Source organism: Zingiber officinale, chromosome 8B, assembly GCF_018446385.1.
Source record: "Zingiber officinale cultivar Zhangliang chromosome 8B, Zo_v1.1, whole genome shotgun sequence".
In the NCBI taxonomy this organism is placed as follows: Eukaryota; Viridiplantae; Streptophyta; class Magnoliopsida; order Zingiberales; family Zingiberaceae; genus Zingiber; species Zingiber officinale.
The window spans coordinates 30873182-30924664 of record NC_056001.1 but is presented as its reverse complement, the minus strand read 5'-3'; the positions used below and the strand labels follow the sequence as shown (position 1 = coordinate 30924664).

The 51483-nt window shown below is 39.1% G+C and overlaps 1 protein-coding gene, 1 long non-coding RNA gene and 1 other non-coding gene across 4 annotated transcripts; 2 read left to right on the top strand and 1 right to left on the bottom strand.

Moving 5' to 3' along the window:
• The first annotated feature begins 19021 nt into the window (after nucleotides 1-19021).
• On the top strand, nucleotides 19022-19127 carry LOC122018314. The gene has a single exon (XR_006121731.1). It is a non-coding gene; the product is annotated as a small nucleolar RNA R71 (small nucleolar RNA).
• A 1327-nt stretch (nucleotides 19128-20454) lies between these two features.
• LOC122014246 lies at nucleotides 20455-25558 on the bottom strand. 2 transcript variants are annotated; one of them, XR_006120618.1, is made up of 9 exons: nucleotides 25178-25558; nucleotides 24927-25039; nucleotides 24192-24298; nucleotides 24050-24120; nucleotides 21522-21624; nucleotides 21087-21266; nucleotides 20913-21002; nucleotides 20620-20722; nucleotides 20455-20513 (listed from the first exon to the last, which is right to left on the bottom strand). It is a non-coding gene; the product is annotated as an uncharacterized LOC122014246 (long non-coding RNA). The 2 variants fall into 2 exon arrangements; XR_006120619.1 differs by lacking the exon at nucleotides 21087-21266.
• LOC122014245 (probable serine/threonine-protein kinase At1g01540) lies at nucleotides 23025-23844 on the top strand. Its single transcript, XM_042570418.1, has 2 exons — nucleotides 23025-23469; nucleotides 23613-23844. Exons 1-2 carry the CDS (start codon nucleotides 23031-23033, stop codon nucleotides 23819-23821), a joined length of 648 nt encoding a protein of 215 aa, XP_042426352.1. The 5' UTR covers nucleotides 23025-23030; the 3' UTR covers nucleotides 23822-23844.
• Nucleotides 25559-51483: the final 25925 nt, after the last annotated feature.

The following is a 51483-nucleotide window of genomic DNA, read 5'->3' as shown; positions in this document are numbered from 1 at the left end:
TTTCATCCTGAGGATATAAGTTGCTTCTCCCATATCTTTCATGGAGAATGTATTGGACAACCAAACTTTAACTAACTGTAGAACTAGCACATCATTTTCTATAAGTAATATGTCATCAACATATAATATTAGGAATACGACTACACTCTCACTAACTTTTTGATACACATAAGATTTGTCTAGATTTTGTGAGAAATCAAACTGTTTGATTGCCTCATCAAAATGGATATTTCAACTCCTAGATGCTTGCTTTCGCCTTTTAATCATCTTGGTTTGATTAATTTCGCCGCCGATCGACTGTCGCATTACTCAGACTTTCACTGGTTTGCCTCAGATTCAACCCTTCCAGTTTATTGAGTTTACGATCTCGACAACCAAGTGAGATCATCTCATTTGGTTACCGTGATTCATAAACCTAATACTTAAGCCCGGAGGTTTAGAGTTCGAACTGGGGAGGCAAAATAGGTGGGTGAAAGTCCTAGTGAGTAACCACATCCAAGGGTCGCTTGGCTACATGAGAGGTCACCAAATGGGCCGACATAAGGCGACCATTACGAGAGGTCGCCAAATGGGCCGCCAACAGGCCAAGAGGGCCGGTCGTTACAATAAACTTTGTAACGACCCACCCATTTGGCGTCGCCGATGTCGACCGAGCCACATTTTCACCAGATTTCATCCAGTTTACACAGAGTTTATGATCTCGACAACCAAGTGAGATCATCTCACTTTGTTACTGTGATCATAAACCCTAATACTTAAGCCCGGAGGTTTAGAGTTCAATCGGGGAGGCAAAACCACCCAGTGGTGGAAAGTCCCAGTGAGTAACGACACATCCAAGGGTCGCTTGACGACATGAGAGGTCACCAAACGGGCCGACGACATAAGGGCCGACGACATGAGAGGTCGCCAAACGGGCCGCCAAAGCCAAGAGGGCCGGTCGTTACAATAAAAGGCGCTTTTATTGTATCGATTTTTATTTGGCGATTTGGCGACCGTCGATCGTCGCTCATTTGGCGGTTCATCGTCGACCGACGATTTGTCGCCAAGACACTAGATTTCCACTCGCCGCTGATTTGCCTCAGATTCGAACTCTAAACCTCCAGGCTTTAGTATTAGAGTTTATGAATCCTGGTAACCAAGTGAGATCATCTCACTTGGTTACCAGGATTCATAAACTCTAATACTTAAGCCTGGAGGTTTAGAGTTCGAATCCTGGGGAGGCAAAAATCCACTGCCAGGGGTGGAAAGTCCTAGTGAGTAACGGCACGGCCTAAGGGTCGTCGATCGACGACATGAGAGGACGCCAAATGGGCCGACGACATAAGGGACGACGGTCGACGACCCGAGGGTCGCCAAATGGGCCGCCAAATGGGCCAAGAGGGCTGGGTCGTTACATTTAGTCCATATATAGACCGTTGAAGCTTGCATACTTTATTCTTGTTGACAGATGTGAAGCCTTCGGGTTGTGTACTATACACATCCTCGAGCATATTTCCATTAAGGAAAGTTATTTTTACATCCATCTACCATATCTCATAATCATGATGAGCTGATATGGCCAGGAGTATCCGAATGGATTTAAACATGGCCACAGGTGAGAAAGTTTCATCATAGTCAATGTCTTGTCTTTGACGATAGCCTTTCGCCACCAACCTTGCCTTATAGGTAATAATATTACCATCCATGTCAATTTTCTTCTTGAAAATTCATTTGCACCCTATAGGCGTAATGCCTTCGGGTGGGTCTACTAAGTTCCAAACTTGATTTATCTACATGGAATCCATTTCCAACTTCATGGCTGTAAGCCACTTGTCCTTTTCTGAACTATTCAGAGCCTCTTCGTAATCAGTAGGTTCCTCATCCTCAATGAGTAACACATCATTTGATTCTCTTACAAGAGATCCATATTTCTTAGGAATATTGCATGTCCTACCTGATCTACGAGGAGATTGTGTCATAATCAGTTGTGGTTCTTGACTAGGCATCTCATTAGTGGTTATTAGAGTCTCTTGAACTTTATCAAGTTCAACCATACTCCCACTTGCTTCCTGTAAGAGAAATTCTTTCTCTAGGAAGGTAGCATGTCTTGAAACAAACACTTTTTATTCCAAGAGGTAATAGAATTGGTAACCCTTAGTTTCCTTAGGGTATCCAATAAATAAACACTTATCAGACTTGGCACCCAACTTGTTTGATATAGTCCTCTTCACATAAGCATGACATCTTCATATCTTCAAATAAGATACGAGGGGTTTCTTTCTAGTCCATACCTCATATAGAGTAATTGAGATTGTCTTTGTCGGGACTCTGTTTAGCAAGTAAACAGCTGTCATGAGTGCATAACCCCAAAAGGTCTTGGGAAGATCTGCACAATCCATCATTGATCAACCATGTCTAACAAGGTTCGATTATGCTTTTTCGATACACCATTATGTTGTGACGTATAAGGCGGAGTCCATTGAGACAATATACTATTATCCCTTAGATAATCTAGAAACATTTGGATTAAATATTCACCACCTCAATCAAATTGAAGCATTTTAGTATTTTTACCAAGTTGTTTCTCTACTTCACTTCTGAATTCTCTAAACTTTTCAAAGGCTTCAGACTTATGTTTCATTAGATACACACACTCATAATAAGAGTGATCATCAATGAAAGTACTGAAGTAGTTATAACCCCCTAATGCATGAGTTGTCATTGGTCCACATACATCGGTATGTACGAGCTCAAGTAACTCATCAACTCGTTCACCCTTTCGAGAAAAAGATAACTTTGTCATCTTACCTTTTAAACATAAATCACATGTATTAAATGTATCTAATTCAAATGATTCGAGAACTGCAATCTTTTTCAATTCGGACATGTGTTTCTTGCTTATATGGCCAAGACGATAATGCCATGAGTAAGAGGTTAATTGATTATCTATTTGGGCGTGTTTATTGCTCTTTTTGATATTGAGTACGTCACTAGATATATCTAACGTGTAGATGTCATTGCATAAAGTTCCAGTGGCATAAAGGACGTCATTTAAGGTTATATAACAATAATTATTACTAAAAGTTAAATGGAAACCTTTTCTATTTAAGCAAGAAATAGAAATAATGTTCTTTATTAATGCCTGAACAAAATAACAATTATCTAGTTCTAAGACAAGTCCACTAGGAAGCTTTAACAAGTATGTTCTGATGGCGACTGTAGCAACCTTTGCTTCATTCCCAACTCGCAGACTTGTTTCTCCCTTAACGAGTCTTCTGCTATTCCTTAGCCCCTGTATGTCATTACATATATGTGAGCAACACCAGTATCCAATATCCAAGTGTATGAGGAAATAGCATGACAATCAATAACAAAAATACCTGAAGAGAATGGGGCATCGGATGTCTTATTCTTCTTCACGGACTCAAGATAGATCTTGCAATTTCTACGCCAGTGTCCCATCTCGCCACAATGATGGCATGAGTCTTTTTGTGCAGGTTTTACTGTCTTGACCTTTTTGCTCTTCCCTTTAGCCTGATGTTTTGGCTTCCTCTTAGAACCTTTCTTGGAGGAGTCTACTAACATCACAGTTTTCTGTTCACCCTTAACAAAAGGCTCCACGGTCTTGAGCATATTTAGCATCTCAGGGATGGTTGATTCCAAATTGTTCATCCGATAGTTCATCACAAATTGTGAATGACTTTTCAGTAAATTATGTAGAATTAAGTCAATACTTAACTCATGATCCATCGTAAAATCGAGTGATGCTAAACGCTCTATGTAGTTGTTCATCTTTAATACGTATTGTACTATAGATGAACCCTCCTGCATCTTTGAGCAAAAGAGAAGCTTGGAGACCTCGAACCTTTCGGATCTAGCTTGCTCATCATATAGCTCACGAAGATGATAGACAATATCATAAGCATCCAAATGTTCATACTATTTCTGTAATTCAGGAGTCATAGCGGGTAGCATGATGCAACTAGCAAGTACAAAATCATCCTTATGTTTCTGAAGGGCCAACAGTTGGTCCGCAGTTGCATCGACATCAAGACTGGTGGGAAGAGGCAGATCAAGGACATAAGCTAGCTTCTTAGCTTTGAGAACAATTCTCAAATTTCGAAACTAGTCCAAGAAGTTTGGCCAAGTTAATTTGTTCGAGTCCAAAATCAAACACAGATTAATAGAAATCATAATTAAATGATTAACATAGAAATACAAAAACGAGAATGTATAAGAGACATGATTTTATTTATGTAAATAATTTATATAAATACCCGCTTATTTATCAAATTCAAATACCTTTATTTTGAATTAGGGAGATGGTAGGTTTTCTCCAAGTTGGTTGATCCACCATAGATAAGATAACCTTGACATTGGCTAACAAACCATTTAGCTATAATGGTAGATAACATATTTATCGATTGCATATCACTTTTATACAACTATCACATTATGCTAGCAACTAATTGATCTTCGCATAAACATCGGGTTGTTAACACATTAATAAGTATACATCAAATGCACATCACCCAACTTCGCCTCTATCCACATTGATCATGACTTTGGTACAACAAATCAACACTTCAAATTTAAAATCAACCTGTTAATCATGAGATTGCATCTCTATGGTTTGAACATGTTTAATTTCAAGTTGAGCCTGACTTTGGCCAACAACTCAAATAAAAAGTTAAACTTTGGTTCTTACCATATTAACGGAAGGTGTAAGTTTTAATATTAAGTAAGGGATTTAGGTCTCATCTACATCATACAAAATTCTATCTACATGACATTACACGCATGACATAAATGATGGCATGGCACATCTCACACATGGTATAAATGATGGCATGACACATCATACGCATGACATAGCATGATACATCATACATATGGTAAGATCTAATCACATTACACGCATGACAAAATCTAATCATGTCATAATTAATGTATCTACATGGTATACAATATGTATGTTCATGGCATAAATTTACATATGTTATAATTCTATTTTGAAAATAAAAATATGTTATAAATCTGATTTTAATAAATCAAGATTTATCTAATCAAATTAGGAAACCAATTTTTAAATTTAAATAACATATCTCATCTAGAATCTTTCTATCAATCAAGAATCTTTCTATCAATCAAGAATCTTTAATTATTTTAAAAATAAATTTCCAAATTAATTTCCTAACTATTTAGGAAATAAATAATTAATATTTTTTTAATTTATTATAGAATAATTCAAATCTGAATTTTTTATGATTTTTTAAATCTTTCCAAATTTGATATTTTCTAATAATTTAGGAAACTTTTCAAAAATAGAATATTTTAATAAATTTGAAAATTCCATAAAATATTAATTCTATAATTTAATTTAGAATATCTCAAATATGAATTTTTTTAATAATTTTTTAAATCTTTCTAAATTTGGTATTTCCTAACAATTTAGCAAACTTTCCAAAAATGAAATATTTTGGTAAATCCAAAAATTCCATAAAATAATCTAGATTTTTTTAAAAAAATCAAAATCTTTCCATATTTGGTATTACCTAACAAATTAGGAAAATTTTCAAAAATAGAATATTTCTTAAAATTTTAGAAAATTCTAGAAATGATAATTTCTAAATTTAATTTTCAGAAATTATATCAAAAATGTTCCAAAAATAGAATTTCCTAATAATTTAGGAAACTTTCCAAAAATAGAAAAATCTGAATAATTCAAGAAAAATTTCAAAACTAATTATAACACAAATTATGAACCGTAAAATAATTTTACAATCATGTCGAAGCACGATCAGGCTTTGATACAATTGTTGGGATATGCCCAATACGGTGTGTGTAAAAACACGTTTCGTACACATGTGTAGCGGAAAATAAAATAATAATAATTCTTAAATTATTACATCGCACGCATACAAGGATATAACATGTCAAACATGATCGCATAATTAAATTTTTACGGAAGATAAATTTACGCTAAGTGTACCTTACGGATGACCTGTAACGAGAAGGGCATCAACCGTAGCGACGTTGTCGAACCTCGCCTCTATTTGTATCCACGCTGAGCTCCTCAAGATAACTCCTTAAATACAAGCCTCTCCTTCGGAAGTTACTAGCCACGAGCGAAGAAAATAGATCGAGAGGAAAAAGAAAAGCACATAAGGGAGAGTTTTCTCCCTTGTGGTGGTCACGATAACAAGGAGAAAACTTCTTGTTGTTGTGTGGTCGGCGGCAAAGAGATGGGGAGAAAGAGAGGAGAAGAGAAATTGGGTTAAGGTTTTCCAAAATCCTTACAAGCCAATTAATAAAAATTGTATTTAATTTTCTCTCAACTATATCAATATATAGCCCTTATTAATGAGTTGGTTTAGAAAGTCCAAATCTAACCAATTATCCCTTAGCAAAAAATTAGCACATTAACCCCTTGGTTTGGTTCACAACTAAACCAAGTTGGCTCATGACTAATTCATGATTAAACCAAATATGGTCCAACTCTTCCATAAGAGATGTGGCCCATCCGCGCTTTCATTGAGATAAATATTTCCATATTTGTCTTATGTATGGTCCAACCAAACATTTATCTCTTGATCTAAGAATCTTATTCTTTAACTTATTTTATGTCTTTTAGAGACTCGTTAGTACGTATGACCCAATAGATTCTTGGTTTATCTTGGCCGTCTATAATTAACTACTTAATTATAGAATGATCATGAGTGGCACCTAGTAGTACATCATGATCCCCAATTAGCAAGAAAATCATAGTTGATCTTAGAATTAATTCTAAACCCTTCAAAAGCTACAGTGAGTCGTGCCTCGTTCTTTTCACTCGTCTTATACCCACTTAGTTTAGGACATGGTCTATGTGTCTTGTCCCCACTAGGATGACGACGCCACACCTAGCTCAAGTAATACTTCCTTGTTCTACCGATTCAAATTACTCGTACATGTATACAAGAGTCTCACACTCTTAACATGTGATGCTTTGGCCAAAGACTTTGAGTAATAATCCTAACGAGTGGCCATAGGATATACGTCTCTTCACAAGAAGCGGTGAAACCTCTGTGAGTTATCCAAACACCTTCAGGCACTTCAACTTATGCCCAATCATCTCGGGTCCACACCTCAATAAGATGCTTGCTTAAGATGTCAAAGTATAAGTCTCCATGACCAAGATGACTTGTATACCTCAAGTCGAGGGAAACTTACACTCGTGCTACAGTTAGAACTTCACAGACATATCTATATATATGTAGAGAACCGTATGAAGTCTTACAGCGAGTCACTCCAATGAACTAGTTACCATAACCAACATCCACATTTAACTCTCGACATCCCAATGTCTCCAGCTAGTGAGAAAATAGCTGCTTGGCCGAACAAAGGAGTATAACCCATGCTAGTCTTACAGAATTAATGGTGTCCGAAAACATCAATTCGATGACTAGGAAAATTTCAATATATTCATAATTGCACATGTAGAGATAATCACTAGTTGCGATCCAATCATAAATTCTCTCATGCTATGAATTATATTACGGGCATTCAGTAAATGAGTTTAAGACAATCAAACATATAATATACACTAAAATAATGAATTTATACTTATCAAATAAATAGAAAAAAATTATAAGGTGATTACCTTAGGACATCCCTCAAATTCTAACATAAACATCTATTAACTTTTTCAGATTTTGCGAGCCAAGAACAACCAATGATAAAAACATATACGATGTTTTCATGCACATCCCAGGTGCAAGATTATACGGAGTTAAGATAATTGGTCAACAAGAATAATTTTTCTTCTTGATTTTCCAAATAAAGTAAATCCATCAACACAGAGACCTAACCTAATGTTTCTAGTCTCCTTCGCAAATTTAGGATATATTCTATTAAAAATTTTCTATGCCTCTGTATCTGATGGATGATATATTAACCCCTCTTTCGTTTGATGATTTGCATGCCAAGTCATGTGTTCAAAAATGACCTTTGATTCAAAAAGCTTTTGTAACCTAGGAGATAAAGGTAAATAAAATAATTGATTGCAAGATTTATGTCGATGTTGGCTCCTTCTGGTGCTTTTATATTTAGTTTGATTACAGAATTTACAAACATCTACATCTTCATCATCTCTCCAACAAAGCATACAACCATCTCTGCAAACAATGATTCTTTTCACTACAAGACATAATTCTTTCACAAATTTTTCATACTATAAAAATCATTGAGCATTATGTGATCACGCGATAATACCTTTCCAATAACTTAAATAAAATTATTAAAACAATCTTCAGACACATTATGTTCTTCCTTGACATTTAATAGTCTTGCGATGAAAGATAATTTAGTGTGACTATTATTGGATCTTCATTAACTGACAAGAGAGGGGTGAATTACCTGAAATTTAAATTAACACTTTCTTTTTCTATTGTCCTTAGCAAAGACAAACACACATTAGTTAATTAAAATAAACATAAATAAAAGTAAGAAAGAAGAATATTTTACTTGGTTTACAACTGGAGAGGTTGCTAGTCCAAGGCAGTAGAAGCTCACTAAAATTCTCCTTCGATGTATGCATAGAAGCCTCTTACAGAATTTGAAGTACGAACACTTAAAACAAGAAATGAAATCAATTACCATGTGTGTTATGTTTAACTTTGAAGACAAGAGCCCTATTTATAGCTCACTGGTCGAACTAGCCATTTGCTAACATGGCAGATCCAGGGCGCCTGGATGTGGTCACCTCAATCCACTTTGCAACGGCTCTTCGTCAACGACTTATCAGCTTTCGAGTGCCTGGATTAGGTCCAGGCACTTGGAGTCTGCTGACATAGATTCCAGCTCTAATCCTCTTCGCAAGGGGTCGCTGACGTGGCCGAGACATCCCGGGTGCCTAGACTTAGTACGAGCACTTGGACTTGGTTTGGGCTCTTGGACAAAGTCAACTCAAGTTGACTTGTCTGATTGCTTGGGTGATCTTCCAGTCGTCTAGAGTTGATCTCACTCAAACCCACTCTGGACTTCTCCTTGAGCAGTCTTCCTCCCGACTTATCGTTCCTTCGAAGTGCCATGCGCATCCTTCTCATCTGCCGGCATACTCTTCCCCAGCTCCTTGTCCCTCGAATGCACTAAACCCGTTGACTCACTTCTCATGTCATCCTTCTCGCTAGCTGCGTCTTCTGCTTGACTTCTTGTGTTCCTAAGTCCCTACACACTTAGACACAATAAATCAAATGATAGAGCCTAACTTAACTCGGTCAATCACATCAAAACTCACTCAGGGCACTTACAACTATAACAACCAGGCCACACTAGTTTATCTGCAACACTCAACACTTTTTGAAATTGGAGATATATTTCATCAACACATGGTACTTCTACTGTAGGATCGAAAAGAATTTAGATATCTCCACAATGGTATGATATTGTCCACTTTGGGCCTATGCCCTCATGGTTTTGCTCTTGAGCTCTACCCAAAAGGCCTCATGCCAATAGAGATATCTTTTCTCTTATAAACTCATGATCTTTCCCATGTGTTTTCAATATGGGACTATGTTTGTAACCTTGCAACCCCAACAATCCCCCTCAAACAAAGGACCATAGTCTTCCCACGTCCGATCCTCGACCCACCAGGTCTTCCTGCCCCTCGGTCCACCCGACCTACTAGGACTTTATTGCCTAGTCGCAACTAGGACTTCCTGCCTGGTGTCTGGTCCTCTTGATCCGAACATAGGAGCCCCCACTTTCTTTATTCGAGGTTAATATTGTACCCACATGGCTCAATCAGACCATAGCTCTTGTGCACAGTCAGGAGTTAAACCTTCTGGCAGTCCGAGCTCTGATACCAATTGTAGGATCGAAAAGAATTTAGATATCTCCACAATGGTATGATATTGTCCACTTTGGGCCTAAGCCCTCATGGTTTTGCTCTTGGGCTCTACCCAAAAGGCCTCATGCCAATGGAGATATCTTTTCGCTTATAAACTCATGATCTTTCCCATGTGTTTTCAATATGGGACTATGTTTGCAACCTTGCAACCCCAACATCTACCTCCTCCAACGGTGATGTATATAAGTAGTAAACATTTGTTTAATTGTTAGAGGACAACTGTCTAGAATATTCTTACGATTCTTCAAGTGTACGGATTCGTCGTCAGTAATATATAAGATTATCGTATCCACAGGGACTGTTGATTAAGCACTAGTTAACTTCGCACGGTGAATTATCTAGACGAATGTAAAAGTAAAGGAAAGAGAAGAGGGAAGAGAGAGAATAGATCTTAGAGGGAATGAGATTCGGGAGATGAATTCTAGGATTTTGGTTTCATTATAATGCTAGGAGATATTACATAAATTGCTTAGTTTCTACCCTCTATGTCCATGCTCTTGCAGGAAGTTGAATTGGTCAATACCCCTAAGTATCGAATAGAGATGATTCCTGTGAAATCTTGTGACGGTTAACCCCTGTCATGAGGGCGCCTCAGTAGATCACAGGGGTACATGTCTAGTAAATAACAATAAGGATAAAGGTAGAGGTTTGGTACGATTTCCTACTTCCTTATGGAGGAATTGTCTCTCCTTTCAAGAGAATGTCCTAGACGTCCATGAACGGGTTACCCTTGTCACTAGGGCCCCTCGGGTGTACGATCTAGAGCACTCTCTCTACAAGAGCGGCAAATCATAAGGGATTGTTTCTCCTTTTAAGGGAACGTCCTAGACGTCCGGAAAGGGTTACCCCTGTCACTAGGGTACCTTGGTCAATATGCTCTAGGGCATCCCCTTTACGTGATTAACAATCCTCCACATCAATCAACAAAGCATGCAAAGAAATATAAATATGTCACGCACACAATGCGCGAACAAGGCAATAACATGTCATTAAATAGAAATGTGGCGAATCTACATAACATCTCCATCACATTACAAATACTCCCTAATCCCAGAAGAGGAGATCTACTCCATTGCGAGGGAAGCACAACCCCAAAATATGTAAAGCATACTTATAACCCTTGAAGTGAGAAGAAGGGGAAGAAGAGATGCTTTTCGGGGTTTCCTATGTCTTGGAGACGCCTCCTTGCTCTGGAGATGGACGGAACGTCAAGGGACAGCGGTGGATGAAGCTCTAGGGTTTTCCTTGAAGGGGAGAACCCTTTCTCGATGAGGGTCGAAGTCCCGAACCAAAGATCCCCCAATGAATAGGGTTCTTGACCCTTTTATAGGGTAAGGTAAGGGCGCCGCACAACCCGTGTCACGGTCGTGTGAGATCCGCACGGTCATGCCTATCTTCTACACTGGTTAGGTGGCATGGTCGTGCGAGTTGGCACGGCCATGCCTATCTTCTGCACTAGTCAAGTGGCACAGCTATGCGAATCTGCACGGCCATGCTCTTCCTCTCTTTTGGTTAAGTGGCATGGTCGTGCGAATCTGCACGGCCGTGTCTTCCTTCTACTCTAGATACACCACACGGCTGTGCAAATTGTCACGGTTGTGCATCAAGGGCGTGTGAACTTGTAGACCATTTTATCACTTCTTAACATGGTATTCTTGAGTTGGGGTCTTCATCAAAGTTGTAGGTCTTGACGTTATCTACATTTTGAGATCTGGAATGACTCATAACTCCAACTAAACAGTAAATTATGGTCATTTAACTTTTGGTCTGCAGTGTTGGAAATCCCACATGACCCGGACACCTTAGAAGCTCTAGACTCCACTTAAGCTCATTTTTGCTCCAAATCATGTCCTGACAACAAGAAACATACAAAGAGCAAATCTTCGAATAAAAGAGTATTTATGCAGAATATATGCTAAGAGAGGTGAACATGCATAGAATATACGTGAATAAAGTAAATGATTGTGTGTCAAAACATGTATAAATGATCATAAGATATACTCACATCACACCCCCAGACTTGAACATTTGCTTGTCCTCAAGCAAAACCAGTAGTCTAGATTTATGTGCATAGATGGCATGTAATAATCCTTAATGAATCAATATAAGCCTATCATATAGTTTCATTGATGAGCATGATACAAAAATTATTTGAGTGTGGCCTAAGTAGAAGTTCTCCGTGCTCAATGTAATAAGTGGCCTAACTTTTTCAAATATCAATCTCTAAGCCTAGTCAATTTTTCATTTAACTGTGTTCCTCATACTTCCGGCGATAGCTACTTACCTGCCACACGCAAGGTTCATTCCACTCAAAAATGCTATGCATCGTCTACACAAGGTCTCAAAGGAATTCTCAGTATCAAGAAAAACATAGCATTCATTTCCCCAGTAACCTAACTGTTGGAACCCCAAGGTGTTTTGATGTGATCAAACAAGCTAAGTTATGTCCTGCGTTTGTTTAACCCTTGTGTCTAAGTGTGTAGGAGCTTAGGAACACAAGAAGTCGAGCGGAAGACGCGGCTAGAGAGAAGGACGGCACGGGAGAGAGCCGACGGGCTCGGTGCGTCCGAGGGACGAGGTGACCGTGGAAGAGTACACCGGTGGACGAGAAAAACGTGCACGGCGTTCGAGGGACGAGAAACCGGGAAGGAAGGCTGCTCGAGGAGAAGGCCGGAACATGGGTTCGAGTGAGCCCTATTCCGAATGGCCGAGATCACCCAAGCTAGTGGAGCCGAAACAGAAGACCCGGACCGAGACGAGCTGAACCGAAGAAGAGCGATCGGACAGAAAAAGTCAACCAGAGTTGACTTTTGGGGTCCGGGGTGCCCGGAACCCTCCGGGGCGCCCGGACCCCTCCGGGGTGCCCGGAACCCTCCGGGGTGCCCTGAGCAGTAAAGTTGACCAGATTGAGTTTTGACTCGATCTGAACGTTGGGGGATAAGTTTTATCCCCCCCAGGGCGCCCGGAACCCTTCCAGGCACCCCGACCAAGGCTATAAATATAGCCTTGGTCCAGAAGCTTTAGAACAACTCACTTGTAATCAATTATTTCTGTGCTTTCAGTTGTGTTCTTTTCATTTGTACTGTCAACGTTGTAAAGAGGCTTCTCTGCCCAGAGGAGATCATAGTGCGCTCACTTTCCTTGGATTAGCAATCCTCTTATTGCAAACCAAGTAAATCTCTGGTGTATGATTTCTTTACTTAGTCTCTACTTTTTATTACAAGTGTTTATGATATAGTTGAAATCTGAGAAAGGTTCAAGTTTTATTTTGTAGGGCAATTCACCCCTCCCCTCTTGTCGGCCTCCAAAGGGACCAACAAGTGGTATCAGAGCCAGGCGCTTCAGGAGGACTAACCGCCGATCGAAGCAACAAGATGGCCGGACCAAGCATCGTCCTACCAAAATTCGAGGGGAACTTCGCAGACTGGAAGCGTCGTATGGAGGTATTCCTAAGAACTGATTTCGAAATTCGGTTTATAATGAAGTATGATTTTTTAGCTCCGACGAATCAAGATGGAAAAGAAAAAGAAGAGAGCAATTAGACGAAGAAGGAGCAGAGTGAATCTGTAGCAAATAGCCGTGCGGAATATCACCTGCTGAGTGTGTTACCACCTCAAGAGGTCGACCGTATCGGAAGCTATTCATCTGCTAAAGAACTCTGGGAGAAGTTCCTGGAACTCCATGAAGGCACGTCTAAAGCGAAGCTCGCTAGAAGAGACATCCTCCGGAACAAGTTAATAAACATTCGTCTAGAAAAAGGTGAGAAGGTAGCCAATCTACACGCAAAGGTAAAAGAACTGATAACTGATCTCGAGAACCTCGGAGAAACGGTAACAAATCGGGACAATATACGCTACACACTCAACGCGTTCCCAAGAACTCCAGAGTGGACGTCCATCATCGACGCCTACTACATCTCAAAAGACCTGGAGGTAAGTACATTAGAGGAATGTTTTTATACCCTTGAATTACACGAAACTAGATGTGCAAAGATATCAAAGGACACAACCCAGACTATGGCGCTGAACGCAACTAACAAGGATGAACCCGAGTCAGACTCTGAAGACGATCAAGAAGCGTACATGGTAAGAAACTTTAAAAAGTTTTTTAGATCTAATAAATTTAAAATGCAGAATAAAAAGAATCAAAAAGGTAGAAGAAAGGTACGGTGCTACCAGTGTCAGAAGGAGGGACACCTAAGGGAAGACTGCCCAAAACTCAAGAAGGTCAAAATGAAGACACCCAAGAAACATGACCTAAAAGCAACTTGGGACGACACTTCTTCATCCGAATCAGAAGCTCAAGAATATGTCGGGATAGCACTGATGGCAAGCTACGAAGGACAAAGTACATCAGAACCCAGCATCGATGAAGGGGGAGCGACCTCAGATGGAAGTAGCGAAGCAGGGGGAGATTCAGGCTTCAAGTCTGATATGGTAAGTGAGGTATGCCTCTTACCCCCTGATGAACTTTACTTTGGAATCAAAGCTATGACTAAATCTATGTATAAATTAGAAAATAAAAATGCCAAATTAGAAAATGAAATTTTAGAAACAAAGAGAATTTTGGCAAAATCATGTCTTATAGAGGATTTTGAAAAATTGAAAATTGAAAATGAAAAACTAAAAAAGAAATAGAAAGATTGAAAAAATCTAATGGTTCAAATATTTCTACTTTTAGGAATTATAGATTTCATCAAAGTCAAATTAGAAATATATCAAAAATCTATATATCTAGGAAATACTTGGTTAATCCTGTAGGTAGGAACCTCTATTGGGTTCCAAAAACCTATTTAATTTAAAATTAAAATTAGACTTAGCATTTTCAGCAAGGAAATTAAACAACTAATTTCTTTATGAGGCTTTGTCTAAGGAAGTGGTTGTTGCTCCAATAACCAAGAAGGCCTAGTGCCTCGCCACGACCTGGAAGCCAAGTATCGAAATGAAAAGTTTAATTGACTAACTGAAAAAGCATTAATTTAAATTACTTAATGCTTTAAAAGAGTTATTCAATTTGTGTTAGAAAATATTTAAAATTTTTTAACTTGACTTAGAATTTTTTTTATTATCATAGAAATTTTTATGAAAATTGACTTAGAATTTTTTTTTAAAGTTAACTTAGAATTTTTTTTATGATAATATTGTCTTATCATTTTTCTTAAAATTGACTTAGAATTGTTTCTTATGAATATTAACTTAGAATTTTTTTTAATTAGAAATTTTTTTTTGGGAATGTTGAGATAAGTTTCAAACTTAAACTTTTTTAACACTTATGACTGTTTTTATCTGAAAATGTTTTACTTAAATGTTTCTCGAAAGAAAAATTCTGAAGAGTGTCTTTACTTAGACATTTTTAAATATTTTACACTCAAAGTTTTTTTGAATTTACCTTAGACTTGTTTATAACCCCAATTTTTATGTGATCAAAGGGGGAGAAGTATGTTAAGTCTAGGGGGAGGTAATATAATTTTTCATTTGAAAAATATTTGGACTTATTTGAATATAAATTATTTTTATTGCATGTGTTTACCCTAACTTAACTTGGGTTGCTCACATCAAAAAGGGGGAGATTGTTGGAACCCCAAGGTGTTTTGATGTGATCAAACAAGCTAAGTTATGTCCTGCGCTTGTTTAACCCTTGTGTCTAAGTGTGCAGGAGCTTAGGAACACAGGAAGTCGAGCGGAAGACGCGGCTAGCAAGAAGGACGGCACGGGAGAGAGCCGACGGGCTTAGTGCGTCCGAGGGACGAGGTGACCGTGGAAGAGTACACCGGTGGACGAGAAGAACGTGCGCGGCGTTCGAGGGACGAGAAACCGGGAAGGAAGGCTGCTCGAGGAGAAGGCCGGAACATGGGTTTGGGTGAGCCCTATTCCGGATGGCCGAGATCACCCAAGCTAGTGGAGCAGGAACAAAAGACCCGAACCGAGACGAGCTGAACCGAAGCAGAGCGACCGGACGGAAAAAGTCAACCAGAGTTGACTTTTGGGGTCCGGGGCGCCCGGAACCCTCCGGGGTGCCCTGAGCAGTAAAGTTGACCAGATTGAGTTTTGACTCGATCTGAACGTTGGGGGATAAGTTTTATCCCCCCCAGGGCACCCGGAACCCTTCCAAGCGCCCCGACCAAGGCTATAAATATAGCCTTGGCCCAGAAGCTTTAGAACAACTCACTTGTAATCAATTCTTTCTGTGCTTTCAGTTGTGTTCTTTCCATTTGTGCTGTCAACGTTGTAAAGAGGCTTCTCCGCCCAGAGGAGATCATAGTGCGCTCACTTTCCTTGGATTAGCAATCCTCTGATTGCAAACCAAGTAAATCTCTGGTGTATGATTTCTTTACTTAGTCTCTACTTTTTATTACAAGTGTTTATGATATAGTTGAAATCCGAGAAAGGTTCGAGTTTTATTTTGTAGGGCAATTCACCCCTCCCCTCTTGCCGGCCTCTAAAGGGACCAACACTAACTCGATCTCAAAGGGGTGAATTGTTAGTTTCCACTTACGATAACTATTTTTTTTATCCCTTATTTTTTTCCTTTTTTTTATTATGTTTGCAAAGTATCAAACTTGAACAAACTTTTATTTTTTATTTTTTTTCTTGGGATTGATTTTTCCAAATGAGCTTACATGATCTGAGTTTATCCAGTAACCAAAATGTAGTTGAGAGGTCACCATAGAAGCAAGAGTACTAGTCCGGTTCTATGAATCATGACTATTTTCAAAAATATCTACCATCAAAGTCAAGCATAATGTGAAGAGATCCTAAAACTAGGCCAACATTCAAATTCTTCTAGTAATAACAATGCTCACTTCATGCTATTATGGATAGGAAAACATAGATCAATAGACATACTAGCATACCAAATCACACAATATAAATATCTAGATGAAACGTGCTAGTATTTTGCATTAAGGAACAAACAATCATGATGTGATGAATGATGCAACTAGGAAAATTTTATTATGCAAAAGAACAAAAGAAATAAGAAAAAAAACTAAACTAAACCATAAACCAAATGCATCTAATGCATCCCCCCAGACTTAAACTTTTCATTGTCCCAATGAAAACCAAAAACAATGTGGAGGAGATTAAAAGTAAGAGAAGTTATCAAACGATGTGTGCCAAATGCCCATGTCATTAACTTCTCCATCATGTAATTGCCCTCCTCCTAATCTTTGATCCCTATAAAAGAAAATTGGTCTCCTCGGATGGGTCTAGTGGCTAGCGCATGAGGTGTTGCCACCATGAGGTCTGGGGTTCGAATCTCGGCAAAAGTCGAGGTAAATGCCTCCCTTATGTGCTAGTCATTATTCCAAAGGCTAGTAGCCGCCCGTGATTTACCTCCTCCGTGTTGGCCCTGGGATGAGTTGGCGGGGGCGCTGGGGGCGAGCGTATTTGCCTTTTGCCACCTATAAAAGAAAATTGACAACAAAAATGAAGTAGAGGATACATGCTTATTATAAAGAAAGAAATGAAACTAGAAAGAACTAAACCAATGAATGAAAACAAAGAAAATGAACTTGAGTTGCCTCCCAAGAAGCGCTTGTTTAAGGTCATTAGCTCGACCACCTCATTAAATTCATCGAAATCTCGCTCTTGGAGGGGTAAGATATTTCAACACCCTCCTACCAAGGACTCTTATTATGGAGAGAGCTTTCATCAAAGGAGCTATAGAGTAAAGTATAACTCTCTCCATCTTCATCTTCTTTGAAGTTCTATTAGGTGGTCGAAGATGGTTCAATCTGAGCTCCCAATTATTGGCCTCTTGAAAATCTACACACCCAAAAGAAAAACATACCTCTCCCAAGCATGCTATATTAGATAGAACTAGAGCCTTATTAAGATGAACTGAATATGTATCAAAAATTGAATCACATCCAACAAAATCAATTATAGGTACCTCTATAAGATTTTCCAAAATATCACTAGAAATAATAACCTTACTTTGCTGAGAGATACCTAAAAGTTCTAAACATGTGGATGTGACCTTTTCTAAATTAAATGATGGCTCTAGCTCTGGCTCAGGTGGTGGTGCAAATAAATGTGGTGATTCTTGGGACTCTGCCTCTATTGAACAAGTCCCTACACATTGGCCCACAACATGTTCAATCCTTGCAACTCTCATAATCTCAGAAGGTTGTGTGGGTAAAGGAGGTGATTCTTGAGATGTTGCTTCCACAACACAACTCCCTACACTTCCTTTCATAACATCATCATCAACACAAGCATCAAAAAATAAAACAACACCAATATCCTCAGTGGAAGAATCATCTATAAGAGGATCACTAACTTCATTTGCAGTTTTAAGTTGATCTACCACATCACATTCATCATCTGAAAATTCAATTTCATCATAGCACCCTGTAAACCCAGAAGGTAGATCTGAAAACTTGTTATCTACTGCATTATCATCACAATCCTTATCTGAAGAGTCCTCATCTTCATATACATCCAGAAATCTACACTCAACTATATTAGTGTCACAGAATTTGCCAAAGTCTTCGTTTTCATTGACCCTCACTAGCCTTTGTGGAAAATGAACCCTTAGTGAAGGTCTTGGGAAAGGTACTTCCTTTTTCCCATATTCCCTTTGAGCTTGCAGAGGAGGTCCAACTTTCTTATCTAGTGTTGATGTGATTAATCGTTGAGGAAAATGTACTTGTGGCCTTTGTGAACTTCCTGGAGTAATGGAACTGAGTTCTTGAGATCTTCTATTGTTCTTCTCCTTAATTCTGTTCAAGTCCTTTTTCAAAAGTCCTTCATGATTCTTGCCACTTCTCAACTTCATACCATTATCATTTACACTAGATCTTGTCTGTGTAGGAGGAAGGTCTTCTTTGAACCATTTTGAAACTATGTTATTAATCTTTTCCCCCAAATGTTTGAACTCCTCATTCTGTGACTTGTGGATTTCAAAATTCTTGGATGGTTGAATGGTATTTTGTTTGACAGGCTCTCTTGTAGTTCTTGAATTTCTGAGGGAAATTCCATCCAACTTTTGCTTGACCATTCATGGAGATTCAATGCTACTTGATCAATCAACATATATGCTTCGTCTACACTCTTGTCCATGAAAGAACCTCTAGTTGATGAATCTAACAAACATTTATCTGAGAAAGAAATTCCCCTATAGAATACGTGCAGGGTCGGCCATTTTTCCAAACTATGGTGAGGGCACTGTCTTTGTAGACTCTTGAATCTGTCTTATGCTTCAAATAATGATTTTCCATATGCCTAAGCAAAATTTATGATGCAATTTCTCATATAAATTATTTTATTTGGAGGAAAAAAAATGATCCAGAAATTGCTTCTCTAATTATTTCCAACTTGTGATTTTTTTAGGACGGAGGGAATATAACCAAGTCCTTGCTTTATCCTTGATACTGAAAGGAAATGCTATCAAATGAACTGCATCTGCTAACACTCCTTCACAGTTCACCATATCACAAAGCTCTAGAAATGTCTCAAGGTACAGATAAGGACTTTCTGATACTTCTCTTCCAAATTTATGATCTTGTATCATAAAAATTAACTCTGGGTCTAGTTGGAAATTTTCTGCTTCAATATGAGGTTGCACAATGGGAGACATAAATCTTGCAGAAATGGGCGCAGAGAAATCTCTTAAGGGCCTGCTTAACATGTTAGTGCTCATGGATATCTAAAAAAAATTATGAGAAAAAGCAGAAATAAAGAATTAAAGACAAAAAATAAAATGCTATATGAAAAACAAGAAAGACAATGCAGAATTTAAATTGCAAGAAAGAAAGTGCAAAAAGAAAACAAGGAAGAAAAAGAAAAAGGAAAAAAAACGTCTAGAGTAACTCATATGCTAATCAACTAATGTTAATGCGAACAATCCCCGGCAACGGCGCCAAAAACTTATTACGATTCTGTAAGTGTACAGATTCGTCATCAGTAATATATAAGATTATCGTATCCACAGGGACTATTGATTAAGCACTAGTTAACTTCACACGGTGAATTATCTAGACGAATGTACACTACAACAAAATCGCTCATAGACATCGGTTTTCCACCGGTGTCTATTTGATTTTCGACCGATGTCTATGAAGCCGATGTTAAAAGTCTGCCATTTTAGACATCGGGTTAAAACCGGTGTAGTATCACTTAACGACACTGGTTTTCGAATCGGTTATTAACCAGTGTAGTATCACTTAACGATACCGTTTCATACACGGTGTAAAACCGATGTAATATTGTATGTTAATAACACCAGTTTTGGCAGCGGTAAATGACCGATGTAATATTACTTTATAACACCGATTTTACATCGGTGGAAAACCGATGTAATATGTATTTTTTTTAATAGCACAGATTTGATCTTAAAACCGACAATAACAAAAAAAAATACACAAATATTCACAAATTGTACAAATATTCTTCATTCAATAATATCCATAAAATACACAAATATTCACAAATTATATAAATAATCTTCTTACAACAATATCCATAAAATACCCAAACATTCTTTTTACATCAAAAGCTAGCTAATAGATATCAAAATCAAGGTAGAATATTCTTTTAACACATCAAGGTAGAACCGCACTTCAAATGTAATCTAGCATGCATTCAGCCCACTCGAACTGCATTTCATCAATTTCAACTCTGGAGTACTTGAGATTTGTAAACTATAAAAACACATAAATCCACCCTATGTCAAATAACTAAAACAAATGTGTACATGTATCAAATAAAAAATATAAGATCACAAGTGCTTGTCATAAACATGCTTACCAGCGTGTTGAAACCTATTCTGTGAATGGTGGCTTCGAATGAACTTCACGAGCAAGGCCAAAATTTGCTATCTTCACAAAGTCCTTGGTTACCAATAAGTTCTCTGCAAAGGTCATAATCTAGTTTAATAGAATGCTAACTTCACCAGAATAATTATAGGTGCATAAATCACATTTAACAAAATAAATGCTAATCCTAGATAACAACGTTGTAGGAATAGATCTGTTAAGAGCACACAAATGAATCTTTATAGGGATATTTGGTTAAAAGCGAAACTAAAGAGGTACACCTACCTCCCATGTCAATAAGTCACTTCCTCGAGTTGGATATGGCTTTTGCAAATCTAGCTCCATATAGAAGGTGTAGAGTTTGATATCTTGAAGCTGCAAATCCAATCAGAAGTAGGATTAACGTGGTAAGCAAGACATTGAAAATCCCATTAATAGACACATATTGGCCATGAGAACCCTTGTTCTTGTCATTGAAATAAGGTGGGGTAGTTGTCATGCCTCCCAAACTTGAATTAAAAGGATATGGGAGAAGACCCCTAAATCCTTCATTTATCCATTGAACTTCCTTAATGTACGAAGGCATAAAAAATGAAGAAGGATAACGATGCCATTCACTTCCGATGCAAAGCATAGTCTCTGTGCATAAAGGCAAGCATTCCATCAAATTTAAAACTATAATCCAATCAATATAAAACGATAATCCAATCAAATTTACAGGCTATCGCTTCTGCATAATTTCCCTATTGTAATACAAGAGAACTATCAATTTCCAACTAGGGGCAAAGACAACAAAGAAGATGATAGACAAATTATATGACTTTCTTCTATTAAATGAAGCAATATGCAGTAACTCTCAAACTAGCAATGAAAAAGACAGATATAGTACTCTACCTGTTGCTTGTATATAATAGCCAAGTTGTTGAAGGGCACAGATATCCCTGTTGTAACTGCTAAAATTGCCTTATAGAATGATGCAACAACACTCATCAAATTACTGCATGAAGAGAAGTTTCATTAAGGAACAAAAATAAACTATCCGCACAGTTGTCATCAAACATTTCTAAAGCTTACCAATCCATGTATATATATGTTGCCAAGGCTTGACAATGCTTGTGGATGGTTAGGTTGTAAAGCAAAGCATGACTTGGGAAAAATTATTAAAATGAAGTTATTAACAAGGAAAAAAACAACTTGTTATTATCTCCCTGATTTCAGGATCATATGATTCCAGTTTCAGAACTAAAATTCTTTCAAATCCGTAACATTCTGAACGGTTGGGTTTTTTCTGCAGTTGGGCCCTGTACTTCAAAAGACGGTAGAATCTTTTCGTCTCCTCCCTCCTACGGAAAATTATGTTCCCCCATTTAAGGACCCTTGGAGGTTTTGGTGACGACTACAATGTTTTGGTATGAAACCTTCCAACGTGTCTACAGATGACCTTCATTGTATTTTTTGTATATACCTTGCTTGGTGTTTGGATTTGTTTATGCAAGGAATGAGCACTGCATCATCTACTGGGGATCTTTAACCATGCTTTATACATCAGCACACTGGGTTACATTAGTTTGCTTTTTGTTCTAGCATCTAAAGCAAAAGAAAGTACATAAAGGATAGAGGATAAGGAATAACCATGACAAGAAACCAGGAAAATATATAATAATAGTAGTCCTTCAAAGACAATGAAAATAAAGTAACTAACTTAAATCTGAAGGTGATGCGTAAGTTCAAAAATCTTAATAAAATAAATTATAAGTCGACATAAAAGGATATAGCTTTATAAGTAATTTAGAAATTATAGACAGTTTTAATTTAGAAACCTACTACAACACTATGTTAAAGGTTTATGCAGAAAATAAGCTGTTGGCCAAAGGAAAGGAACTGGTGAATCAGATGTCTGCGAGTGGTTGCCGAATTGGTCCTTTGACTTGGGATGCAATCGTGAAATTGTACATTGACTCCGGTGAGGTGGAGAAAGCTGACTCCATATTGCATAAGGTACTCCTTCAAAAGAAGATCAGGCCTTTCTTCAGTTCGTTTATGGCTGTGATGGATCAATATGCTAAAAGGGGCGATATCCACAACACTGAAAAGATTTTTCGAAGGCTGAAGGAGATGGGCTATGTCGGTAGAATGAAGCAATACGAAGCTTTGCTCCAGGCCTATGTGACTGCCAAGACTCTAGTTTATGGCTTCAGGGATAGGATGAAAGCTGACAACATGTGCCCTAACAGGACTATGGCACTTTTATAAGATTGAAAAAGATAAACTAATGTCTAAAAGTTTAGTAGTGGTTTGCTTAGGGGTTCAAATGACCTCAATAGCACTGATCCAACTGCTAAGTGCTCATATCAAACTGCTTCTCCACTCATTAGCCTTGAGTACTCCAATCGCTGGGATCCAATGACCGATGAGAGGAGCAGTATCGGGTCATCTCAAGAGGCTCCTCAGATCTATAGGTTTAACTTGGAGGAGATAGAATGTGCTACTCAGTACTTTTCGGAGGTGAATTTACTTAGCAAGAAAAGCAGCTTTGCGGCAACATACAAGGGGATACTACGCGATGGAACGGAGGTTGCAGTGAAGAGGATCAACAAGACTAGTTGCAAGTTAGAGGAAGCTGAGTTTCTCATGGGTTTGAAGGCATTGACATTGCTAAGGCATGAGAACCTAGTTGGATTAAGGGGCTTCTGTTATTCAAGAGCAAGAGGAGAGTGTTTCCTCATTTATGATTTTGTTGCAAATGGGAGTTTGTCGAAATATCTAGATGTCAAATGCGATGAGATTCACAAGGTCCTTGATTGGTCTGTAAGAGTTTGTATCATCAAAGGCATTGCTAAAGGTATTCTACTTGACCTATATGACTATACTACTGTAACAACAACAGCAACAAACATTGATCATTTAAGATGGAATTTCATCTTGTCATTTAACTACATTTGCACTTTGCCTTGAGGAATCCTAATTTGTTTGATTCTTACATAGGTATGGAATATCTCCACAGCGACAAACCTAGCAAGCCCTCCTTGCTCCATCAAAACATGTCATCGACAAAAGTCCTCATTGACCACCATTTCAACCCCCTACTCTCCAGTTCTGCCCTGCACAAACTATTAGCAGACGATGCCATTTTCTCCTCTCTCAAAACAAGTGCTGCCATGGGCTACTTAGCCCCCGAGTACTCTACCAATTAAAATAAATTATAGTGGCAAATACTCTACCTGAGCAGGCTATCCAAAGCAAACCTTGTGGATGCAATAAATTATAGTGACAAATACTCTACCAATTAAAATAAAGTAATCCAAAGGATTAAGTCTATGTCCAGAAACAATTAAGGTAATTTGATGTGCCTATATTGAAATTAATTACTATACAGATACATATGTACTCTGAAGGGGGGATACACAGTGAATATAGCTCACCTTGCAATGCTTTAATCGGATGCAATCATATTTATCATCTCGAACCCATCTCACTGCTGGAGTGGTATTTCCTAAAGCACAGAATCGAGTGCCAACTGATTTGAACAGAAACTAAAATAATATTATGAGTAAAAACACTTACCCTCATCCTCCTCTAGTTTTGATTCCTCCACATGAAGCAACTCCTTGACCCTTGCTTGATTATCTGCACTTCCCAATCCAGTATCTAAAATAAGCACATCGCATCCTCTGAAACAATGTATAAATGTATGTCAGAAAGAAGCAGGGTGGAATTAGGCATCGAAAACTGAATTAAAAAAAAACCCTAGAGGGTGGAAATTAAATTACAAAAACCTGGAGGAAATGAACATACAAAAGAAACGCTAACCATAGGTACGGCTCCCTTCTTTTAACATAACCATATTAAATTTATATTCTAACCTAAACCATCCGATATCTAAATTCCCATTAGATCTTCAAGGTTACAATCTTCCATAATCACCTAACATGAAACCTAAATGTCACTGAAACCATTTCAGATTCAGGTTAATCTTTATTTACAACATTCAATTACCCAATATAACAACTCTTATCCTTGTTAACTAGTAACACATCATACCCTTAACCTCCAACACCAGAACAAACAAATTCTTATTGACTCTGCCGTGGATCCAGCTCAAAACACACAGGATTCATTAGGTAACATCTACTGCAACTAATGATCGCACAAGGGTAAGGAACAAGAACTAAACCGTACCTCAATCCCCTACAAACAGAACATTACATAGTGCATCTTCACTAGCCGGATCAAGAAGAAAGAATAACAAGAAGTCATCAAAACAACCTGTTAACAACAACAACAGATCGACCTCATTACCTCTGCACCCTTCAATCACCGGAGACGATCACTGATACGAAGAAGAGATCGATCCAACAGAGCTGTGGTGGCCGGGACCAAAATACCAGTCTCTGCTTCCCAGAAAGAACCACCTGAATCAACACTAGAAAGGATCAAGGTTCGAATTCACAACCAAAACCAAACCCTTACCTCCAAGATCGAAGTTAGGGCAACGACTTGTTCTTGCCGACGAACAGGGACAGAGATCGGGAAGGAACAATGGTTGTTACCTCCTCCAAACAATCGATGCTGGCCTGATCCAACGCCGATGCCCTTGGTTCCCTCCCGACAGCCGGCGAAATCCACCGATCGAGATCCGTCGCCGTTGTTCACCGAGATCAGAGAAGGGAGGAAGGGATCGGGGAGAAAGAAGGTTCGGCTGTAACTAACCTCTCTTCCTCTCAACGCTCCAAGGTCCGCTCTTCGCCGGCGCCACCGAGAGAAGAAGAAATCGCCGGTCTCGGTCGCGTGAAGTCCGAAGTCGCGAGAAGCAGAGGAAGAACAGAGGAGAAAGTCGGGGGAAAAGAAAAGGCTTCGGCGCTTTATAGAGAGGTTAACCCCAAACCCCATCCTCAACCTTTAGCAATCAGACGATTAAGAAGGGGAAGAGATTCAAGAAGGGGAAGAGGGAGATGAGGCTGAGAGAAATGGTCGGAGGTTTAGGTTTAGGCTGAGAGAGATGGTCGGAAGGTCGGATGGTCGGAGGTTTAGGTTTCGGTTTAGGTTATCGCGAGAGAGATGGTCGCGCGGAGGAAGGGGCGGGATAAAGATTTAGGTTTGGAGGGAAAACACTTAGGCAAATTTTGGCTTGTGGGGAAAATTAAAATATTTTATTTGGGTTCATTAACATCGGATTTTAAAAACCGATGTTAAAATAGATGTCTATTAACGAAAAAAAGGGCGCTCATAGACATCGCCTAAAAAATCGATGTCTATGAGCTAAAATCTGCGCTCATAGACACCGGTTTTTAGAAAAACCGATGTAAAATACTCAAAGACATCGGTTTTAGCCTAAAACCGTTGTTGTTCCACCGATGTCTATGAGCGATTTTGTTGTAGTGGTAAAAGTAAAGGAAAGAGAAGAGGGAAGAGAGAGAATAGATCTTGGAGGGAATGAGCTTCGGGAGATGAATTCTAGGATTTTGGTTTCATTATAATGCTAAGAGATATTACATAGATTGCTTAGTTTCTACCCTCTATGTCAATGCTCTTACAGGAAGTTGAATTGGTCAATACCCCTAAGTATCGAATAGAGAAGATTCCTGTGAAATCCTGTAATGGTTAACCCCTGTCACGAGTGTGCCTTGGTAGATCACAGGGGTACATATCTAGTAAATAACAATAAAGATAAAGGTAGAGGTTTGGTATGATTTCCTACTTCCTTATGGAGGAATTGCCTCTCCTTTCAAGAGAATGTCCTAGACGTCCGTGAACGGGTTACCCTTTTCACTAGGGCCCCTCGGGTGTACAATATAGCGTACACTCTCTACGAGAGCAGCAAATCCTAAGATATTGTTTCTCCTTTTAAGGGAACGTCCTAGACGTCTGGAAAGGGTTACCCCTGTCACTAGGATACCTTGGTCAATATGCTCTAGGGCATCCCCTTTACGTGATTAACAATCCTCCACATCAATCAACAAAGCATGCAAAGAAATATAAATACGTTACGCACACAATGCGCGAACAAGGCAATAACATGTCATTAAATAGAAATGTGGTGAATCTACATAACATCTCCATCACATTACAAATACTCCCTAATCCCAGAAGAGGAGATCTACTCCATTGCGAGGGAAGCACAACCCCAAAATATGTAAAGCATACTTATAACCCTTGATGTGAGAAGAAGGGGAAGAAGAGATGCTTGTCGGGGTTTCCTATGTCTTGGAGATGTCTCCTTGCTTTGGAGATGGATGGAATGTCAAAGGACGGCGGTGGATGAAGCTCTAGGGTTTCCCCCGAAGGGGAGAACCCTTTCCCGATGAGAGGGTCGAAGTCCCGAACCAAAGATCCCCCAATGAATAGGGTTATTGACCCTTTTATAGGGTAAGGTACGGGCACCTCACGGCCCGTGTCACGGTCGTGTGAGATCCCCACGGCCATGCCTATCTTCTGCACTGGTTAGGTGGCACGGTTGTGCGAGATGGCACGTCCATGCCTATCTTCTGCACTGGTCAAGTGGCACGGCTGTGCGAATCTGCATGGCCATGCTCTTCCTCTCTTCTGGTTAAGTGGCATGGTCGTGTGAATCCGCACGACCGTGTCTTCCTTCTGCTCTGGATACACACACGGTCGTGTGAATTGTCACGGCCATGCATCAAGGGCGTGTGAACTTGTATACCATTTTATCACATCTTAACGTGGTATTCTTGAGTTGGGGTCTTCATCAAAGTTGTAGATATTGAAGTTATCTACATTTTGAGATCTGGAATAACTTATAACTCTAACTAAACAGAAAGTTATGGTCATTTAACATTTGGTCTGCAATGTTGGAAATCCCACATAGCCCGGACACCTTGGAAGCTCTAGACTCCACTTAAGCTCATTTTTGCTCCAAATCGTGTCCTGCCAACAAGAAAACATACAAAGAGAATATCTCCGAACAAAAGAATATTTATGCAGAATATATGCTAAGAAAGGTGAACATGCATAGAATATACGTGAATAAAGTAAATGATTGTGCGTCAAAACATATATAAATGATCATAAGATCTACGTACATCAAATATACACCACTTGGTTTGGGAATAAAATTCTGACCCGCTACATCAATTATCATCCTCTGATATGAATTTAATTGATTATAATAACTTTGATCCTCACTAACTGAGAATTGTATATTTCATCCATAATCCTCATCAGATATGAATAGTTCACCATGATATGTCCAATTATAGTAATTCAGGGTAAAACCAAATCTACACGAATGTTCACATATGTTAGGGTCAATTTATGCTAGAGGGGGGGGGGGGGGGGGAATAACTCATCGTGTGTGCTCGTCGTTGCTTGCTTTGTGATGATGTGCAGCGAAAAAGAACTCAAAGCAAACACTCACAACGCTAACACAAGGGATTTACTTGGTATCCACCTCAAGAAGAGGTGACTAATCCAAGGATCCACACACGACGCTCGCTCCACTAATAAAAACACTCCTTATCGATAACTACTGGAGGTGGAGAAACCTCGTACAACACTCACACAACAAATACAACACACGCAAGAAGAAAAATACAAGAATACAAAGAAAAATCTTCTTCTTGCTGACTTGTTGTTTGTTGATGCCTCTTGAACCTTGGAAGTGCACCTACACTTGTCTCCAAAAGCCTCCAAGTACTAGCGGTGAATGTCATGGAAGAGCGCGTGAAGATCGGGAAGAAGGGTTGCAGCGTTTGAATGTTTTGTCGCCTTTATATCTGCGCTTCTAGGGCTTCCAATTTATTGGGGCTCATCCCAATCGATTTCCATGTCAGATCCCAGCAATCTCGGTCGTCCAAAACCTATATCTTACGCAAAGGTTGTATCCTAATCGATCGATTGATTGATTGGGGAGGCTCAAATCAATCGGTTGATCGATTTAGAGTGTCTCTGTGCTCTCTGGACGAAGGCTTGAATTGATCGACCGATCGATTCAAGTTTCCTCGTTATCACGCAAGAAAACTAACTGCCAATCAATCGGTCGATCAATTGACGGTGCCCAATCGATCGGCTGATTGGTTGGGAATGCTTCTGTGCATGCGATATAAGCTCACAATCGATCGGCTGATAGATTGGGCTATTGTTTATCACATCACTCTCCCAATCGATCGGTTGATCGATTGGGCTTCGGTTCAATCGATCAACCGATCAATTGATACCCCCTTGACTTGCCTAACTCAAGTCCAAGGTCCCCAAACCCAACATCCGGTCAACCATGACCTATTGGGACTCCTTGTACCTAGCATCTAGTCAACCTTGACCTGTTGGGACTTCTTCACCAAGTGTCCAGTCAACCCTTTGACCCACTTGGACTTTTCTCCTCGTGTTAAGTGTCTGGTCAACCTTGACCCACTTGGACTTACCATCTCACGCCAAGTGTCCAGTCCTCATGACCCACTTGAACTTCCAATGGATGTCCGATCACCCGTGACCTATCTAGATTTCCTCATGTCAAGTATCCGGTCAATACTTTAACCTACTTGGACTTCCCAACAGCAGGTGTCCGGTCAATCTTGACCCACCTGGATCTCTACGTGCCTGACTTCACTCACCAGGTCTTTTCCATCCACCTAGCTTCACTCACTAGGGCTTTCTATCTGTCTGGCTTCACTCACCAGGACTTTCACCTAGCTCCACTCACTAGGATTTTCACCTGGGTTTACTCACCAGGATTTTCCCACTGCCTCGCTTCACTCACCGGGACTTTCCCACAACCCAACTTTACTCACTGGGACTTTCACCTGCTTAGCTTCACTCATTAGGTATTTCACCTGGCTTCACTCACCAGGATTTTCCAACTACCTAGCTTCACTCACTAGGTCTTTCAACTAGCTTCACTCACCAGGATTTTCCCTTGCCTAACCTCCAGTTAGGACTTTCCCAGTCAAGTATCTGGTCAACCTTGACCTACTTAACTCTTCTTCATATCTAACTGGTCAGTCCTTGATCAGAGAGAAATTATATCAATAATCTTCCCAATCGAATGATTGCACCTGCAATCTCTATGTATTGTCAAACATCGAAATCCAAACATCGAAATCCAAGCTTGAGTCAACTCAAACTTAATCAACTAGGTCAACCTTGACCTAGGGATATTACACCAACAATCTCCTCCTTTTTGATATTTAACAATACATTTAAGTTAGGATAATCTCATAGCCTCAACTTATTCTTCATGTCAATGCCCTTTGGATAATGAAGGCATAATTTAGACTCTACATTCTCCCCCAAACTTTCCTTGATGGACAAAGGCCTAACTTAAACCCTACATTTCTCCACCTATTAGCACACATCAAAAACTCTCCCCATGAAGAGTTACTCAACATTGTTCACAACCTTACATGTTGTTTACACCACCATAATAAAGATCTCATACCCTTCACTATATCCAATGCTCACCCTTGAGCATTAAACAACTTCACACTCACAATGAAGGTTTCATACCCTTCATTATATTCAATGTTCATCCTTGAGCATACTATTTTTCAACAATGAAGATACCACATCTTCCATTGATCCCCAATGCTCAACCTTGAGCATTTTTCCAAACGAAGGATTTACCACCTTCAATGGTTTTCGAAAAATATTTTCATGTTTTTAAAGAGTTGCTCCCCCTAAAAACATGCGTCAACCTTCTGTCATTGCGTCAATAATGGCTTGGAATTCCTAAACCTTTAGGAAACCCAAAACTTGAAGTTTTGAGGTTCAAATATCAATATTTGAATGCAAACCTCAACCTAACTTCAATCTAGTGGTCCTTAATCAATCCATCCTTGTTTTCATCATAAAAGTTTCCCCTAAATGTATACAAATGTGTTTCAAGGGGTTAGGAATGGTTACCTAGACTAAAAATGGTTTAAAGTGCAGAAATCAGACATTTACAGTCGAAAATAGCCTTCTCAATCGATTGAAGTTGAGACTCAATCGATTGAAACCATTCCAATCGATCGAAACCATTCCAATCGATCGCTTGATCGATTCTGCGAGCTTTTGTTCACGGAGAAAGTGCTTGGATCGATCCACTAATCGATCCAGACTTGAGTGAATCGATCAGCTGATCGATTCAGTGAGCTTCTGCTCATGGGAAACCCCTCTCAATCGATCGCCCGATCGATTGAGACACTCCAATCGATTAGGTGATCGATTGAATGTCTGATTTCCTGAAAATGAATTTCAGTCGAAATTTAGAAACTCCCTAAAAATTCTACAAAATTTAAAAAATCATGAAAACTCTTGTAGACATTATTTAGGGTATATACTATCATGGAAAAATAGTTTATAAAATACATCTTATTTTCAAAGATTGACATAAACTTGGAAACTTGTAAAAACTTCAATGTTTCTTCCAAGTTTATGTCTAACTTTTCAATGATGAGTACTATCAAAAGATAGCCTTCACCAAGGTTTTTCAAAATACATTTAAAATTATTTTCAAAATCAATTTCCAACCATGTTCTATGCGCTCAATGCGCATGACTTGTACATTAGCTTTCCCAATGATTAGAGTACACATAACTATGTGTTTTGATGAAATCAAAACTTAACTAGATGCACTAAATCAACATCTTAAGTCTTGTTCATCATCCTAGCATCTCACTTGTATTTAATGTGTACTAAAATACATACAAGTCACCTTATAGTTTTTGTGAGATGTAGATTTTAGTTTTGCCCTAAACTAGGGATCATGCATATCTATATAGGCATTTTGAATATTAAACATCCACCTAGAATGTTACTTGTTAGTAAATGTTATTATCCTTAATTGTAAGGAATTAAAAAATAATGCATGATGATTTATGGCATACATCAAAAAGAAATGATTTTCAAAAAGAAAATACACTATAGCTACATGATGTATGTATGACATGCCATGGTATTTTTTTTATATAATGAAAATGAATGCACACATGATGTCATGGCATATAATGGGCAAACAAAGCATGATAATTTAGCATAAGTAAAATACCTAGATTATCTATCTAAGTATCTTTAAACCTTAGCTAACTTAAAATTAAATCATACATTGCCCACTTTTTCCCAAGAACATGTCAAACTCCCAATTTGACATTTCTTTTCCTTTTACTAATTTGTGTCAATTTAAATTAAATATAATTCCTCAAGGTTTGGCACACTTTACTCTTTCAAAGAGTAATCATTTTAAATTAAGGCCTAAATTACCCTTATCTGCCTAAGAAAATACCAAAATCCCAACTTAGCATTTTTATCCTTATTCAATTTGTGTCAATTTAAATTAAGTCCAATTCCTCAAATTTTGACACATTTTACTCTTCTAAAGAGTGAACAATTAATTCATTTCATTTTCAAAGATTAACAAAAATCTTAAAAATGCTCTCCAAGTGCCAACTATATCAAGGTTGGGTTAACTACCCTTCCAATTGGAGTTGGCACTCTCTAACCCATCTAGAGTGTGGAGAATATACTCCTAGGAACCCAAAACCTATTGGTGCTCCTTGAGTGTTCTAGGTATTCACTAGGGATAACCTTCCTAGATACCTTCCTAATGACCTTTCTAGGCTTCTTAGAATCCTTGGTCACTTTTTCTAGGTCAACTCTAGGGATAGCTTCTCTTATGACCTTCTTGGTGACTTTCTTTGACTTTTTAAAAGTCTTAGTCACATTTGTTGTTACAAAGATACTCCTAAGGATAACTTTCCTTATATCCTTGACTTGACTCCTAGATCTAGGATTGGTTCCATAGGTATATGGAACCCTATAATATGAAGCTACATCCTCCTTAGCCTTAGGTTTGTATCCCAAACCTCTATGGCTATTGGATGACTCTCAATGTCCTAAACCTAGGTTATGCTCATTTTGCCCTTCTAGAATATTTTCCATCCTTTTTAGGACCTTTTCTAATTTATCAAACCTTGACCTCAAGGTTTGGTTTTCCATCCTTAAATCCTTAGTTTTGGATTTTTTTTTTTTTTCCATTATTCCCATGAGCATTTTTATGTTTGGGCCTATATCTAAAATTCTTAGAATTCTTGCCCAAATTATTATCTATCTTTCTAGCCCTATGTGAGGTAGTCTTGGCATGAAGAGCCACATGATTTTCATCAATTCTATCATGTCTCCTATTTTTATGGTAAATTATATTAAAATGATATCAATTAGAACTAGCATGCTTTTTATCATGATTCAAAGGGATAGACTCAATAAATGATACCTTGAGTTTTATCTTGGAAGTTCCCCCTTGACTTGTGCTTCCACCCTTGGCTTTGACGGATTTCTTCCCTTTTGGACATTGGCTCCGATAATGTCTTTTTTGGTTGCAAGGAAAACACACAATGTGCTCCTTGCTTTTCTTTGTTGTGGGGGTGGTCTCCTTGGGCTTCTCCTTGCCCTTTGGTGTCATTTGGCCCTTCATCTTGGCCAATTTAGGGTACTTACTCTTGTAGTACTCATGTTCCCTACACTCAAAATATATAATATGATTTTTATTTTTAATTAAACTACTTATACCTTCACATGTAGGGATGACACTTGATCCTCCATTTGATGTCTCTTGATTTTTGGAGGATGCCCCTTTTCTCCACTTGATCCGGAAGTAGAAGCTTCTCCTTCTTCTTGGTCCGAAGTCACCAAATGTCGCTCCCCCTCAATCCTAGAGGTGAAGACTTCTTCATCTTGATCTTGTACATGGAACAAAGAGTATGCTCTCTATTTTCCCTTTACGTTGCATTCTTTTGAAGATGAAGCTTCTTGGACTCCTTCTTCGGATGTTGAGCATCTCTCAACTTCCGAGTCCTCTTCCTCTTAGTCTTGATCCAATGAGTTGCCCTCTTTAGATTCCTTTTGATTTGGTACAGTGGAGGGAACCTCATGGATTTTAGCCAATTTACTCCATAGCTCCTTGGCGTCTTGAAATTCTTCAATTTGCTCTAAGATGTTGCTTGACAATAGATTGACCAATAGCTTAGTCACTTTATCGTTGGCCTCACATATTTGGATTTGCTCTTGTCTCCACTTGCTCTTCTTGAGAATTTTGCCTTTTGAATTTGTTGGAGCTTCAAATCTTTCCATTAGAGTAAACCATTGCTCTATGTTCATCATAAGAAAATTTTTGATTCTTGATTTCCAAGAATCGAAGCTCATCATCGTGAATGGTGGAGACGCCCTTGTGTCGAATCCCAGTCTATCTTGGAATTCCATTTGAAGTTGAGCCTTTGATGAAGTCTTCGACTTGTAGAAATTTACTTCAACTTCTTCTCCCTCTATCTCGTTGCCCCTTCCGGTGATGATTCCGGTGAAGAGCGACCTCGCTCTGATACCACTTATTAGGGTCAATTTGTGCTAGAGGGGGTGAATAGATCGTCGCATACTCATCGTTGCTTGCTTCACGATGATGTGCAATGGAAAAGAACTCGAAGCAAATACTCACAATGCTAACACAAGGGATTTACTTGGTATCCACCTTAATAAGAGGTGACTAATCCAAGGATCCACACACAACGGATTTACTTGGTATCCGCCTTAATAAGAGGTGACTAATCCAAGGATCCACACACAACGCTTGCTCCACTAATAAAAAAACTCCTTCTCGGTAATTACCGGAGGTAGAGAAACCTCGTACAACACTCACAACAAATATAACACACACAAGAAGCAAAATACAAGAATACAAAGAAAAACCTTCTTCTTACTCACTTGTTGTTTGTTGATGCCTCTTGAACCTTGGAAGTGCACCTACACTTGTCTCCAAGAGTCTCCAAGAACTGGTGGTGAATGTCGTGGAAGAGCGTGTGAAGATCGGGAAGAAGGGTTGCAGCGTTTGAATGCTTCGTCGCCTTTATATCTGCGCTTCTAAGGCTTACAATCGATTGGGGCTCCTCCCAATCGATTGCCACGTTAGATCCCAGCAATCTCGGCCGTCCAAAACCTGCATCAAGTGCAACAGTCATATCTCAATCGATCGGCTGATCGATTGAGGAGGCTCAAATCGATCGGTTAATCAATTTAGAGCGTCTCTGTGCTCTCTGGACGAAGGCTTGAATCAATCGATCGATTCAACCTTCCTTGCGATCCTGCGAGAAAACCAGCTGCCAATCGATCGGCTGATGGATTGGCGGTGCCCAATCGAACAGCTGATCGATTAGGAATACTTCTGTGCATACAATATAAGCTCCCAATAGATCGATCGATTGGGCTGATGTTTATCGCAGCACTCTCCCAATCGATCGGTTGATCGATTGGGCTTCGGTTCAATCGATCAACCGATCGATTAATACCCCCTTGACTTTCCTAACTCAATTCCAAGGTCCCCAAACCCAACATCCGGTCAACCGTGACCTGTTGGGACTCCTCGTGCCTAGCATCCGGTCAACCTTGACCTGTTGGGACTTCTTCACCAAGTGTCCAGTCAACCCTTTGACCCACTTGGACTTTTCTCCACATGCCAAGTGTCCGATCAACCTTGGCCCACTTGAACTTACTGTCTCGTGCCAAGTGTCTGGTCCTCCATGACCCACTTGGACTTCCACCAAATGTTTGGTCACCCGTGACTCATCTGGTTTTCCTCGTGCCAAGTATCTGGTCAATCCTTTGACCTACTTGGACTTCCCAACACCCGGTGTTCGGTCAATCTTGACGCACCTAGATCTCCACATGCCTGGCTTCACTCACCGGGTCTTTTCCATCGACCTAGCTTCACTCACTAGGGCTTTCCATCTGCCTAGTTTCACTCACCAGGACTTTCACCTAGCTTCACTCACTAGGATTTTCACTTGGCTTTACTCATTAGGATTTTTCCATTGCCCGGCTTCACTCACCGGGACTTTCACCTGCCTAGCTTCACTCGCTGGGTCTTTCACCTGGCTTCACTCACCAGGATTTTTCAACTGGCTAGATTCACTCACTAGGTCTTTCACCTGGCTTCACTCATCAGGATTTTCCCTTGCCTAACCTCCAGTTAGGACTTTCCCAGTCAAGTATCCGGTCAATCTTAACCTACTTGACTCTTCTTCACGTCTAACTGGTCAGTCCTTGACCAAAGGGGAATTGTATCAACAATCTCCCCAACCGGACGATTGCACCTGCAATCTCCATATATTGTCAAACATCGAAACCCAAACATCAAGACTCAAGTTTGAGCTAACTCAAGCTTAGTCAACCAGGTCAGCCTTGACCTAGGGATATTGCACCAACAACGTACTTTATTATACTGTAAAAATTTACCATTATAACAATTTCTGTATAGACACTTTACCTTATCTCTGTAAGTACCCCGTGGTAGTTTTGATGTGATTAACCAAGTCAAGTTAGGCCCTGTTATATTTTGATGTCCTGTGTCTAAGTGTGCAGGAACTTAGGAGCACAAGAAGTTGAGAAAAAGATGCAACTAGCGAGAAGGATGACACGGGAGAGAGTTGACTGGCTTGGTGCATTTGAGGGATGAGATGTTGCGGAAGAGTATGCTGGCAAACGAGAAGGAAATGCGCGTTGGTTCTGAGGGACGAGAAGCCGAATCGAAAGACTGCTCGAGAAGGCCGGAAAAGGGGTTCGAGTGAGCCCTATTTAGGATGACTGAAATCACCCAGAGCGGAGCTAGAACAGAAGACACGGACAAAAAGTCAACTCTGAGTTGACCCTGATCCAGGAACCCGAAGCTATTCCAAGCGCCCGGACTCTGGGTGCCCAGATCACCCAAGGCAACCAAGGTGACCTGGGTGTGAGCCCGTGGTCGCGGGCCGATTTAGCCCAGACCAAAAAACTTATCGAAACACGCATTGTCACGATTTGGTACAACATAGATAAAATTATATTCATATCCAGGCACCTAGAACCCTTCTAGGCGCCCCGATCAAGGCTATAAATACAGTCTTGATTCCATAAGCTAAAATAACACTGGTAAATGATCTATTTTTACTTTAGCTTTGTAATTGAGTGTGTTAACTGCTGTAAGAGGCTTCTTCACCTGAAGGAGACTTTAGTGGATTTTTTCAACGTCTTGGATTAGCAATCTTCTTATTATAAACCAAGTAAAATCTCTGTGCCTCTCTTCTTTTAATTTGCTTACTATTTTTTGTACAAGTGTTTATGTTAATTAAGCTGTAAAGTTTAAGAAAGGTATTTGTTTTTTATTACAGGCTATTAACCCCCTCTAGCCGGTCATAAGGGACCTACAATTGGTATTAGAGAAAGGACGCTTCAGAAGGACTAACCGCCGACCGAAGCACAAGAGATGGTTGAACTAAGTATCTACCCACCGAAGTTCGAGGGGGAGTTCGTGATTTGGAAAAGAAAGATGGAGGTATTTTTTAAAACATATTTTGATTTATTACTAATATTAAAATATGATTTTGTAGCTCTAAAAGATAAAGAAGAATATCAATGGACCAAGAAGGAGCAAGCATATTTCGTAGCAAATGGACGAGCCGAATTCCATCTACTAAGCGTGCTACCTCTATAAGAAGTCAACAGAATCGGCGCCTATGAATCAGCAAAGGAGCTTTAGGAGAAGTTCCTGGAGCTACATGAAGGTATATCCGAAGCCAAACTCACGAGATAGGACCTGCTTCGGAACCAGATCAGCAACCTTCAGCTAGAAGAAGGTGAAATCATCGCACACCTTCACTCAAGGATCAAGGAACTCATCACTGGACTCACGAATCTCGGAGAAAAGATAACTAACTGAGATTCTCTAAAGTACGCACTTAACGTATTTCCTAGGAATCCTGAATGGTTAACCTGAGTAGATGCTTATTACATCTCTAAGGATCTAGAAGTAAGTACATTAAAAGAATTATTTTCTATACTTAAAGTACATGAAACTAGATGTGCAGATCTGAAGAAAGAGTCCAAGCACAACATTGCCTTAAGGGCAAAAATGGACTAATCAGAATCCGAAACGACTCTCAATGATAATGAAATGGTCTTTATGGTAAGAAAGTTCAAAAAAAATATTAAAACTAATAAGTTTAATCAAGTGCAGGGTAATAGAAGGAAACGAAAGGTAAGATGTTATCACTGCAATGAAGAATGGCACGTCAAGGATAACTGCTTAAAACAGAAGAACAAGGACAAGGAGAAAGACAAAAAGGCAACCCAAGCGACCCAGAAAAGGCACAAGAACCTAAAGGTGACATGGGATGAAACTTCATCAGAATCAGAAATCAAAGTCTACACCGGGCTTACACTGATGGCAAGTCGCGAAGAAGGTGATGAAGCAAGTTTATCAGAAATGAGCATCGAGTGTATCGATGAAGAGGGAACAACGCCGAAGGAAAGCAGCTCTTCAAGGGGAGCATCTAAGATCGATAAGGTAAGTCATGTACAATCTCTACCTCCGGATAAATTATTTAAATATATAAAAATGTTGTCAAAAAGCTCTTGCAAATTAGAAATAGAAAATAAAAAATTATTAAAAGAAAATAATGAGTTAAAAGGAACTTTAGCAACATCTTATCAATTAGAGGATTTTGACAAGATAAAAATTAAAAATTAAAAATTAAAAATGGAAATAAAAAATCTTGCATGCTCACATGTTCAACAAGCTTGAATTTATAATAGATTAAATTGATATTTTAGGTATGATCAGGGCTAAATTAGAAAATTATCACCAAAGTATATTCCTAAAAAAAATTTACTTAACCCGGTTGGAAGGAACCTATTTTGGGTTCTAAAATCATGCATAAATTAATATTTTTTTTTTGCATATCGTACTTTTTAGTTGCTTAAAATTATCAAATAAATTTATTTGCATGATTTCTATTAGAAATTAATTAAAATTTAATTTTTTCGAGAAAGAAAATTTCATTATCATTTATGGAAAAAATTTTAAATTTTTTTACCATTGTATTATTTTTCTATGATTTTTTTACAAAATTTATATTTTTTAATTTAAAAATATCTTAAGGTGATATTTTTTGATAAAATTTATTTTTCTATGAAACTTTATCATTTTCTCTATCTAAAAAGATATTTTTAAAATTTTTTGACCATTGCTAAATTTTCTATAAATTATTTATCCAAATACAAATTTTTAATATTAAAAATTCTTGAAAATTAAATTTTTGAAAGTTTTTTTTTGTAAAAATACTTCCACTATTCCATCTTACTATTTTAGTAAAAATCTCTCTCTTTTACTAACTAACTTTGGTGAATCCTAAAATGAATTTACGTTAATATCCTTTTTCTATTCACACTAAAAATAATTTCAAGGTTTATTAGTAATTACACAAGTGAAACAATCAGTGATCTAGAGTTCGAGATTTAGCTGCGGCATATTATTATGAATTTTTCTCATCATTCATTTTCTCTGGTTGTTTTATATAAAAAAAATATATAGTTCTCTTTAGTCCCACATCTTAGAATTGACAATACTATGATCAAATAAACTTCTATAAATATTTTAGGCTGACAATGTTAAAAAATATACTTTTCTTAGTTTTTTTTTACTAAGATAAGTATAATATTTAATTAAATTAATTTTTTTCATGGGAAGCCGTAAGGGTGACACTCGAAAATCCAAACAATTCGGATTTTTAAAGACCCAAATAATTTAGATAAATCCAAACAATTCGGATTTTCAAAAACCCAAATAATTTAGATTTTCAAAAGTCAGGTACTTTACCCTAATGACTCTACTTTAGTATTTTAATGCTAAAATACTTTAATTAATATAATTTCATTATAAAAGATCAACATGATTTCAATGTATTATATTACACACGCAACGCGTGTGCACGATCACTAGTTATTAGAACATTTCTTAATTTTTTTAGCTTAGAAGCCATTTTTAAGAAATTTTTAGCGAAAATGAATATTTATATAGAAACAGCTTAAATTTAATTCAATTTTTTTTAAAAAAAATCAGCTTTGGATATTTAATCTTAACCGTTAGAAAAATTCTTACAATTTTAAATAATTAAAAATTATTTTAAAATTATGTTTTTATAAATGATTTATAAATTATAAAAAATCTAGATTTTTGAAATTTAAATGTTCATGATTTTTTTTGGATAATAATCACCTTATTTTTATTCCTTAGACTCTGATTTAAATTTATTTTAAATTTATTTTCATGGAATACTCCATTTTTAATACGATCCAAGGGGAAGAACTAGAAATTAAGTATAGGGAGAGGGTACATTCATTTTTGCACATTTTTTTCTTAAATGCAACATATGTACTTGTCATTTCTATTACTATTTATTTTTGGTTTACCTAACTTAACTTGGGGTTGCTCACATCAAAAAAAAGGAAATTGTAAATATCCTGTGATAGTTTTGATGTGATCAACCAAGTCAAGTTAGATCCTGTTATGTTTTAATGCCCTGTCTCTAAGTATGCAGGAACTTAAGAGCACAGGAAGAGCGAAAGACGCAGCTATCGAGGACGGCACGGGAGAGAGTCGACGAAATCGATGCGTCCGAGGGACGAGATGCTGTGGAATAGTACGCTGGCGAACGAGAAGGAAATGCGAGATGGTTCCGAGAGACGATAAGCCAGAGCGGAAGACTGCTTGAGAAGGCCGGAAAAGGAGTTCGAGTGAGCCATATTCCGAATGGACAAAATCACCCGGACCAGAGCTGGAGAGGAAGACCCAGACAGGAAGTCAACTCTAAGTTGACCCTGGTTGGAGCACCCGGAGCTATTCCGGTGCCCGGATCACCCGGGGCAACCAAGGCACACCTTTGGCTGCCCCGGGTGTAAGCCTGTTGTCACGGGCTGGTTCAACCCGGTCTGAGCGCCCGGACTAAAAAACATATCGAAACACGCGTTGTCACGATCCGGTGCGATACAGATAAAATTCTATCCACGTCCAGGCGCCTGGTACCCTTCCAAGTGTCACGCCCCGAAGGAGTCCCTGTCCGAAGAAATTTCGGCAACATCTCCCCTGTACGACGGACAATCTGAGACTTTACTACATCACCATATACCTCTGCCACATGCGGCTGGAATAAATAACAATAATAAACAAACCACAACACATAGACATCCACGCAGTTTAATAAGCAATGATAATAAGACTCAAAATCCACCCTACTCAACTACACTCATAAAACTCAAAACCGATATCCTACTCCACTACACTCATAAAACACAAATCACAACGAACTTAACTCGCAGGCATGCAGTAAAACAAGTCCGAATGAAAGTCATCGACAAATAATAGCAATCCATACAGGATCCAAAGTATCTAAATAAAACAAGTCTAAACATAGTCAAATAAAGAAGAAAAACCAAAAGATCAATAAGCCCTCGTGGTCTGCAGGGGACTAGCAACTGGACTCTCTCCTGACAGCATCAACCTGAAAATAATAACGGAGGCGGGGGTGAGTTCAACACTCAGCAGGTACAACTGATATGCATAATAAAGAATATAACCAATAGCACTAATCATGCGTACAGTCTCCTGATACAAGAAAGATAAATGCAACTGAGGAATACAGGAGAAAATTGTACTAACCAAGACCAAGATATAAGGATAACGGGGTCGTCAGACCGAGAGTGTCAAAATCCTGTATGCATGTCAATCATATGCATCCATATAAATGCAGCAAGTAAATGCAGCAAACACAAGCAATAAATGCATCATGCATATGATGCCAATGACATGGTCACCCCTGACGCCAGTCAGCCATCTCACACACAATGGTGAGTCCGAGTGGGTAGGGCTGTGACAACCATGCACTCTGACATCACTGCCCTTGATGAGTGACCGAGTGGGCGGGATGCTGTCGGAGTACACACATACTCCTACTCCAAATCATAAATGGGGGAGCGCAATGCTCTCATCACCCGGTACACAATGACGGGGAGGAATCTCTGCCGGCTACCACGCTGCGTCACACTACCCATGAGCGGACCAACGAAGCCAAACAAAGTCCAACTGCCTGCCGGCTACCACGCTGCTACACTAAACCAACGGAGCCAAACAGAGCGGAACTGTCTGCCGGCTACCACGCTGAGTCACCAGACCTACGGAGCCAAACAGCAGAACTGCCACACACCTGTCTGATATACCACTAACCCATGAGTGGTGGTGTGTACAGATACGTGTAACTGGCGATGTGCTCGACAATAATGGAGCAGACAATCGCACAGCATGCAATCATGCAGGATGATGCATGACACTAAACATGGCAATATCATGAACAGCATAACAATAACCATATAAATAAATACAAAGTATGTACCACAGGACAATGTATCAAATGGAAGGTACACCGATAAGATAGGGTATCAAATAAACCCTAGGTCCTGAACATATTGTATAATATGGTTGTGTCACTACCTCTAAAGCATGTATGATCAGGTAAATAATAATATGCAGTGCATAATAAGTAAACAAGCAAACATGTAACAGATCATGTAGTGACCAACCAAAACAAATGGAAAACACAATCATTGCTATATGTTAAACACATTATTATGCATATCAAAAGACATAAGTTAAAGTACCCGCCTCCAATAAGAAAGGTCCAATCAGTCCAAATCCGACGTCGAGATAATCGTCTCGCGCCAAAGTCCCGTGTCACCAATATAGATATATTTTATTTAGCTACAATTTACATAAATAGCTAAATAAAATTCCTAAGAACTATTTAGGGCAAAACCCTAAACCATAATCCTCAACCTACCTAAATCAAATCCAACGGTTATTTAGGGTTAGTTTTCTAATCCCTAATCAACCCTTAGATTAAAAATCTAAAACGAACTAACTAAATTTGGATTTAATCTACAGCAAGAAACAAACAACTCCTTACCCTAAATCCGGAACCTCTCCTATTAATCCACAGCACACAAAAGTCCGTTGTAATCCTTCCTTCAATTCACAGCCCCCCCTGATGATGCTGGAACAAGGTGAGCTGGACCAAGAACACCACAACAACAATCAAGTACCCAATTTACCAGTGAGGGTATAACACTTACCTCAAATCTGACTTAGGGTTTCCTCTCTGATGAAACCTAGTTGTTGCACCGGTGATGAACAAGGCAGAGGGAGCAGCAATGGGAGAAGACCGACTGGTGTCGCCCAATTCAGTGGTCGACAGAGTCACAGAGGGAAGAAGGGAGACCGACAGTAACGAAGAGGAGACCGGTTGCCTGCTCTTGAGAGTTGATCGGTGTCGAGAAGAACAAGGAGGAAGAGGAAATCGGGAGGCAGCGTCGGCGGAGATGCTAGGGCACAGAGGTGGTGGCAGCCGACGCTAGGGTAGAAGGGAGGCCGGCGGTGTCGCGAGCCCAGAGAGGAGGAGGAATCGGCCAAAGAACTAGGGTTGAGGAGAAATGGCTCGACCGATTAGGGCATGGCTGCGTTCGGCGAGGAAGACACGAGGGGTTTTGTCGCAAGAGGGGGAGGAAACCGCTCGGGGAAGGAGGTTAGGGCTGATGGTTGTCGGGCGCGCGGGGAGGAAGAAACGGCGAGGAAGAGAGTAAATAAAGAAAATAAAAGAAAAAGAAAAAGGAAAAGTAGAAAGGAAATAAAACTTTTCCTTATTAAAACAGGGTAGCTTAAACAGGCTTTTCCAGGCCCCATTTTCATCCCCGTTAACTCGTCCATACGAGCTCCGAAAAATTCCCGAAAAATTCCCAAAAATTCCAAAAAATTCCCTTATTAATATTTGCCTATTTTTGGTATTTTACATTCTCCCCCACTAATAAAAATTTGGTCCCAAATTTCGTTATCTACCATCAGCAAGTACTAACAACAGATATAGAGTATAAATGCTAAATGGTAAATTAAATCACAGACCTCAAGTGAAAAGATGGGGGTATCGAGCTCGGATAGTATCCTCGAGCTCCCAAGTAGCCTCCTCATCCGAATGAAGCTGTCATCCAACTTTAACCAGCCGGATAGTCTTGTTCCGCAACTGACGCTCCTTTCGGTCCAAAATCCGTACCGGAACCTCCTCATAAGTGACGTCAGGCTGAACCGGAACTGAGACATCTGTCAGCACATGCGTCGGGTCAGGTACGTATCTCCTCAGCATAGATACGTGGAATACATCGTGCACGCCTACCAAGGACGGTGGTAGTGCCAGCAGGTAAGCTACTGCTCCAATCCTCTCCAGAAGGTAAAACCAAAATCGGAGTCGACACAAATCTCCGCTTCAGCTCCTAAAAGCTGGTCTGGAAATCCTCGGACCACGTGAGCTTCACGCCTTTCCTAGTCCGGCGTGTCAGTGACATAGTTATGCGGGAGAAACTCTCAACGAAAGGTCTGTAATATCCTGCCAGTCTCAAGGACTGTGGATCTCCTGCACTAATTTCGGCTGCTCCCAACGGTAACAACCTCTATCTCCTGTGGAACCACGGTATACTCCTACTGGTGACCGTGTGTCCCAAACATCTCACATAAGACAATCCAAATACGCACTACTGATCTTCACATATAGATGTTCTCGTCGAAACATCTCTAGAACTATGCAAAGATGTATACGTGACTCAACCCAGATCCGAAATAGACCACAACATCATCAACAAAGACAATGGAAATCGATCCAAACATCCTAGAAATACCAGAAATCATCGAGTCTCTGAAAACATCTAAAGCTTCGCAAGCTCTAATGGTAAAATCAAGAACTCACAATGTCCGTACTAGAGACATTCCTAACCATAAGATCTCTAACAATAAATCTGAAATCCAATCACCAATAATATAAATCACCAAAGAATAAATCCACCAATGTGAGAGCAACGCTCCATCACAGAAAATACCACATATGTGGGAGCAACGCTCTACCACAAGAAATCCTCAATATGTGAGAGCAACGCTCCACCACAACCAAATCCGTAATATGTATCTACAATATATACATAGGGGCAATACTCCGCTACAAGCAATCCACAATAGGTAGGAGCAACGCTCCACCACAAACATCCCACAAGTGACCAAGACACCTGACTATCCAACTAGAGACTGCACAAGATCACTCTACCCCATATTATTGTGGGCAGCCAAGGGTATAACAACCTAGTAAGAATATCAAATCCCTTGTCAACTCTCTCCACGTCATAGTGGGTCACTCACTAGTAGAAGAAGTAGTTGACAAGGTGTACAACCAAAGACAAAATGATAAACACTCAACATAGGTAGAATCATCATGAGACTACCAATAATGCACCTGACACACGTGCACACACAACTAGGGTATGATCAACATGATCCTCTAATTAGTACACACTCATAACACATGTATAAATTAGTGTGATACTTCCAACAAATCATAATAGACACGAGTGTACACAGAACAAACATAATCAACAAGATACCTCGAATATTACACCGAACACATCTGCACATATCACAACTTAGATTAAATCGATAAGATACCTCCAATAAAACACTCAAACACATGTGCACATTTCACAACATAGATTTAATCGACGAAATACCTCCAATAAACAATCAGACATGTATGCCTAACCACTCGGGTATAATCTACTAGAAACCCACAATAATCATAACTGGACAAGTATACACCCACTACGTGCAATTTAAACCGTCTATCAAGAACTCCTACAACACATAATAATCATATGTACACACCTCATAGATATGCAAAAATCAACATACTTAATCCAATCAACCTGACATTCCCTATTTTACCTTCTATGTTATCCAAATCCGACACAATACTCAACCATTTCAATCCAGCCTTGACATTGATGAAAAATTGGTTACATTTGACACTTCAATAAAATTTATATCCTCAATATCTGAAACCATTACTAATCATTCATATGGAGTTATATGATCAAAAATTTTGCCAGGATTCACAAACCAATTCAATCATAATCAACCGGATATCATGTTCCATACATGTATCCATTATAATTGTAATACTTGAAAGAAATCCATGCAAATTCGAAACCATCTTATACTAAACATAGGTTTAGTACATCTTTAGAATACTGCTCAGTTTTCCCGACTCATACACTGTTTAGAGACATTTTGCTTCATGGAAATTTTAATAAGATTATATATATTTGAGAAGAGAAATGAATTTCTTGTATAAACAAACACAACGGTCAACGTATCCACTCAGCAGACCCAGAAAAATTTTCAACTATGACAACCAAAGGCAGCACAACAAAAATCCTACCAGTTCATTGATCCATAATCCATACAGAACTATCAGAAGGGATCCATCTTTATAGACACCAGAGCAAGTAACAACTTGACCCCCAAATAAATTGTCAAATAACTAAATCAGTTCATGGGTCAATTCAATACTAATTACATCAACTCAAAGTAGAAAATGTCAACCCACATAATATCATATGTATAAATGTGTACGACCCAATAGCAAAAAGTCAGAATTCAAGATCATCAAGACACTCTCATTTTTATTCTCAAAAATATCAGCCCACATAATATCAGATGAATAAGTCTCTACTCCCCATGAGAGCAAGTTAGCATTCAAAACATCAAATCATTATTTATCCACATAGTCCAATATCAGAGGAAGCAAATATCAATTTTATCATCCTGTTAATTAACCACAACTAACCAGATTTATTAAAATCTCATAGGCACACTCAACCGTAAACTCTCTAGCACCCGATATATAATCTGATCACCAACTATAATCATCAAACCTGTGAATATCATACATGACACTCACTATGTCACCATCAACGACAACCCAAATAATATATCATCAAAATAGTTATCCACTAATAGATCATCAAAACAAATATCTAGTAATAGATCATCAGACAACCACATAACATTTACTCTCATAAATCATTAGAAATCAACACATCACAATATCTGATCTCACAATATCCCTCAACCTCAAACCATTCTCAACAATGATCAAACATGATAACTCCCCAATGACCAATTTTCATCGTATCGGGTACCCTAATATCCAAAAGATATGAGTATAAAAACTCTACTGGCTAAGTCAACAGGAATATGTAGGTATCATCCATTACCCAACTAACAATAGCAGAGGCTGGTACGTGCCTCCATCTCCTACTAATAGTAACAGAAGCTAAAACTACTGATGGTATGATATGAAAAATCACCAGAGACTATAATCCTTGATCTCTATTAAGGTCAAACATGCTCAATGGCTAACCCATCACATGTAATATGTGTTACAACAACCAGACAGGTACTAAATAAAGAATGCTAATACATGTCATAAACTATAAAATTAAACATCATACATATATGCCGTCTGGAGATGTTCCATCGCTGTCCAGTCTCCAACTTCTGACCTCAAAATTCCGAACATGAAAATCACCGGAAATCCATAAAAATCCGAAACAGAAATCCAAAACATATACATAATGGAAAATTCGTGCAATCCAAATAACTACCCAGTTTGACTCGCAAACTTGGGCTAACCAAATATCTAGAACACCAAAAGCAGGTAACATAACCCGCTCTGATACCAATAAATTGGTATCAGTTAAATCTCAAAAATCCGTAACACAAAAAAAACAACAAGTATCGCCAAACTTGGCGCTCTGATACCAAATAAATTGGTATCAGGTTATCCCAAATATCCAAAATACGAAAACAAAGGCTCGTAAAACTTGGCTCTGATGCCACTAAATTGTCACGCCCCGGAGGAGTCCCTGTCCGAAGAAATTTCGGTAGCATCTCCCCTGTACGGCGGGCAATCTGAGACTTTACTACATCACCATATACCTCTGCCACATGCGGCTGGAATAAATAACAATAATAAACAAACCACAACACATAGACATCCACGCAGTTTAATAAGCAATGATAATAAAACTCAAAATCCACCCTACTCAACTACACTCATAAAACTCAAAACCGATATCCTACTCCACTACACTCATAAAACACAAATCACAACGAACTTACCTCTTCTGCCCTCTAGGCAGGCATGTAGTAAAACAAGTCCGAATGAAAGTCATCGACAAATAATAGCAATCCATACAAGATCCAAAGTATCCAAATAAAACAAGTCTAAACATAGTCAAATAAAGAAGAAAACCAAAAGATCAATAAGCCCTCGTGGTCTGCAGGGGACTAGTAACTGGAACTCTCTCCTGACAGCATCAACCTGAAAATAATAACGGAGGCGGGGGTGAGTCCAACACTCAGCAGGTATAACTGATATGCATAATAAAGAATATAACCAATAGCACTAATCATGCGTACAGTCTCCTGATACAAGAAAGATAAATGCAACTGAGGAATACAGGAGAAAATTGTACTAACCAAGACCAAGATATAAGGATAACGGGGTCGTCAGACCGAGAGTGTCATAATCCTGTATGCATGTCAATCATATGCATCCATATAAATGCAGCAAGTAAATGCAGCAAACACAAGCAATAAATGCATCATGCATATGATGCCAATGACATGGTCACCCCTGACGCCAGTCAGCCATCTCACACACAATGGTGAGTCCGAGTGGGTAGGGCTGTGACAACCGTGCACTCTGACATCACTGCCCCTGATGAGTGACCGAGTGGGCGGGATGCTGTCGGAGTACACACATACTCCTACCCCAAATCATAAATGGGGGAGCGCAATGCTCTCATCTCCCGGTACACGATGACGGGGAGGAATCTCTGCTGGCTACCACGCTGCGTCACACTACCCATGAGCGGACCAACGGAGTCAAACAAAGTCCAACTGCCTGTCGGCTACCACGCTGCTACACTAAACCAACGGAGCCAAACAGAGCGGAACTGTTTGTCGGCTACCACGCTGAGTCACCAGACCTACGGAGCCAAACAGCAGAACTGCCACACACTTGTCTGATATACAACTAACCAATGAGTGGTGGTGTGTACAGATACGTGTAACTGGCGATGTGCTCGACAATAATGGAGCAGACAATCGCACAGCATGCAATCATGCAGGATGATGCATGACACTAAACATAGCAATATCATGAACAGCATAACAATAACCATATAAATAAATACAAAGTATGTACCACAGGACAATGTATCAAATGGAAGGTACACCTATAAGATAGGGTATCAAATAAACCCTAGGTCCTGAACATATTGTATAATATGGTTGTGTCACTACCTCTAAAGCCTGTATGATCAGGTAAATAATAACATGCAGTGCATAATAAGTAAACAAGCAAACATGTAACAGATCATGTAGTGACCAACCAAAACAAATGGAAAACACAATCATTGCTATATGTTAAACACATTATTATGCATATCAAAAGACATAAGTCAAAGTACTCGCCTCCAATAAGAAAGGTCCAATCGGTCCAAATCCGACGTCGAGATAATCATCTCGCGTCAAAGTCCTGTGTCACCAATATAGATATATTTTATTTAGCTACAATTTACATAAATAGCTAAATAAAATTCCTAAGAACTATTTAGGGCAAAACCCTAAACCATAATCCTCAACCTACCTAAATCAAATTCAACGGTTAATTAGGGTTAGTTTTCTAATCTCTAATCAACCCTTAGATTAAAAATCCAAAACTAACTAACTAAATTTGGATTTAAGCTACAGCAAGAAACAAACAACTCCTTACCCTAAATCCGGAACCTCTCCTGTTAATCCACAGCACACCAAAGTCCGTTGTAATCCTTCCTTCAATTCACAGCCCCCCCCTGATGATGCTGGAACAAGGTGAGCTGGATCAAGAACACCACAACAACAATCAAGTACCCAATTTACCAGTGAGGGTATAACACTTACCACAAATCTGACTCAGGGCTTCCTCTCTGATGAAACCTAGTTGCTGCACCGGTGATGAACAAGGCAGAGGGAGCAGCAATGGGAGAAGACCGACTGGTGTCGCCCAATTCAGTGGTCGACAGAGTCACAGAGGGAAGAAGGGAGACCGGCAGTAACGAAGAGGAGACTGGCTACCTGCTCTCGAGAGTTGATCGGTGTCGAGAAGAACAAGGAGGAAGAGGAAATCTGGAGGCGGCGTCGGCGGAGATGCTAGGGCACAGAGGTGGTGGCAGCTGGCGCTAGGGCAGAAGGGAGGCCGGCGGTGTCGCGAGCCCAGAGAGGAGGAGGAATCGGCCAAAGAACTAGGGATGAGGAGAAATGGCTCGGCCGATTAGGGCATGGCTGCGGTCGGCGAGGAAGACACGAGGGGTTTTGTCGCAAGAGGGGGAGGAAACCGCTCGGGGAAGGAGGTTAGGGCTGATGGTTTTCGGGCGCGCGGGGAGGAAGAAACGGCGAGGAAGAGAAAATAAAGAAAATAAAAGAAAAAGGAAAAGGAAAAGGAAAAAGGAAATAAAACTTTTCCTTATTAAAATAGGGTAGCCTAAACAGGCTTTTCCAGGCCCCGTTTTCATCCCCGTTAACTCGTCTATACGAGCTCCGAAAAATTTTCAAAAATTCCCTTATTAATATTTACGTATTTTCGGTATTTTACTCCAAGCGCCCTGATCAAGGCTATAAATACAGTCCTGATCCCAGAAGCTAAAAATAATACTTGTAAACGATCTATTTTCAGTTTGTCTTTGTAATTGAGTGCATTAACTGTTGTAAGAGACTTCTTTGCCTGAAGGAGGCTTTAGTGGGATTTTTCTACATCTTGGATTAGCAATCTTTTTATTGCAAATCAAGTAAATTCTCTGTCTCTCTTCTTTTAATTTGCTTATTATTTTTTTACAAGCGTTTATATTAATTAAGCTGTAAAGTTTGAGAAAGGCATTTATTTTTTATTTTAGGCTATTCACCCCCTCTAACCGACTACAAGGGACCTACAATCTCTATCCATAAACTCAACATTATTACAAGTAAAATCTAAAATTATTCCAACCCAACTTTAAACTCATAAGTTAACCTCTGATGTTCAAATAAATTTTTTTTATACATTCAACTTATTTCTTTCTGCATTTTTTTTTGTTTTCATCACACAATCCATACAATACATTTGTCTATCTTAAACATAATGATTTAAACTTGATTTCAAGTAATTGTACGAAAGAAAATGAAGGCAAATGAACTATAATATCCTCAGCCAAAAGATTTAATACAATACATTTTTGCTAAAATTGTAAATCAACTAAAACAGTTGAAAACAAGAAGTAACAAGTGTAGATATACCTAAAATAGTTGGAAAAAAAGTGAGTGTCCCTAAATACACTAAGCTCACGCCAAAATGAGACCTGCACAAATAATATTTCGAAGTCAACAATCAAATATAAGAGTACACAAACAAGATAAATCAACACCTTATTGAGTTCATAAGGTATAAAATTTAACTCCATTATGAACAATTTATAAGGTGTAGATTCAAGATCAATTACTCATGGACTATATTAAGATATAATTGACACATGATCCACAATTCACAATCGTGTGATCTAATAATCGGTTAGAATTTGGAACTACCATCTTCTATAAATGCTAACCTCACACAAATAATCCAGCATTTATTCATCACAAAAGAAATTCAAGGCCTTGACTATCCAAAGAAATTCAAAGTCGTAGCTCAGTAACAGGCCAACTAACCACAGCGCCCGGCCAGCCTCACTGCCCACCTAGATCCAACAGTCGAGGGATATGGCATATGATAGGGGGAGTGGGGAGGGAAAAGGAGAGGGGAGGAATCTTACCACTGCATCTCTTCAAGCTCACGAAAGTCGCTAGATTGGGGGAGTTGAAGGGATTGGGGGAGTTGAGGGGAAGCAAGTAGATTTGGGGGTAGGGAGATCGGGAAAATTTGTTAAGTTAGGGATTTTTGCGACGAATTGAAGTTCGTCACCAGATTTGTCACCAAAATAGTGACAAATCAAGGATTCATCACTAAATTTGAGATCCCTCCCTTTTACACTTGGCTTAAATTTGGCAACGAATCAAGGTAGCAAAAAAAAAAGGCGAATACGCGCGCCCCCAGCACCCCCGCCAACTTGTCCCAGGGCCAACACGGAG

Excerpts from the sequence above, each read along its gene's own strand:
- LOC122014245 (XM_042570418.1), top strand. The coding sequence starts at position 23,031 with ATGACCGATGAGAGGAGCAGTATCGGGTCATCTCAAGAGGCTCCTCAG. Across the intron at positions 23,470-23,612 it reads CATCAAAGGCATTGCTAAAG|GTATGGAATATCTCCACAGC; the intron begins GTATTCTACTTG and ends ATTCTTACATAG.